Source organism: Melospiza melodia, chromosome 1 (assembly GCF_035770615.1).
Source record: "Melospiza melodia melodia isolate bMelMel2 chromosome 1, bMelMel2.pri, whole genome shotgun sequence".
In the NCBI taxonomy this organism is placed as follows: domain Eukaryota; kingdom Metazoa; phylum Chordata; class Aves; order Passeriformes; family Passerellidae; genus Melospiza; species Melospiza melodia.
In genome coordinates, this window is record NC_086194.1 from 56,989,597 (window position 1) to 57,061,685 (window position 72,089).

The 72,089-nt window shown below is 40.2% G+C and overlaps 1 protein-coding gene across 1 annotated transcript; it reads left to right on the forward strand.

Moving 5' to 3' along the window:
- The first annotated feature begins 2,120 nt into the window (after nucleotides 1–2,120).
- On the forward strand, nucleotides 2,121–33,234 carry LOC134429808 (dual specificity calcium/calmodulin-dependent 3',5'-cyclic nucleotide phosphodiesterase 1C-like). The gene is made up of 2 exons (XM_063177175.1): nucleotides 2,121–2,282; nucleotides 32,958–33,234. The coding sequence occupies exons 1-2, from the start codon at nucleotides 2,198–2,200 to the stop codon at nucleotides 33,137–33,139; spliced, it is 267 nt and encodes an 88-aa protein (XP_063033245.1). The 5' UTR covers nucleotides 2,121–2,197; the 3' UTR covers nucleotides 33,140–33,234.
- Nucleotides 33,235–72,089: the final 38,855 nt, after the last annotated feature.

A 72,089-nucleotide genomic window follows, 5' to 3' on the forward strand; every position in this document is an offset into this window, starting at 1 on the left:
ACCAGTGAAGGAGCTAGAAATTAGCATCACAGCAGTAGGGGATCTGTATGCTCTCCTCAGAAGAGAAATGCAAATACAATTCTCCTGCTTCCTGTGTGTGAGTACATGGTCCAAAGCCAAGGAGGAAGCAGGAGTGTCTCTGCCTGCTGTTTTTTGAGAAAAATATTTCTCCTCCAACTTCAGTTTCAGGACTGAAACTTCATCAAATCATCACTGGTATCTTCCCACAATTTTTCTTTATGAATAAGTGTTTTATGGTTTAAGGAAGAAAATGGTGTCAGCAAATAATTAAATTTAAAAAAACCCCAAACCTGATAGTTCCAAAATTTTGAAAGAATTAGGGTTCCTTACCTTTCATTTAGGTAACATTTAACTTTCTGCTTTCTAAATATACTATGAATCATTCTCTGTGCTTTTGCTGTCTTAGGAAGAGCATTGGTGCTTATATGATCTATATGACAGTGACAGACAAAATAATTCCTTAAAAATATTTTATACTTGGATTATTTTCCTGCCTTCTTTTGGACGGGCAGCTACATGATGGATTTCAGTAAACTGCACGAGTGGTCTTCATTGCAGGGGCTATAAAGTGCCTATAAAGAGCAGCAACTATTTTAAATTCCAGAACTATTGTTTACACTTTTCATTGCAGTTGCAAGTGTTGGAAATGCTATATGTAAGTAGTTGGTTTTGTTTCAAAACAATGACTTATGAAAAAAGCCCAACAAACCCTCACTGCTAGAAGCTGTTTTCTTAATGAACTTGTCTTATATTACTGAACATCCAAATAAATAATAATTAAAAAAAAAAAAGCTCCACTTGGCTGAGGCTCTCCACTGTGATAGAACTAAGTGGAATTTAAATTAACTGCTGTAGTTCAGTAGTGATTCTCTTCCATCCTTTTAAAAGTGCAGCACTCTTATCTGACTTGAGCTTTTGTTGAGAAACCAAGGTAGGGCTGAGGTTTATACCTTAAACATGACCACATTTGCTGATATTTTGTAAACCTTTAGGAGTGCATTGAGCAAGCTTTCAGTAAACCGTGTCCTGGCTATTGTTTTGATGGGGGTCTTCTTGCAACTTAGTGTTTCCAAGTGCTTTTGGTCCAGACCATTGCAAAATTGGATGCATTTATGTGGAATTTAAGTTTTTTATTGGGAACATAAAACCTGGAACATTTAAATAGCACATTTATAGTTTTAATATATATTGCAAGAAAAAAGAAAGAATTGCACAGATTTATGTGTTCTGGAACCATTAAGATGTTGACTGTGTTTCCTTAGATGCCTACTAATAAAACTTTGGCTTGCAGCTTGCCTTCTTGTGAAAACTTTGCCAGCTTTGACTTTAAATTTTGTCTGTTCTTAGGATTTGCCTGCCTTTTTCAGTGGATTGCTAGCTTGTACTCTGAGTTAACATTTCTAAACATTGCTAAGTAAAAAAACTACAAAGATGAGCTTGCAAACCATGATAAACAACAAGGAGAAGGAAGAGCTTGGAAGACTGTGTTGTGTGTGTGCATGCATGAACATTTTGCTCATCTTATCAACATTACTGCTAAATTACATGTTGTTTACCCGTGTTCTTCTTTACTGATAATCCCTAGTTCTGTGCTCTCAGTTGAGTTTCTAGGGACTCGCTGTTTACATAAGTAGCAGATGACTGATGGTGTAATGTATTTGCGTTGATTAATTATATCTTGAATTATTAAAACACACTGCCTCTCTGAAGAGCTGAAATCTGAGCACAATTTGCTGCACGTCAGAAATCCTTACGAGTAAGAGGAGCCACAGAAACTGGTTTCAGCATAGCAAGGAATACGGGGAGCATCAGCGGGTAGATAACAGCAAAATCTAACCCTTCATTGGTTTTTTTGTGTGCTACCTCCTACACAGAGATTTGACAGCTACAGCTGGCTTATTGACTTGGTAGTTTTACTCTAATTGACTGCTGGCTTTGATAGGGGGGCCTCTAACCAGTTGAACTCCGAGCAGGCATGCAGGTAACTTGCCAATGACAGTGTTTGGGGGAGGAGAAAACTCTTGGGTGTGTGTCTCTCAGATCCTTGTGGGATGTGAGGCTGGTGTGTGAGTGCTGCCAGAGGCACATCCTCAAGGGCAGCCAAGAGTGAGCTCGAGTGCTTTGCTTCCACAAGGGAGAGAGAGGCGGCTACTGAAAGTACAAGTTGGCAGGAATCATGACAGACCCAAGCAGCAGAAAGGAAGCATTTAAAAAACGCCAAAGTGCTGCATTCAGTATTGATGGCTATAACTTCGCAATTGGTAAGCCTGATTTTCCTCTTTCCTTTCCTTTCCTTTCCTTTCCTTTCCTTTCCTTTCCTTTCCTTTCCTTTCCTTTCCTTTCCTTTCCTTTCCTTTCCTTTCCTTTCCTTTCCTTTCCTTTCCTTTCCTTTCCTTTCCTTTCCTTTCCTCTCCTCTCCTCTCCTCTCCTCTCCTCTCCTCTCCTCTCCTCTCCTCTCCTCTCCTCTCCTCTCCTCTCCTCTCCTCTCCTCTCCTCTCCTCTCCTCTCCTCTCCTCTCCTCTCCTCTCCTCTCCTCTCCTCTCCTCTCCTCTCCTCTCCTCTCCTCTCCTCTCCTCTCCTCTCCTCTCCTCTCCTCTCCTCTCCTCTCCTCTCCTCTCCTCTCCCTTTTTCCTTTATTTTCCTTTCTTTCTTGGTAGTTCCAGTAAGTACAGCTAAAAGACAGCTGTTGTCAAGTGCCTCTAAAATGTACAGATGCCTGCAATTTTTTGCCTGAATTAGTTTTGCATTCTGTCTTCTGTATTTCTTTTGCCCAAGAAACTTGCCTTTGATATACAGCCACTCTACGTTCTTTTCTTTTTGCCTGGGTTTTGGCCCAAGTTCACCAAGATATTTGCAGTACTTTTGTTTTGGAACCTTACCTCAGGAAAGCCTGGGCTCCAGGATTGCAGGTTTCCAGCTTGCTAGCTGCATTTCCTTCCTATGAGCCCAGAATGTCATCCTTGGGAGCCTTGGCTTTCATTGCAATATTTTATTGTTTACTTAGCCAGTATTTCCAAATTCTGTTATCTTTTGTCATTTCTCACTTTGCACAGAGATATAGATGTAACAGTTCACAAACACAAGAAGTAAAATTGCTGAGGCAATGAGAAATATTGAGGAAAGATTAGGAATTTTAGGATGGATTGCTGTAGTTGTTTGGAGAGTGTTGTTTCATGTTTATGTTTGCTGTCTTAGGGGAAAGTGAGGCTTCTCAAAGTGAAAGGGCTTCTAACAATAGACTTGGTACACAAAATCTGAGGATTCTCTGAGCAGACTGCTTTGCCACAAATGCTTATCTTACTAGGGTGTGCGTACATATATATATGTACCCCTATACATATCCATACAGATCTTAGAAGAAAAGCAAACTTACATCCCATTTGAATTTTTAGATTAAATCCAAGTTAAAGTATATGGATAACTTACTCATAATAATCAATAGAAATTCCTTTTGAATACTTTTAAGAAGACAGAGATTTCACTTCCTTGCCATTGTGAAATTAGGAAAGTTTTTCCTGGGAGATACTAACATATTTGGGCCAGTATTTCATCTAATAACAATAGATACAAGCTTTTATTGGTGTGGATGGACATACCTGTTTAGCCCTTTTATTCATGAAGAATTTGTTTTTGCAATCATTAACATCATGCAAACATTAGGCTTATTGAAAAAAAATGGAGATATATGTTTCATTAAAATATCTTGACATAGTTAAGATATCCTAACTATCTGTTAATGTTCATACAGCACTTTAAAGGTGAAACTGCCAAGCTAATGCTACTTTTGAAATTTCTTTCTCTAATGGGAAGGTCCTCCACAGGCTGTTGCAATATGCTCACTTTTGCATCCCCTATCATAATCATTCCACTCTCAGCATCATTATTAGTAGTGGGTTTTTATCATTTTGTGTCAGTCTGGTGGATGAACATATTCTTTCTCTTCAGGTTTGGATTTTTTTGGTTGGTGGTTTGTTGCTTTTTGGTTTTGTTTTTGGAGTTTTTTGGGGTTTTTTGCTTGCTTTGTTTTTTTTTTTTTTGGTTTTTTTTTTTTTTTAATTCAGGAACAAAGCAACAGGATTGCTGGGTTGTTGCTCTGCTGTCTTTATTGTTACTCATGCTTGCAATACAACAGGACCAATTTTAGGGTCAAATGACTAAGGGTTTAGAACTGAAGGTTGTCTTGGGTAACCAAAAATGTTATAGTATTTCATATCTTTCTGAGCCCAAAAATTGTTACTGTCTCTTTGAGGTTACTGTCTCTTTAAGGTGGCATATCTGGAGGTCTGGAGCCAGACTCATGGGGCAGGCAGGTGTGGTACACTTTAAAAGGTTGGGGCACACAGGCAGAGTTCCCTTTTTCACCTGTTGTCTTGCTTTCTCATCCCTTGCACACTTCCTGGCTTTAACCTTAAAGCTGAGGTAGTGTGGGCAGAGGCTTCCTTTTTGTGTTCTCATGTGTTGTGGTGTTTTGCTTAAGGCAGAGGTTGTTTTGAGGGGAGGGGGAAGGAGTTCTGGGCTAGCTACCAGAAAAAACTGCATTTCTGCAATCCAAAACTCTTTCAGAGTGAATTCTGCAAACCTCTATTGGCAGTGCAAAGCTTGAGCTGGTATCTCACCCGGCCAGCCCGTGTTGATTCTGGGAGACTGTTTCTCTCGGATTCAACACACCAGTGGCTCCGAGGACAGCAGCACCAGCACTGCTGGAATACAGTGGGTGGCAGAAGGAGGCGGTGAGTGGTGGAGCTGGCAATTCCCATACGCCACTAGAACTGCTTTGTAAGCTCCTACCTTCCCAGAAAGGTTTACTGCCATCCTTTCCCCTTTGTCTCCCCAACTGCGTGGTTGACAGCAAATGCTGCCGTCTTGGTCAGATGCTGTTTCTGCTTTGTCTCCCTACATGCAGCTGCCTGTGATGGATGCCATCTTGAAAGGGGTACTTTGCCATTTTGGATTTTTCTTTGTTCTCAGGGAGTTTGTGAGATTTATTGATTTTGTATCTAGTGAATAATTACTGTTATTTTCTGCCTGTTGCAGTTTTGCTTGTTAGTAAACTGTTATTTTTTTCACTTATATTTACTCAAATTTAAGTAAATTTGAGTAAATAATAATAATAATAATTTACTCCTTATTGGTGGAAAGAGATTGATAAAAACAGTGGGAGAGAAATCATGTTAGAGTGATGCCCTTTAAATTGTCTTAAAGCAAGACTCAAGTTTTTTCTGCTTCTTGGGACAGTTGTTGCATTGCAGCTTCTGTACTACTTTTTTTCATGTGCATCTGTATTTGATGCACACAGTGTATTGATTCTGTGACCTGTGTATTATATAACATTTATTCTTGTATCTGGGCAAGTGTGAATTGTATTGAATCACATAACTGCAAAACCTTTGTAACCATGCTGTGTAGTATTACCATCATTCTGTGGTAGATTGACCTAAATGATTCAAGTATTCGTTAATCACTATACTGAAGAAAATAAATCTATCCAAGAAACCCCACAGTAACATTAGTGTGTTAGGGATGGGCTTAAATGTATTTTTTTCCATCAGACGAAAATTCTATTTTTTGTGGCCTGATGGTTTTTAAGAAGTTCTTGGGAAAAGTTGACCTGCTGCATCTGCTACTGTAGTATTAGCTGAGAGAGAAGCCTGATACCCTTGAGGAACAGAGAAATATCAGTTTGAGAGGAAGCAGCTTCCCTTTGGGTACAAAATGAATCATACTAGTTGTCATGCAAGATTTGCAAATTGTTGTCCAACTCTGTTGCAGACAGGATGGGAACAACGCTCTGGGAGTTTGGGTAGGTACATGATGAAATATCTGTACTATTAAAGGGAAGCATGGTAATAATTGTAACTTCTATCTTCACCGTCGTCATCTCTTACTGCATGGTTGAGAGCACTGGAAAAGGATGTGTGGTCATTCCATTGCTTCTTTTGGTGTATTTGGCAGTGTACAGTTTGCAATTGGTCTCAATGGTCTTAAATGTCTTTCCCAACCAAAATGACACTATGAAGAGAAAATATTATGTATATTGATTCACACTTATACTGACTTCCAAGAAATCATGATCTTCACAGTGTTTTGAAAACTTGAGATTCACATTTATACTGACTGATATACTGATCATGAGACCTAATAAAAATTTAAATGAAAATTAGTGAAAGACCAGGCCCTAACATCGAACATGAAATTATGAAGGCAAAGAAGAAACCTGGTGCAATAAGAGCTACTTGCTGAAGGCTTGTAGTTAAATTCCCTTGTGTCTCTAGAGTTGGCCAGCATCTGCTTACAGAGCAGAGCAAACTAGAGCAGTTCTCAACTGTTCTGATTTTCACTTTAGCTGCTTACCACATTGGTGTTGGGACACAGCAGCTGTGGGAACTGCACACTTGCCAAAGACTTCACAGATCCCTGCAGAAGAGAGGGATGTGCCATAGCAGAAAGGCAAACCTTTGACAATACTATGTAGCTTTCATCTGTATAAAGAAACAAGGTAGTGGCAAATCCTTTTCCTCTAGATGCAGATGTTTTGACAGAGACTCTGAGGAGGACTGAAGTGCACTGGCCCAGCGAGGATTTTGAATATTCCACTTTTATGGATTTCTTGCACTGGTGGTTGATGGAAAGATTGGAGCCACAGTGTGAGCCATTTAGTAGGACTATTCAAGAACTGGAATCATGCAATTTAATTTGATCTAGAAAGCTCAATCTGTCTCAGATGAAGGCTTCAAGATCTTTATTTGCCATTGTTTATGTTACAAATTTCAGAGTACATGGAGTTTTATATACACAAGATACTGTATTTGAGCTCTTGTTTGATTTTGGCTAAGTTTTCCCCCAAGAAAAGATAACAGAGAGAAAATTAAGGCCTTTTTTTTCCCCCTGTGGATTGCCTTATCACTGCTGAGCAAATGAGAGACTACTAGCTTAGAATTCCAGTTAATTGTTACTTGGTGTTGTAATTGACATTCTAGAGATTGGTCCACTGTCTTTAAACCTGGGAAAATGATAAACATAAATATTAATAGGAAGATATTTTCCTCAAACTCAAATTTTCTACTTTTTATATCCAGAAGCATCTGGCAACGCTGTCCTATCCATTGTATAAAATAAATTTTTAAAAATAGATGTATAGAATGAAGTGAAGTGGTGAGGAGTTCTACTGTAACTTAGGTGTTGTTGCAGAGAAAGGATGTGGCACTGAAGCACTTGGTCTAGCTCACAGCAGTTCTTTATAAATCTTGTAGGTAATTTTCTTTATGAAAACACTATTACGTTTCTTGCATGTAAAAACTTTCCCTCCAGTTACTAGGGAAGTGCTGAGTTTTGCTTTGTGGTGATTTTTGATCCAAACTCAAGGTGCAAATAGGGCAGAAGGTGGAGACACCTGGCTGGAGAAGCGGACACCTATTCTCCTTATGCCAGACTCTAGACCAAGAGTTTATCCCCCTATCCATCTTCTGTGAAGGAAGGAAAGAAATGCAGTCAGGCCTCTTTTACAGACAACAAATGATGTTGCTCCCTACAAGGAGGGACCCGATCTTAACATGATGAGAAATAACATTGCTTCTGCTTTTTTTCCTCTCTGGTTTTTGGCCAACTATTCCTGCTCACAGTGCCTTCTGAATTGATACAAAGGTATTATTTTAAAGATTTAGATTTTCTAGAATCCCTAAATTTCAAAAGAAATAAAGAAGTGTGAACTCTTCTGTGCCTTTTGAGCAGTTTTAGGCAGGCAAGCAGGCAGGCCTGTTCCTGAGCAGGCAGGCTCTGACAGGGAGAACCTTCTCTCAAGAGAGTTTCTTCTCCCATGCTGAAAACCAAATCTCCTCCTCCTCCTCCCCCTTCCCATCCCCCAGTCTTCTCCTCCTCCTCTCCTTCCCCCCTGCCCTCACTGCTGCTCAAACTCTAGAAGCTTTCAAACTAACTGCCTTTGGGGATTTCTGGTTTTGCTGCAAATTTTCTCTTTCAAACCCTTGTGCTCTGCTAATTTGTCTGTTGTTTTCATACAGTGTAAATACAAGTTCATTTTTCCTAGTTCTGTAGCTTTGCATAACTAAGAAAGCAAAAGGCTCCTGGACATATAATTCACTTATTTGTGTACTAGTGCAAATCAAATCAAGGGGCAGAATCCTACCCAGCAGTAAACATTCATCATGCCACTGCAGTCAGGAGAACTGCAATGATTTAAATGAGAAAAGGATCTGTCCTGGTCTTTTCCAGTTAAAGTTGCTGTATGCTGGAGAAGGAACTACCCTAAATACAAGGCAGGCAAATAATGCAGCTTTTCCATGGCTTGCTTGCAAGACTTCAGCAAGGTTATGCTGGTATCATTTTGCTCCCTAGTTCTCCTTGCCAGGTGACAGAGCTTGTACCTAACAAATCTGCTGAAACTCGATTCCAAATTTCTAACAGCTACAGGCTTGAAATTTTTAGGACTGAGAAATGAACCCTCATGATTACATCCAACAGCTCTGTGCTATGACTATATGGAAATTTAGAGTTGTGGTGCAGGGAAGGATGCAGTAATTACTGAATAGAAGCACTTAATGAAGTCTCTACTGGCTTCCCAGCTGGTGAGTAGAATGGTTCACTGGAACAACATGAAACAGTCACTTGGGTCATTATGTCACATCCTCTCTCTTGTTGTCATAGCAGCTGCAACCAGTACCCTGAACATTTTTCTTAGGTGCAAACATCATCTCTTTCCATTAAATGGCAGTGCATGGTTTTTCTCTTGCTGCGACTGCTGCATGATGATACATTTCATGTCTGTCAATTCAGTACCTTTCCAATCACCTCACTCCTCCTTCTCACTGTTGTGCAGTGATGAAACCTGCCAAGTGTATTGGGAAAGGAGAGAGGGTACACAACTTGCTCAGTCAGTACCACTTAATTCTGTTTCCACCCCAAAGACTTAAAGTAGATTTATAGCCATTGGAGACAGGGATAAGGATTCTGGATTAATGTCCCATATTCTTTCTCTTTTAGTATTGATAGTCAGTCATTAATAGGAGTCAAAGCTTTCAAAAATCAAATTTTATTTGTTTCTTCCCCACATACATGAGTAGCTGAGGTCCTTGCAGTTCTGCTATATGGCATGCTGATTGCTTTTTATGGACTAAATTTTTCACATTCTTTTTTTTCTTTCCATTTTTGGGTCTTGCATTCTTGAAGTGTGGTAATAGATCTGGTCCCTAGATTTTGTTCTAGTGTTTTCCGCTTTATATTTTTCTCCCTTTTATTTTGTATTTGTAAATGCCAGTGTGATTTAGTTTAAATCACTTTAGTTTTCAGTCAACTGAAAACTAAACTTTCTTGCTCTGGTCTCCACACATAGCTAATCACATACAGAGAATTTCTAGGGAATTTTTTTATTGTTCAAGTGGAGCAACTCATTTAACACTTTTGGAAACAGACTTGAAGTAGAGATTATAAATATGTTAACTTTCTCTGAAACTACTTAGAGTAATTTTTGCTGTTTAGAAAATAGAGTTTCAATTCTGTTCTTTTTAAAAAATGGATCTTTAGATGAAGACAAATAATTTACACATATGAGGCAGACAGCCTTAAGAAAACCTAAAAGGCGACTTTACTTCAAGACATGGCTCTGTTGTTAGACTTGCACATGAAACCTTACTGAAGTAACAGGATTTTCCAAACAAGTGGTCTTCAGTTAGTTACAGGATGAGAAGTTCTGTTGCATAGTGATTAAATGAGAGTAATTGCTATTCTTAAATGTCAAGTTGTTGTAATTGTAACTCTCTAGGAAGTGAGCAAATGGAAAGCCCAGGAGAAAAAAGACTCTCTGAAACTCATAGGTGCTATAATATGTAGGTGCCAATATATATGTGTTCCAAGTGCAAAGTGTGTCTTCCTCTCCTAGTAAAACTGATATTTTGCAGAATAGGATGTTTATGCTTTATCAAGGACCTTGCAAGCACAGTGCAATAAATTATTGGACTCAAGCCTTGGGTCTTTTCTTCTTTTATCACAGATTGGCATCAAATGGATGTGAACCTAGTGAACGTTTTAAAGATATAAATTTTAGATTTATGTTGTATTAAGACAAAACTGTCTCGTTTTAAGTGGGAAGGCAGCTTTGGGGAAAGTGTTACATTACACTTGTGACTGCTTTTATGGGTGTTGGTAGTTTATGTGAAGTAATATTGGTAACTCTGGCAAGATACTTCCAGTGGCATTTTTCATGTCTGAAGTGCTTAATGGTTTGGCTATACTTGCTTCAATGTAGAGATTTAAAAGAAGGACTTAAAAAAGAGTATTGCTTTTAAAATGCAGAGCATATTTGTGTGACTAAATGCTTTTGCATCACAACTGGACACCAGTTGCTAGAAAGGTGTCTCTGAGAAGAGCTGTCTGCTGGTACTCACCAGCAGATTGCCAGTGGCAGTGAACTGTGAAGCAGCACTTGGTTTCTATATAAACCAGAAGTTTATATATATACGCTTTAGTCATCAATCTTAAATTCAATTGCTTGAAACAACTATATCAGATGGCATCATGTCACCAGCCCACCTCTGTTACAAGCTTTAGAAAGCACACAACCTCAAAAGAAAAAGGATCAGTGGTCATAGTCCTAACATCTGCTCCAGCAGCTTATGAAGTGGTGTAGTGTTACTGTATGGTATGGTTGACTTGCTGTATTGAATATTGATGAGAGGTTTATTTACCTGGATTATCTTTTGTAGTTTTTTGCACATATTGTTCTTTGTGAGAAACTCTTCCTATTTGTTCCACCTGGCAGGTGAGCCAAAGCAGCATTAAATTTTGTTAAATCAGATTTGATTTCATGAGTTGAAGGTGGCAAATCCTGCCCTGTACTTCCTCTCTGAAGTACAGGCAAAAATGCAGTCTGTTTGTATCCTGGTTTTAAGGTCATACTGTACTCCAGGGCAGGATTTATTACTCACATATTTTGACTCCTGAATGGAATCCTAAAAAACTCCTGAAGTCCATTATATCTGATCCCATGCTGCTTCAAAAGTACATAAAGAGTACAAGCACCAAAGTGTTTATATGGAAATCCTCAGCAACATCCATAGAGTGACAGTGAATAAAGGGAGCCAGAAACTTAGTGCATTTCCATTAAGTGAACAACTTTTGCAGTATTTCTAGATCCACAAAGCTGTTCACATTCAACCTCCTGTTCCTGAGACAGAAGAGTGAGACGGGAGAATTCTCTGATGATTAAAAGTGAGTTGCTGAACAGTTAAGGGGAGGAATTATGATGAGGCCTCTTCAAAAAAGAAGTTGTAATGCTCCTTTTCTACTGCCCATGCAAACCTACTGGTCTTGGTAGATGAAAAAGCAGTAAACTTCAGGGCATTTTCAGTCAGAGCTACCACTAATATACTTGAGCTGTGAATCCACTCTGCTGTGTGGCATGTGCAATAATCAGCTATACAGGATTCATGTGATTAAAGGAGCTAGCAGGTCTGCCTTCTTGTCTTTCTGTCAGTATGCAGATGAAGTGCTGATGTTACTGGCAAAGAAAGGACTTTCTTAGGCCTCATTTTAAATATGCATGTGTTCAACTTTATGAAAACAGAAAGGTAAAGCAACTATGCAGCAATTGTACAAAAATTTAGGAGAATTACAAATGATCAAGGGTCAAAGTCAGAGAAGACCTGGGATTTAAAGGAGATCCAAACAGAGGAGTCGTAAAGGCATCATTCACACTGAATTGCCTTCCTTCTTCTGTCCTGTTGGCTTTTTGAATTTCATGGGGAAATATTAGAAGTGATATGTAGGAAAAGAGGAATGGAGAAAATTACATGTTCAGGAGTAGATATAGGTGTCCTCCGAGGGAAACACAGAACAAGGTGTGGGCTTCCTGGCACATGTTTCCTCAAGTATTATCTAGGTGTGCTCAGGGTCACCTCTGGGCTTGGATGATGCCTGAGGCCCCTTCCTATCCAGGAAGGAAGGGAGAGCAGGCACCAGAGGAACTTCCTGAGAAGTCCCATTCACAGCCTAAATCTGTTTTAACCCCATAGGGCTAAATCTGGATCCCCTGGGATTTTGCAGAATGAAATAGAAGGGCAAAGGAAATGGTGTATAATTAGTCCCTATTGAAAACAATTGGATTGTTGCCCTGTAAACACAAGTAAGTACTGCATAAATAAAACTTCCAGAGACTGCATGTTTTGAAGTTCCTTTAAAGTGAACTCTCCTTGGAGCTGAGAGACAGTGCCCACAGCATGCTACTGTTTTGCAGAGCCTGTTCACGTGTAGGAAGATATCTGATGAAAACCCAAGTGGGAAAAGTGATGATCCCAGGGGTGCATACCGATTAAAAATAAAAATAATATGCTGGGTAAAAAAATTATGTAAATCACATGCAAATTATGCAAATATGAAAATAGTGAGTTTATCTCTTGAGAAAGAAAACTCAGAAATGCCTATTGCCTTTCCCAGTCATCTCTTTGTCTGATACAAACAACAGAAATCAGAGGCAGTGGATCTTCTTTTCTCTTTGGCTTTTGGAATAGACCCAGTGGGAGAAAATATAGACATAGCCTGGTGCTTGAAATGTGGGTTTGACATATAGTTAACTATGTCAGCCATGATTCCCAGTACCTGAAAGTCTTTTATGTGTGTTCTGAGCTCACATTTTTACAGGAAAAATAGCAATAGTTAACAGGAATAGTAGCTCAGCATTTATACAATTTGTTCATTGTAGCACAGAAGTATATCCAACTAATGGAAAAAAAATCAGTCAGATTAGCCATGTTTCTTTTTTTAGTAAATCAACTAGCCTGAAATGCTTGTCTTTATGTACCATTATGGAAGTCAGTACAATCCAGGCTGTTGAGTATTGCAGTCTTTGCGTAGAGGGAGGATGAAAGATGATGTGTGTCCTAAAAGTATTTCCTATTCATCTAATGTACATAGAGGAGACAATATAGAGGAAGACCACAAGAGCTGACAGGTTTCTTTAGAGCCTCTGAACTCTCAAGGAGGTCTGTCTGCTCAGTGCATCTTGTAGCTGTGGGAAAAGGTGAAAGCATACAGAATCACAGAGTGGTTAAGGGTGGAAAAGACTTCTGGCGGCCGTCCTGTTCAATACCCCTGCTCAGGCATACCCACCTATACCAGAACTGCCTAACAGCATGTCCAGATGGCTTTTTAATATCTTCAAGGAGGAGAGACTCCAAAAGCTTCTGAGCAACTTGTGCCAGTACTTGGACAAACTCACAGTAAGAAAAAAAAGACATCTTTGTGTTCAGAGGGAACCCCCTGTTCTTCAGTGTGCACATATTGCCTTCGGTCTTGTCATTGGGCACCACTGTAAAGAGCCTGTCTCTGTCCTGTCTGCACCCTGGTCCTACAGGTATGGCTACACACTTATGAGATCCTCCTAAGCTTTCCCTTCTCCAGGTTGAAGAGTCTCAGCTCTTTGACTTTGCTTATCCGTGAGGTGCTTCAATTATCTCTGTTGGTCTTTGGTGCATTCTGTGTCCATCTCTCTCCATCTCTTGCTCAGGGAAGTGCAGACCTAGACCCAGCACTCCAAACGTGACCTGATTAGTACTGCATAGTAGAGAAGTATCACCTCCATTGACCTGCTGGCAACACTTAATGAAGCCCAGGACACCGTTAACTGCCTGTGATGCTAAGGCAAGTTGCTGGCTCATGTTCAAGCCCAGATAGCCATCTTACCCATCACTGAAGCCAGGCTTTGCATCTTTGACATGACACTACTGTGACATCTCCTCTCCTTTATGAACCTCTGTGCTAGGGAAGAGAGAAATTGTGGCACTGCACAGTGTACTGCCTCCCTTCAGGTGTCCCAGCTGGAAAATGTATTTTCAGGCTGCACTCCTGTAGCTCCTCTCCAGCCTTGAAATGCCTCCTCCCATGGCATTGGGTTATGCAGTAGAAATAGAGCTGCTGGACAGAAGGTGTGCACACCTGTGCTGTAACTGCTGTGGGGGAATCAATCTAATACTGCGTGATCTCCTGTGTTTTGTTTTGTGGCATATATTGGGCAGAATCAGGGCAGTTGAAAACAATCCAGGGCAATCAGGAGTTAAAGGGAAATGCAGAGTACTGTGGTTAGGTTTTTTATTCTTTGAATGTTTCTGTCACTGCGAACATAGCCTAAGATACTTTTACTATGGATACAAAGGCTCTATATCTCCTAATTCTTCAGGAACAACTTGTTTACACCTGGCTGCACTAAGATCATAAAGATGCATGCTGTTGTTATAGTTATCAGAAACCTTCTGTCTTCATAGTAAATGACATTTAGAAAAGCTCCTAATCAAGTGGCAGCTGGGGCTCTGCTGTCAGGTGTGAATACAAGCACTTATGTCTCTGTTATCCTTAAAAGTAAGACTTGCTCTCCCAAAGCATCACTTAATATCTTAGTACCAACAGAGAGCAATGCATCTGTGAGTCTTGTATTTCCAGGTAACAGAAATGCTTCTTCAGCTGAGTGAGGATGCAGTTGTATCACTGTCAATTTAAGTATCTATCAGTAAAGTGCTCTGGAGTTACTGCATTTTCCCCATGCTAGAGAATAATTTGATTTGCTTTGTATTAGAGCTGGCAGGTGCTTGAGGTTAAGGTTTGTTGCTCTTTGACAGTTACCAGATCCTTTATTTTGAAAGCCAGTTCCTTTGATGAACAGGAAATCCCAAACATCACACATCAGAGGCTGAACTTCTAGTCTAGCATTCCTTTAGCTGTGCACAGCTCAGTGAGTTTCTTTTTATTTTTTTCTTCTTCTTTTTCTTTCTTTGTCAAGGATCACTCTTTTGTCTCTGCAGCACACATTGTTTAATGTTTTTTGTGCATGTGCAGCAAAGGGAAAAATGTGCCTTTGAGAAATGAGAAATTAGCTGCTATTACAAAATTCAGATCCAAAGAGTCACAGCCACAAGAGCTTATGGTCAAACTGTACTCTATCAATGAATAAAAAAAAGTTTCCATGGTAACTTTCTAATGAATCTACTTGAGAATCTTACCAAGAAGAACTTTTCCCCATCAGATTAGACATTTGTGAGGTTGAGCTCCTATGCTGTAGCTACAACTGCTACATGGTATTGCTGGTAGTTTCTACATAGCCCAACTATTTTCAAGGAGAGAATCTCAAGCATGATCTGTACAAGCAGCATACATAACCAGGTCAGGGCAGGATTTCACTTAATTTAAGGCATCATCAGCTGAGGTAATTATGTTGGCTTCCTTTAGAATCAATGAAGAGAAATAGATTCTTTCAAGGTGTTGTTCATTTGGCTTGTTTTAGACATCAGTATTAGGCTGAGTTGAATCATGCCCTAGAAATGACATTTTCTATTTTCTTTAAAAGGAGCTGGATAATTGTATCATACTTGTCAATATCTGTATCTGGAGAAATATCAGTATCTGCCCCTCTCACTCCCTATACACTTTTGTAATCTAAAGGTCTAGAAAATATGATTTTAGCAAAAAGAGGGTAGAGTGAGTAATTAAATTGTCTGTCAAAGGTAAAATGAGGGACATGCATGCAACAGTTTTCAAATATATAAGTCATCTGAGAAGAACGGAAAAGTGATCAAACTGGACAAAAGTAGTGAGCTGAAGACTTCTAATAAGGATAGAGAGACATCAGTGTTTCACTGAAAATTACTGAGTATCTACTTTTTTTTTATATTTTGAAATATTCCACAGTTTGTTTCATTTTCAAGAACTCTGCAAGTTCCAGCCTTCTACTTTAACAAAAAGTTACTTACTGATATTCATTTTTCCTGTTGTCTTGACTGCACATGCTTGTATGCCCTCACTTTGTTTCTCAAGAATGTAAGAAACCCCAAGCAAATGTTTTTTATTTTTCTTTTATCTTCTTTTCTAATGTTTTCTCCTTCATTGTAAAGGGATTTTTTAAGCAAGGGTTTTATGTTGGGATTTTCTGAGAGAGTGGCTGACAAAGATTTTTGTCCACCTAGGATATAAGAAGTGTAATAGCGTTTGAATGGAAATAAATTCTGAAAAATATGGTTAAAATATCAGAAAAGCTATTAAAAAAAGTGTATATAGTATCTACAAATTACAGGGCCTCATTGGACATAGGGGGGATGTCGCATGAAAACGGGATGCTTCCTTGACTTTTAACGGGGAAATGTACTTGACCCTTAGTATTTAATTTGGCTGTCAGTTCCCCAGGAAATCTGAGAACCTTGTGCCCAACCAGTCTGTCAGCATCCTGTTAGGGTGACTGAGCCTTTAGTGAGTGGTCCTGCTGGATTGGAGGGTGTTTAACTGAGTTAGTCAGAGAAATAAACCAAAACAGCATATGGGACACTCCTCAGAGGGTCTTCCTCTTTACCTGAGTATATTATTCACTGCTGGTGAATGCTAGCGCCCATGAAGGCTTCCCACTAACAGTTTAGGGAATTACACTCTTTATTAATATAAAATTGTAACAAGTCAGTGATAGTAGCTGACTGTAAAAACATATTCAAAGCAATACTCAGACAAGCTCTAATCCTCAGCAAAAGTATTCAGCATGCATGGAGTATGATTCTTACCCTATAGGGGAGAAGACAGGTTTAGCCCATCAACTAATCCTAGAAATTATGATGGAGTCTTCCTTAACTTTGCCCCCATTCTCCACCTGCTTTTATAGTGTTTTTTGTATCTTCCCTCATTCTTCACTTTCTTTTATACTATTTCTTTGTGTTTAGGTAGAGCTTGAGTGACTCTAGTCATGCATACCTTTGTTAGAGATTGGTGTAAAATTATCTTGCTTTGCTTTTAAAGTACAGTCAAAAATATTATAGAGCATGTGCTCTATTACAGCTGGGTGTTTTCAGGGTTGGTTCAACCCCAGCAGCTGTTGGTGTCCCGGATAGAGAAGTACTGATAAGTACAACTTGTCCAGGTGCCTCAGGCAGGCTCCCAGCCACAGGCAATCTTAGCAAGCAGCTCAGCCTTTAAGTGAGACCAGCTCTTTGGTGGATTCAGCTCTTTAGTGATTTCAGCTCTTTGCTTGCGAAGTACCTCAGCAGGCACAGAGGTGAGAGAGGAGAAGCACTGTGTGAAGTTCCACGGATGTGTCTTTATCGGCAGCTTCTGCGAAGGGTGACAGCGACAGCTCTTCTGCCAAACTGGGCAGAGGCAGGGATTCACATACAGAGGTGTAGGGGTTTTGGGAAACAGTCCAATAGTAAGGGTCGAGATGAATATGACCTATCATCTTACAGAGAGATAACGAGGGTTCAAAGGTGGAAGAGGAGTTTCTTTGGTCCAGTCATCATGACTAGGCATTTCTTATTTTAGGCAACTGACCGCCAGGGAGTCCTTGCAGGCCCTGTGGCCCTGTGGCTGCTACAGTACCCAGTAAGGTGTAGTTGTAGCATGTAGGTGGGTAACTTTGCAATTGTTAATATTACAATTAGGCTTTAATGAACCATGTTCATCTGAGGAGAGTGATTTCCCCACAGCTGTTGGCTCAGCAGCAGGACATCTTTCCCTATATCTCCTGGTTGACAGGTGTTATGTGGTTTATTAGCTGAAGAGTACTGTTCTGTTCCCTGTGGTAATCACATATCCTCTCAACAGAGAGAGGCATAATTCCATAATTCTCTCCCAGGATTTTCCTGGGAAGCTGTGAGAAAGCTCACAGAAAACAATTCTTATCTCCACTTGCTGTACCTGTTGTTGTGCACATGTGGAATGTGTTATGGAGATCATTTACCAAAGGGTGGTTTCTTAATTGGACTCTGGTGATAGTGTTTTGATTGATTGACCAATTAGGACAAAGCTGTACCAGACTCTACCAGACTGTCTCACAAGGGTGATGGGTTTTTCATATAGTATAGCACAGTGTAGTGCAGTAAGAATCAATGCTCATTATTCCCCCATTCAGGGAACCAGTGCCACAATAGTTCCCTTCCCTGCAAGCATTTCAACAGTGACTGACCTCGGTGTCTCCACTCCACTCCTTCCTCCACTCCATTCCTTCCTGCTTAGCAGGAGCTTAGAGTTGCAGATTATATGCATAGGGAATCATCATGGAATAAGTTTTGAGCATGCCAACCATATTCCATCCTGGAGTAGCAACTATATTTTACCCTATAATTTCCATAAATTTATAACTTCTGTTAGGATGCAAATATAATTTCTAAGTTTCCTCTAATTTTACCCCCAGCCAGCTTTCCACAGGGAAGATTTCACATGGTTCAAAGCAATCAGCAATAGTGCTATTAAAGATAAGTTTAAAACCTCTTTCTCATTCCTCTGGTTTACTGGTTGTATTAATAGGAAATTAATTAGTGAGATAATTAGAAATATGACATTGTATGTTTTTACTCTGTATATTACTTGTTTTTGGTCCCTTTTTACCAGTAGAAGTGAGTCAGTCAGACAAAAGATTTTTGACTGTACAAGGTGTTTCAAACCACTGGTACCATCGAAAGAAGTAGTTCCGCTTTCTCATCACCTTCAGCAACTGCAGATAGTACTGCATCTGGTAAAGGCACCAAAATTAGGAGTTAATCCTGGATAAAGTCAGTGTCTTTGCTTTTCTTCCAGTGTCATCTTGGTGCAGATTAGGAAACAAATGCAAGACGAAAGGATGGGACTGCCTCTTTTGGTCACTAATGTAAAATATTGGTAAAAGCAGGAATCCAGTTGAATGACACTTGTTTATTTTGACTACTTTGTGGTCAGTAGTTGCTGCCTTCATCAGTAGTTGACATATTTTATTAACTTTGCCAAGGGTGAAGTTTAAATAGTCTTCTAATTGCAAAATACTGGGAGCAAATTGTACTATAACAAGAAAGTACATTTTCATCTTCCTTTTTTTTTCATCAAGGCATCATGTGAAAACCTCTTAATGGCTTTAGAGTGGTGGTGTCAACCTAGACCTGCTGTTGTGAAATTGCTGAATGAATCTAACTAATACTTGTCTCCTGTCTTCCATGTGCTTACAGGTGAAGCAATCTTTAGATACATTGAAGTGACCTCCTGTTTGGAGAGCAAGCCATTTGCAAGTTGTCTCAGAGGAAATTTAGCAATTGAGATGACAAACATGGATGCTACTACTCTGTTGTGTAGAGAGCTACTTCAGACTGTAGTTTTTAGCATTACAAATACAGCTGAATTTTTTCTGGAAAGAAAAGAAAAAATACTTACAAAAATGTATGTCAAAAATACTATGATTTTGTTTTGGACAGCCAAGTTCTGACATTGTGTCTATTAAGCTTTATTTTCCAGTGTGCTTTTTCAAAGCAATGCAGATATATTTGAAAGGGTGAAAATGTAATTTCAAATTTGGTCGTTATCCTCTATTATTTTTCTGTTTGACCCAGAGATCAGTTCACAATTTGATCATGATGAGGACATGCTCATTTCTGCAATAGTTAAGTTTCCTCAGAGATTAACCTTTGATTTCTGGATTGCTAGCCCAAAATTTACTGTGAGTTGGTGCAAGCTTCAGTCAATTTGACATATTTTCTTTTCTTAAAATGTTTAAGCTTTCAAACTCCTTTTTCAGTTCAGAGACCAAGAGCAGGAGGTGAGTGCAAATCCAATAACATATATTCTGAAATACTTTGAAAGTTACACTATGTAATTTGAGACTTTCTGACCATTACCTTGAGTACTTTTCTTGCCTCAAGTGTCTAAAATTCACAGCTATTATGCATCAGCATTTAGAATATCAGATGGAGCAAAGGTTTACAACCTGAATCCTTCTTGCAGAAGAAACAAAGTGAGAGGGAGGGAAACCACTGAAATTGCTCTCACTTTTAAAATCTCAGAAAGAAAATGTATGGGAATTTCCAAACCTTTTCTTAAACTGGAGACCACGAACTTCTTGTTCATTACCAGTGAATGAGAAGATGATAGTGAAACTTGGAGAAAAACAGATTTATGTAGGGGACTTGCTTCGGGGACAGTAGTACACCTTCGTGCACTGGAATCAGGCACATTTTATGTGTCAAAGGCTATTAAATATGATATGTGCTGGAATGTTGACTATGGATGTTGCAGATTAGTGGCAGACTGGAAGTTTTGGAGAGAACTAATGGAATTGTACAGGCACCCTCTAATGAGTGGCTGGTGGACTGTGTTAGTTTTGTGTGGCCTGGTTTTTGGTAGTGGGGGGACACAGAGCTGGCTTCTGTGGGAAGCTGTTAGAAGTTTCCACCATGCCCAGCAGAGCCAATCCGTGATGGCTCTGAAGGTGGACATGCTGCTGGCCAAGGCTGGGCCAATTAGAAATGATGGTAATGCCTCATTGATGGTAATATATTCAAGAAGAAAATCAAAATAAAGTGAGAGGCCATTTGAATTCCAGCTAAACAAGAGAAGGAGGTGAGGACATGTGAGGGAAGCAACATAGGAGACACCAAGGTCAGTGGAGAAGGAGGGGCAGGAGGTGCTCCAGGCACCCAAGCCGAGATTCCTCTGCAGGCCGTGGTAAAGACCATGGTGACGCAGCCGTGCCCTGCAGCCCATGGGGATCCATGGGGGATACAGTGATCCACCCATACCCCATGGGGAAGATGTTCACACTGGAGCAGGTGGATGCGTGGAGGGGGCTGTGATCCAGTGGAAGATCCAGTGGAGAGAGGGAGCCCCTGCTCCCAAGCTGCAGCAGCCTGCACCCTGTGGAAGAGTGACCCACTCTGCACCTATTTTGTCAGGACTATTCTCTGTGGGTGGGACTCACGTTGCAGCAGTTTTAGGAGGTCTGTTGCTCATAAGATTGGAACCATGTTGGAGTAGTTAATGGAGAACTGTCTCCTGTGGGAAGGAACCCCATGGTATAGGAAGAACTCCTCTCCCTGACCAGTGGAAGAAAACCTTGGAAGACGAACTGACCAAAACTCCTATGCCCTGTCTCTCTGCGCTGTCAGTGGGAAGGAGGGAGGGGCTGAGGGAGAAAAAGGTGTTTTAAGGCCTTATTTTACTTCTCCTTATCAGCTTCTGATTTTGTTAGTAATAAACTCACTTTGTATCTCTCAGATGAGCCTATTTTTGTCCTTGGAGAGTTTTCTCCCTGTCCTTATCTCAATTCAAGACCCCTTTGTTAATTTTTTCTCTCCTGTGAGAAATGAAACTTACTTTTAAAATTTTAAAGGTTTATTATTACTATTAAACTTTTAAAATTTCAAAAACAAGTGATTGGTGTTTTTCATAAGCAGAACCATCCAATTCTCTAATGGTCCAATTGTCCTTAAGCTCCAATGGACTCCTGGAACAGATCCCGTGTACAACTTGTCTGGAGCTGACATTTGTACACCCAGATTACAGATGAATAATCTGGCCAAAACAATTATGAGGAACTTCTAAGTTTCATACCCACCCCAAGCACACTCGTGGAACTACATCACACACTCCAAGCATGCTCCCAGCTCTTATACACACAAATACTCACAATCCTCTAGATCTGCAGCTTTTCAGGGGCTTTTTACTTTCTTCTCCCTCTTCTTTTTCGTTATCCAGTCTTTGCTGTCTTTGGGGTGTCGACCTGCAATCACCGACAGCCCCAGGAAAGGTTGTTTGAGCCGCCAAATTTGGTGAGGATGCAACATTTGTACAAAATCACCTAGGGCCACAGAGATGAGGTTTATATCCTGGACAAGTCCCCATTTGTGAGAAATGAAATTTTAAAATTTCAAAGGTTTTTTAAACATCTTGTCATTCAACTCCTTCTTTGCTGTCTGTTGGTGGAGATCACTTTCTTACAAGTTGATTGGAGATCAGGTGTTGTCATGACTCCTAGTAACAGCCTGCCCTCCCCCCTTGTGCCTTGACTAGTGACTACAATACAAGGGGGAAGGGATAAAGGACTATGGGGAGAACATACCTAAATAATTTAACTATAAAATTTTACCTCTATAAAATTTTCTTTTAACATGAACATAATATTTTTCTCTTAATTGTGAGAGCCAACTATCACATTATCTATTTATAACATCTCCCCTGCTCAGCTGTAGCAGGGGAGGGTGAATGAGCAGCTTTCATGGGTGCCTGGCATTTGGCCAGTGTCAAAACATGACGTAGACTTACCTCAGTGAATGTCTATAAGGTTGCATACACAACTTAATCAAGCTAGCTGTGAAGTGGAGGGACCCAAGCTGACTTCAGCTCGGAATTATTTTCTCATTATAGTATCATCCTGTCATACTCAAAAAATAACACTTTCTGAAAGCTTACTAATTTTACTTCTTAAACTTTTATTAAATTGTGCTGTTTTGAAAGGGACAAAAGCACTGTAAAGACTATTGGATCCTGAGCTGTTCTCACTGTATGCTAAACCTGTTCAATGTGTACATTAGGGTTCACATGCACAGACCAATCTAAAGCCAGGTTGCAGTACCCTTCATTTAGATTCATGATTTCTCATGACTTTACTTTTACAATTAGCTCATGTGACTCTTTTTATTGAATGAATGTACATATTCAATTTTTTGAGCTTTTCTTATTCAGGTCTTGAAGAAATTCCTGCATCTTAAGGGTGCATGTCGAGAATTGACATATTGAAGCTGAGTACATTAAAGCCTTCTTATTTGACACTGAAAGGATACTGCATGTATTCAGGAAATAACCAGTTATATCTGCAGTTCTACTCTGAGAGACTTAATCTGGCTGTGGCTGATTATATCTGCAGCTGAAACTGATGATGTTTCAAGAAATCTTGATATGGATAGTTTGTAATTGTTCTTTGAAGTTTTATAAATGAGTCACGTTTTAAAATTTTAGTTTTCCTTCTGAATATACTGTGCTTACATTCTGGCTTGAATCCCGGGATACTTCTTATTCAACAAATAGTATTCTTTAGACAAGCCTCAAGAGATTAAAAGAATTCTTTTACACTCTTGAAATATTATTATTATTATTATTATTACTATTATTGTTATTACTATTATTATTATTATTACTATCCTCGAATGTGACCTTAGAAAATACAAAGAGTTAGGTGACTGGCTGTCATGGTTTAGGAGTGGTACTGCCCAGTTCAGTGCCCCCACCAAGACTCCCAAAGCAGATACTGCTGGTATCTCTCCCCCTCTTCCCCTCCCCTTGTTGCTCTGGGGATGGAGTTGAGAACTGGTGGCACAAAAGATGACAATCATGGGTTGAGGGTTGAGATGAGAGTAATTTACCAGAAGCAGCACCAATACTAATAACAAAAGTGTACAAAGAGAGGCTGATTTACGTGCAAAATGTTCACCAAGCCTGGGACAATGAAACAGAGTGGAGCCATCCCACCATCTGCAATGCTTGTTCCCCTGGAAAGGAATGCCCTTCTTTTTAGAAGTGGGGGGAGAAAGACAGAAAAAATAAGTTCCTTTCTCTCCACCCCCTTCCCCCTGTCCTGCTTTCCACAAATATGCGAGATTGTCTTGATTAACTTTTAGCAGGCCCCAGGCTCTGCACCTTCACAGCTACTACAAAAAATTAATCTTCTCCTTGGCCAATTTCTGGTGGTTTGTGGGTGATGTCAAGCACACTCTTTGAGACAAACCAGGACAGTGTGACAGGCCTGACATTTCCTTGGCTGTGCTGTGGGTATAGTGAGGCTGTTTCTGCAGGCATACTGATTTTTTTCCATTTTGATTTAGCTGGAATGTACATCTTTCAGTATGTAGCTTGCTGTGTAGTCTGGCTGCAAAAAAGCCTAGGCTCAGAGAAACTGCTTCAGTGAAGGACAGAGATAAGGGGGGGAGGAGACAGAGAGTGATAGAGACAGAGACTGCTGTGAGAGCAAGCCAACCTGACCTAGGAATTCTTTCTGATAAAGAAGAACTAGCGGCAGATGTCATGCAAAATTCATAAAAATGAATATGTATGAACCTGTTGCAGTGTGATGTAATAGCCTGTCTCAGCATCCCGGTTCTCTCCCCAGGTGTGCCAATAACTCCTCCCTTCCCCTCCCTTGCCCCTGCTAAGTGATGTCTGTCAATCCTGGCATTCCAGAAAGGGCTTCGAGTGATTGGCGAAGTTCAAAAGCTGCCTCTCAGCCCTGGCAACATTGGGCCATCCTGGTGTCATTTGTCCCCTGAGACTCCCCCCACCCCTTACCTGGCTGGTGGGATCCCTACCCCTTCCCTTCCCCTCTCTCCGGGCTTAAAAGACACTGTAACCACGCGGTTCATGGGTTCTGTTAGAGCTGTTGCTGCATTCAGGAGCCTGTGTGCCAGGAATAAAGCTCTGGATCGAAACCCTCCGGCAGAACCCGGCTCCTTTTTGCTTTACCTCGCCTAAAGCCTTTCCTCAAGAGGTAAACCTGAGCTCCTGCATGCCTGGACTTGTAAAAACCTTCCATTTAAAGAGATGGCTTGTGAAAGAAAAAATTTATAAAAAGTGAAACCAATTAAATGATAAGCCATAACTGCCACTGCAGTCAGGTTTTGGCAAGATCTCATAATGTAAGATGGATAAGCATGAAAAGAAATCTACTTTTATGATTATAAAACATCTAATATAATAGTCTTAGAGAAAAAGCTGCTGGAGTTTTCAGAGATGATATTATTGAAGAGTTTATCCAGATTGTGTATCCAGTGTAAATTCATCTATGTATCTGTGTTCTTCCCTTATCTAATGTATTTTTCCTCTTCCTCTTCCACTGACCATCTTATTAAAAGTATGAAATTTATAGTTAAGTTTGTCCGCCCTTTGACAGATTAAAAAAAGTAGTCTCCTTGAAAGAATATCTTTACTGGTGTGTGAAAAACACCTGACATTCTTTTACAGACTCTTATCTGCTTAATGGCAAAATATAGATGATTTGCTATTGTCTGTCAGTGTTGCTGAATCAATGCTATTAAGTGGTATGGTTTTTTTGCATTGGACTAGGAGTTAGGCAAAGGGTATTGGAAAGCTAAATTGACTGAGGTGGCATAAAGATGAAATGGATACCTTCTGTAGAAAATGGTGGCAAACTGTAGGACGTAGTTTAATGAGGCAATCACTAAAAAAAGGAACCTGCCTATAAGGTGGGCATACAGTGAACTTGAATATGAGTGATCTATGTTAATCAAAGAACTCATGAAGATATTTTAATAATTGCAGTTTGAAGCTTTTGAACTTTCCAGGCAGTTACAATACAACATAAAACTTTTGAAATTGAAGAAATTTGTCTAAGCCTAGTATTTTGTTGTCTACTTGGACAAGAAAGTACAGAGAGCATGTGAATATTTTCCCATAGTGGATTGATTACAGGATGATGTCTCCTGCCTGTAAAGGCTGTCTTTCTGAAAGAACAGCTGTTACTTTCAAACTACTTGCACTTTGCTATACCATTTACTGAGATTTATTTGCTTCCAGGTTGGAATGGAAAATGTTCATGGTATTAAAAAAAAAAAATAGAAAATGTTGCAATGGAAGTCAAAAGATGTCACTTTATTTAGGAGAATAAAGTAAATATCCACAGTTTTCATGCTGACAGTCTCATCTAATCAGACAAAAATCAGCCTAGACTTCATTCTACAAGAGTCGAGAGTTGTTGCAGCTGGAATAGCTGCTAATAAAGTATGGGGTAAGGAAGCAAAAAGGGCCTTTGCATAATATCCAAAGATGTTTAATTCAGCCGCACAGTAAGATGTTCAGGGTCCAAGTGCACACTCTTGGGGAGAGTCCAGGTTTCTGTGTATCAAGAGGTAGGGGCTGAACAGGGATATTGGGGCAGTGCAAAGATGAGGGCCAATGGGGGAATAGGGAGGGAGTGGCTGAGGGACATAGATTCAAAGAAAGGAGCCAATGGGATCCAGAGAGCTTTTGAGGGAAGCTTAGTGTGTCTCTCTAACCCAGGGAATGCCTCTCAGGGTCTCCACAGAGTGTGGCTGGAGAATAAGCATATCTAAAGGGACAGTGGTATGAGAAATATACGAAAATACTAGAAATCATCTTTGGTGTGGGTTGTGACTTTTTTGTCAGAAATTAATCTTTTTTCCTGTCCCAGATTGCAAGGCAAGATGTATTCTATTTGCCATCTGTATGGCAGTTGTCTTCTGTCAAGTGGAGAGTTCTCCTTATCTCTTCCACAACCAATCCTCCCTCCGGGGAGACATCTGCTGATAACAGGCTACTGAATGTCACTGCATGACTGATAAGACCTATAGCATCCCATTGTGAGATGCTCTGCCCAGAGGGAAGAGCCAAGCATTCCTACCGGGATATAATCTTGAGATTCTGGAACACCAGCATGGCTTCTCCATTGGATTTCCCAGAGGAACAGCTGCCTCTTCCACTGGATCTTCAGAGGAAGACTACACCCAACACAACCGCACCTGACACTCCAGGAGGACTGCAGCCACAATTCCAACTGGACTGTTACCAACACCCTGACCAACAGGGTGTCAGGTTGTATTCTGACTCTGTCAGTGTTGTTTTGGTTTACTGTATTGTTTATTTTATAATTTTATTTTCTTCCCTATTAAAATTCCTGCTGCCATATTTTTGCCTGAGAGCCCCTTAATTTCAAATTTATAGCAATTTGGAGGGAGGGGGTTTACATTTTTCCATTTCAGGGGAGGCTCCTGCCTTCCTTAGCAGACACCTGTCTTTCCAAACTAAGACATTTCCCCAGCTTTATTAATTCATACCTGGTTTCACCCAAAAACTTATTACTATTAATAAACTTGAATAAACAAGGTGTTGAGAAGATTTCAGACCATCTGGACAAAAATTCTTATTTACATATATGTAGGATAAATAGGCAGAATTTCCACAGTAAAAATTGCATCAAGTAAAATCTTCTAAGATTTTCACAGTGAGCAAATGCAGAAATGCTCTTTGCTTCTGAATCCTTTCCTTATACCACATTGGGTCTGGACCATTCCCAGGCAGAGGTTATCTCAATTGTAGCAGGAATATTTCTAGTAATGCAGGTTTAGCATCCCCTGTATTTCTGTTCTGATCATTGCTTTGCTGTTCTCATCACACCTTTGCTCTGTCGTGCATCAGGAATATTATGGTTAGAACAGAGATTTTTCACATTAGCAAGAAAAGAATATTTAATGGAGAGGAAATATGCAATGTACAGTAAATCAGTAAAGTTACCTGTAGAAACTGACCAGCCCACACTAGTGGTATTGCAGAAACAGGAAGAGGGAGTCCTGTAGCTGATGCAACTGCAGAGGCTGCTCTGATGCAATGTAACATTGACTCTGATTGCTGACCAGAGTGAAAGGCTAAATTTAAGACACCAGAAGACTACCTATGAGAAGGATTGCCCAACAGAAAAGCCAATGGGAAAAGTGGAAGGCAACTCAAAATAATGATGGAATTATGGTCATTGGAGCAAAACTAATTCTGCCAAAGAAATACTTCCTCAGCATGGCTGGATGATTTAATGAGAAAGCCCATGGAAGGATGGAAGCAATAGCTAAACCAGTACAGAAAGTATGGGTGGCTACAAGAATTTTTGCTGCTGCAAAATGAATCACAAATAACTGCCCAGCTTACCAGAAATTCTCAAGTATCAGACTGAGCTCTGAGACCACAGGCCTAGTTGTAAGTGATAGTAGATCATCTCTCAGGCTGGGCAGAAACCTTTCCAAAAAGAAAGGTTGACACATGAGTAGTAAAAGCCTTGCTAAAGGAATTTATATCTGAATATGGGATACCAGAGCAAGTTGAACTAATGAGACAGAGGTGCTCATTTTATAGCAAATATGATCAACAAGCTGTGTAAGTCTTTGGAAATTGAAAGGAAATTACATATGCCATATCACCCACAGCATTCATGAAATGTAGAGAAAACTAATACAATGTTAAAAGAGAAATTAGTAAGAGTATGTGCATCTACTTACCTGAAATGGCCAGAAGCCTTAAACTTGGTTCTGTGAGATGTACAAAATGCTCTATGGTGACCTGTAGTACTCCCAGTGTAAAATCTCTTTGGAGGCACTTAGTTCTGCCAGGAACTTATATCCCAGATAAGACCAACTTATTGGGTAGCACTTGATATAGTGTGTTTTATATATAAAAAAAAAAGGTTTGAAGAGCAGAGAAAGTATGCACAATGATATCAGAGAATTTCATGGGTTGGAAAGGACCCACTAGGATCATCAAAGTCCAACTCCTGGCCCTGCACAAGACAGTCCCAAGAATCACACTATGTGTCTGACAGCATTCTTGAACTCTGACAGGCTTGATGCTGTGACCACTTCCCTGGGGACCTTGTTCCATGTCCAACCATGATTTGGGTGAAAAACTTTTTCCTGACAGGTAACCTAAACATCCACCTCATACAATTCCCTCAGGTCCTGTCACTGGTAACCAGAGAGAAGAGATCAGTGCTTGCTCCTATGTTTTGTGTTGTGAGGAAGTTATGGACAGCTGTGAGATCTCCCCTTCTTCTAGGCTGAATAAACCAAGTTATCTCAGCTACTCCTCATATGGCTTCCCTCCAAACTCTTCACCCTCTCAGTAGTGATGTGGTATCAGCCCACACCAGCTGAAACACAGGTACATACATGTACAGCCCAGAAAGGAAGCTTTAAATGAGGTATTGTCTAGAAAATCCAAATTAGAACCCAAATAGGAAGGCAAAAAGAGTAGTTGTAATAGAAGACTCATTTTTTAAGGGGATCAGAGGGCCTGATATACAGACTGGACCCAACTCACATGGATGTCTTCTGTCTCCCAGCAGGCAAGGATAAGGGACATCACTGGAAAACTCTCCAGTCTACTAAGACCCTCTGACTATTATCTGTTATTGATTGTTCAAGCCACCAGCAATAAAATAACAGAAGTCTGAGGGCAATGGAAAGAGACTTCAGGACTTCGGGATAATTAGTTGAGGAAACAAGAGCAGAGGCTGTGATTTCCTTGGTCCTTCTCATAACAAGGAATAACATTGATAAGAATGCATCAGGTCAATGTTTGGTTCCAAGCCTAGTGTAATTGGAAAAATTCTGGGTTTTTTGACCATGGGATGATCTCTTCAACACCTGGTCTACTGTCACCTGCTGGGATGCACCTTTCTCAGAAGGGAAGAAGAGTTCTAGCACAGGAGTTAGTAGATCTTGTTGAAAGAGCTTTAAACGAGCATGGAAGGAGGAAAGGGAAAATACCAGACTGGCCAGTGATGAACATTGGGATGGTGTGCCAAAAAGCTGAAGCAACTGTGGACTAATAGAATCCCTCAATCTGCTTCATGAGGTGTTGGCTACACTCTAACATGCATGAAATGTTTCTACACTAATGTACACAGCATGAGGAACAAACAAGGGGAGGCTTTGGCCCAATCCCAGAGATTTGATGTCACTGGCATAACTGAAACCTGCTGGGATGAGTCCTGTAATAGAAGGGTCAGAATGTATGGAGCTCACAGTTGGCACTGGCACAATTGGGGATATCTGTATAAGAATCAAGGCATAAACAAATAATGTTAATATCATCATGGGAATCTACCAGACCTCCTAGCCAGGATGATGGTACTGATGAATTATTCTTTGATGAACAAAGGGACACTTTCAAGTTAACTGCTCCTGTCCTTATAGTGGATTTCTGTTTGGCCTAAACAAACTCAGAGCTTCACACGGCTGGTCCAGCCCAGGCCAGAAGATTGCTAAAAGCCTGGATCATAACAGGTCCTAAGGAAGCCAACTCAGAAAAACACCCTCTTTGATCTGATGTTTGTCAACAGAGAGGCTCTAATGAGAAAAGTGATGATTGGCATCCATCTTGGCCACGGTGACCACAAAGTGATTGAAATCTCCACTGACAGGAGGAAAAGTGCCAGCAAAACTTCAACTTGACATGTGGAGAGCAGACTTTGGACTGCTTAGGGAATTAGTATGTAAAATACCCTGGGAAAATGTTTTTGCAGGTGCTGAGGTCAATCAGTGCTCATTACTTTTTAAACATCGTCTCCTAAGGGTACAGGAGGTAGGCATTCCCTGTTGGAAGTTGAGCAGGCAAAGGCAGAAGGCTGGCTTGGCTGAACAGGGATCTTGTCTTGGAAATAAGGCAAAGAAAGGAACGTGTATGTCCAGTGGAAGCAAAGTCAGGGGACATGGGAAGAATACAGAGATACTGCATGCCATTGTAGGAAGAAAATTTGTGTGATCAAAGCTCAATTGGAGTTGAAGCGGGCCAGCAAGTGTAAGACAATAAGAAGAGTTCTAAAATATACATTAATGGCAAAAGACAGTGTAGAAATAATATTGGCCTGTTGAAGGATGAGGGTGATCATCTCACGGTGACATAGAAAAGGCAGAGTTATTTAATGCATTCTTTGCCTCTGTCTTCAACATGGATGGTGGACCAAGGGGTTCTCAGTGCCCTGAGCTGGAGGACCATGGCTGTGTAAATGTTCCCAGCTGAGCCTGAATTTGTGTGGGACCTGCTGTTTCATTTTGGTCCCTAAAATTCTGTGGGGCCTTCATCCAAGAATCCTCAAAGGTCTAGCTGATGTCATTTCAAATCTCTTTTGATGATTTTTAAACAGTCTTAGGAATTTGGTGAGGTCCCAGATGACTGGAAGCTACCAAATGTTGTCCTGATTTTCAAGAAGGGCAAGAAGGAGCACCCTGGAAACTACAGGCCTGCCAGTCTCACTTCAGTGCCTAGTAAATAATTAAAAAGATTATTCTGCGAAGTATTGAGAATCTGGAGGAAGTGCAGTCATTGGTCACAGTCAAGCCTAGTTTTGTGAGTGTAAAATCCTGCTTGTTGAATATGACTTCCTTCTATGACAGGGTAACCTACTTAGCTCATCTCAGAAAGCCAGGGGATGTAATCTTTCCAGATTTCAGCAAAGCTTTTGATACTGTCTCTCACAGGGTCCTTCACAACAAAATATCCAGCATACAACTAAATAATCATGTTACAAGATGGATAAGCAACTGGCTCACAGGTCAGACACAAAGAGTTATAGGAAGAGGGTAACATCAGACTAGTGACCTCTCTAGTGGGGTGTTTCAGGGTTCAATCCTCAGCCCAGTTTTCTTCATTAAGGACTTGGATGCAGAACTTGAGGGAGTATTAACCAAGTTTGCTGATGACCCTAAATTGGGAGGAGCTGTTGACTGCCTTGCAGGCTGAGGCCCTGCAGAGAGACCTCAACAAATTAAAGGGCTGAAAAATCAGCAACCATATAAAGTTTAACCAGTCAAATGCCAGATTCTGCACCTGGGACACGGTGTAAGGCTATGATTCTAAATGACATTACTGTTTTAGGGTGTTCCTATTTTGCTGTTAAAATTTTAGGTTAGGAAAATCGGATACACCATTCTTACTTCAAACGAGTAGTGGATAACCAACCAACCGGGCAATAATTAACTTCTGAGAATCCTTTTCTGTATTGGTAATTATTTAAGCACTTGTGCACAAGAATCAGTAATCTTATACTCTGCCCTATGACAATCATCTTAGCCTGAATTTTGCTATGTTTGTTACTTGTGATAATTTGATATATAAGGGTAGTAGTTAAATTTCTTGAAATAGTTACATTTCTTGAAATTTCCCTTTTAATGTATAAGCAGGTATGCTTAATAAAAGAAAGAAAAGACTGTTGAGGACTATACCTAGTGCAGGTAACCTGGCATGCAAGTTACAGCTTGTGCCATGGGTGTGAGGAAATAGAGAGCCCCAGGCAACAAGACATGATCTGGTGCAGACCATTTACATAAATAAGGGCATGGGGACCTGGGCCATAGTCCAGTGAGGTGAGGATGGTCAGAGTGGCCAGTCACCCAGAGACTCTTGCAAGAGCCAGTGAAGGATGAGGAGACCTCAGAATAAATATCAGTATTTTAATGGGTGCATAGAATGTAAGGGTTAAAACCCCAGGGATTTCTTTTTTGGGATACCTCCCTGGAAGCACCCAGCTTCAGCTGTCATAATGTTGATCACCATGGGAGCCATGTGCGCTATGGGAAACCTGGGGACAAGCTGGTGAGGGAAATCTTCTCTGACTGTGTGATTGTGATGCATGTAGTGAGTCAAGTGGGGTGCTGTCAATTCACCAGAGTTGTCTTCTGCAAAGGGGCTTCAGTCCCAACAATGAAAGTCTTGGATGATTGGAATGTGTCTTCTGATAGTAGACAGAAAAGTTTGCTAAAGTGTTGTCTAAATAACAGCCATAACATTACAGGCCCTTGAATAATAATATTGTGTTGATGTTGCATATATTTCTGCTGGTTTTGTGTAGCCATTGCTTGGTTTTGGACTACACGGTGTGAGAGGTTATATTTCTAGCTATTGTAGCTAGAAATACAGCTACAGGGCTTGGCACAGAATCTCTAGGCTACCTGTAACTCTGGGTCAATACAGTTCTTGCACATTAGGTAGCTGCTCACATTTAAGAGCAAAGAGCATGGAGTTTTCCTGATTACCTGGGAAATTGTCTGAACATAATTATGGAATGGAGAAAGTGGATAAGAATTATTGCTGATCTTCTGTCTTTGTAACATCTAGACTGTGTGAAAAAAAGATATTTAAGACAATCAGAAAAAAAATGCTGCTGGTTCCTGTCCACAGCAGCAGATATTGCTGCTTCCAATAGGATTGTTTTCATGATTTATTTTCTTGACCCATGGGATAACAGCTATTCTGAGTGGTTTCATCTTGTGTATTTAGTGTGTATTGCATCAAAAAGTAACCCTTAATCCATGTATTAGGTCCACTGGATAATTGATCTGAAAGCTGGGAAAATATCAGAAAATTTTACCTAATTAAAATCAGTTGCTGACTTCAGACCCACCAGGACAACCCAGGACAGGTGTGAAAGCCTCATGTCATCTAATAAAATATATTTATGGGAAGCATTACATTTCTGCATTTGGAATGACCCTAATGTTTGTGCTTATTTCCGCTTTGAACTTTTATTTAGGTTTTCATGCTTATTCCCAAACTGTGGTTATGCAAAGGTAAAATGATAGCAGACCACCTTTATTTTTCAGAATTTTGACATTCTAGGCAATAAGCCTATGAATTTATTTTCCTTCTCATTGTTTTTTCAGGGTCTAAATCACAAAACTGCTTGTGGAACGCCATTATCGGTGGGCTGACCAGCAACCTCAAGGAAAGGCCAAAGCGGACCATTATCAATGACCCGAGGCCTCCTGAAGAAATTTTAGCAGATGAACTACTGCCAGTGGACAACCCTGAGGCATTGGTGAAAGCATCTTTCAGGTCTGACTGATATGAATTTACTTCATTTATCTTTGAGAGGCTATCTGTTTAAGATTAAATCTGTGATGTGAGTTTGGTGACAGAAATTGATACGGAAAGATTCTGTAATGCTGCATATCTTCATACTGAAAAAGAGTGTAAAAATAAATCCATAAATAATAGTAACTGGATTGGCCTTTAATTTCTTACACTTCATTAGCCTCCCCAAAAGATTATTTACTAGGCAGAAAGTCTGTAACTAGTCAAAAAATCAACAAAGACAGCTCATTATACGATGATGCCTTTGAAGGTTGGTATTGTTTCATTTGCAAGGGATTAAATGATGAAAAATTGCACTTTTGGTCAGATGATGTGCTTCATTGATGCAAGGGTGAGTTACATCTTTTCCTATTGATGTAATGTCTTGAGAACTGCCTAGCATTAATATATGAAGGGGAAGAACTCTGACCAGGGTCTTGCAAAAAAGTGATTTCTGCTGTTGCAGAGTGATATATCTATATATAGATCGATATCTATATATTCTTGTGTTTCCCACTCTTTTATTTAATGCTGTCAATGTACAGTTACCATTTTTTTCTTGGAAACATGTTTTCTGAAAAATTGTCTCCCAAAGTGAGGTAGAGAATCCATAGGGCATACAATGGATTTTTGACTGAAATTTGAAAATTGGTGTGAAATTGGTGTGCCCAGAAAAAGTAAAGTGAGTGGCAGAATTGATTTTGCAAAATGTTTTTTCAGCTTATTTTTTTGTTGTTCAAAATTTGTGCTCTGCTTTTCTTTTGTATTAAACATACCTGTGTTTAAAATAATGTTCCTTGATTTGGATAAATTTCTCTGACTGCAGTGATTTTGATTATACCTGAGTCTGTGAAACTTATTTCACTCTTCATATGATTATTTTGAAGGTACTTGATTGAGTCTTTAAATTAGTTAGTTATTTCAGGTATTTGTTCATGCTGATTGATGTTTAAAAGCATAATACCATAAAGTGAGTTTATGCCAGTCTGTATTAATAACCCTGTAATTTCATAGTGGATTTTCATTCTTTAATATTCACATTTAAATGATAAAGGACAAGGATTTCTGAACCTTACCATCCTTTTATGATGGCCTATGGTATTTAATGACTTAAAAGCTTTGTACCTCTGATATTTTAAATCTATAATTTCAAGAGATCTAAGTATTTGTAAGCTTTTACTTTGGATAACAATATATGGGAAGCAACATTCCTTACATTGCTATTGTCAAGATAATTTGAAACATTTAATGCAGCAAAATAGTGTGACAGCATTCTGAATAGTACAGCATAATAAGGACTGATGAGTTGGAAAATGTTATTTAACAAAACAGTTTTGCTAGTACAGTTTAAAAGGCTTTATAAACGTCACAGAATCTTTATATTGTACCAATATAGGTATTACTGTGTAATGTGGCATTTTGAGGGACTTTATAGATGGAAACCAACAAAACTATTGTTACAAAGTAAATAGTAAATGTCTAGTTTTCCAAAGAATCAAAGCCCTGTGTGCTTAATAGTTTTGTGGAGGAGTGGAAGGTAAGAGAGTTGTCTTGGTTTGTAAAAAAGGTGTCGGTCAAGGAAGGCAGGAACCTCCCTTGGAATGGAGAATATGACCCCTTTCCATTCAAATTATTATAACTTTGAAATTAAGGGTCTTTCAGGCAAAGATATGGGAAAAGGAATAACAGTTCTTTACTAATTGTAATAAGAGGGCAAACAACAACAACAATGGCAGCAACAACTAACAAAAACAGAAACCCAAATAAAAATCTTCTCTCAGCTGTCAAACACTTTCCCATTTGTTGTGATCTGGTTTAAACTCAGAAAAGCAGAGAAAACACTGTGTATAAACCAAATAAATAAACCTCTGTGTATAAACCAGAAAGAGCTTGGAAGGTTCAAAATATACCCAAAAATGAGATTAAAGCCAAATGAGGTTAGATGCTGGTACCAAAAAAATTTATATATTTTATTTAATAGTTCAAGAGGCAAAGAGAAAGAAAGAGAAAAGAAAGAGATAGAGAAAGAAGTGTGCATAGGGACCAGGGAGATGGGGAGAGTGACAGGGCTTAGGTAGAAGCATGTCACCCATCCAATGGTCCCTACATTGTTCCCCTCTGTTATAGACATATATTATTAGCTTTTTGCAAATATTAAAATGGATGCTATATGTATAATGCTAAAGTAACTTTGCTATAAAAATATAGTCTTTATTTTTGTTAGATATAGTAGTGAAATAGCTGATGTAAATACACTCGTGTTAAAATGCCTGCTTGGTTGGGATAACATCCAATGAACATTTGATGAGGACCCCTGCTCCTGATGTGCCAACTATCAGCACTCACCATCTGAAGACAGTATGGACCAAAACCCAAAAACTAGAGGTGATGATAAGAATGGACTAAAACCACAATGAAGATATGTGCATGCTCCAAAAAGGCAGACCTGAGGAGGGACCACACTAAACAGTTCTTGGAACATGTAAACTAGTTTGGGGGAAAGTTTAAATATGCATAATTGTTTATGAATATGCAACCGGCTGATGCAATAGAAATTGTATATAAATGGTGTTTCCAAAATAGCAGGTGTGCTCTTGGCTGCCTGCCAAGAAGCACCCAACTGTATTGGTCTCTATGTATTAGATGTTTTAGTAATGATATTATTAGTAATTCCCGGCATACTTCAGTGTGTGTGGCGAATGATGAACAAAACAGTCAGAGAAGTTTTTGTCATACAAGAGAGAAAATTAGGAAGTAGAAGCACAGAGAGTGTTCGAAATCTCACAGAAGTGACGGATGAAAGTATAGAAATAGAAGAAAATTTTGAGTTAAGACCCTAGAATCAACAAGAGTTTTTTGAACAATGACTTGTAACTATTGTCAGATGTGATTCATATCTTTTTCACTGACTGAGCCTTCACAGCATTAAGTTGCTGTGCTGTAACATAGCAATGCTTAGTGTCAGCAAGAACAAGCCTCAAGCAGATAGTAAGCGACAATGCTATAGTAAAACTATGAAATGCAAGAAGTAAACGACACAGCTATGAAGGTTTCCTTTTAAGTCAACAGAGAGGGGGAATTGTGGGAATCCATAAAAATCACAAGGTTTTAGGAAGGTGGTAAAAAGACAGGCCTCAGACAGCAGATTTGTGGACAGTGCTAAGGCAGCAGAAGAGTTTTCTAAGCTGTAGCAACGACATGGGAAATAGAACAGTAAGAGTTATGTAGATAGGCCTTCTTAATTGCAACAAGTTTATTTAGTGTATATTTTAGAAGGTTAATTATGAATAGAGCTCTGTGCTATAAACAAGTCATTGTGTTAGAGAATAGGCCGTTATTGTTTTAACCCGAATTATGTGTGCTTCAGATTATTGGATAGAACTACTGTCAGTATACTTTTGTCCTATGTGATTGACTGAAACTTAGACTGAGACTGTTTTATGGTATGTTGTAAGACTTAAGTTTTTTTGGCTTTCTGCTGAACCAGCGAGCTGTTAGCATCTTTCCTCTCCACTGTCATAACAATGTAATGGGACTGATGCTGGAAAAATAAAAGCTCAAGATGCTGATTCCAAGATGCTGCCCCGTCCTGTTCGTGTCTGTATATAAACTGCCGGCGTAACACATATATCTTTGCTGTATTGTCTTTGTTTCCTATTGTCCTTGATTAAACTTTTAAATTTTACCAGGAGAATGAACCTTGTTTTTCACACCTCCATCTGGTCTTGGTGGTGAAGATTCCCCACTGTGGCTGCACCGCGCCACACTGTACCACAGGCTGCCACACACTGAAGAGTATAGAATTCAGTGGATTAATATACACTTTGGGCTAGTTTGGAATGCCAAGTCCCTTGCAACAGTGAGGGTCTGTTGCATGAAAAACAGAGCAGTGGCAGAGAAGTGGAAGGGCTGGGCAGTGGCAGCTGGGTTCCCAAACACAGCTGGGAAAGGTGATTTGTGGAAAAACACAACTTGTGGAAGTTATAAAGTAGGTATGTATTTATTCAGCACTGTGAAAAACGCCATTCACTTGTGTTAAAATTTTAGAAGTTTAATAGTAATAAAATAGTAATAAAGATTAAGGCAATAAGAATTTGGACAATCAAACTTAGAACAATAAAAGACAACAAAAAGCAAAGAATTACGTCCAGGTGCTTTTTGCACTCTGCCACAAAAGCAGGCTTTGCTAACAAAGGATTAACCCTTAAAAGCAATAGCCTGTTGCATATTCATATATCTCATACATGTTCCAAACAAAGGCTTTTTTCTGCTTAATTTCTGCTCCCCTGCCCCATCTTATAAACCAATGTCTTGGTTCTTCGCAATCTGGGAGAAGTCTGGATTTTCCCAATAAGGATGCAATAATTCTTCTCTTAGGATCTTGGTGTCCTGGTGTTGTTATCTCCATGCAAAGAATTTCTTGCTTATCTTATCCATTCCTTGACCTAGTTACAAAAACTATCTTACATCACAAGTTTGAGCTTACCAATTTAAGGTTAATTTCCCTTTTTCAATAGTTTGTGTGTTTTTCATATCAACTACTGCATACTATCCTATCAACTACTGTCTTTTCTCCTCTTTTTTTTTTCTGTACCCATCTTACTGGTTTTCTGTCCTATTTTTCAAGATCTTATCTACTTGTCCCCTGCCTCTGTTTCTTCACTTTCTCTGAATACCACCTTCTTCCGACTACACACACAAAGGCTCTTTTTTCTCACAATATTATTCAATACAATACATCTCCCTCCAACGAGATAAAGTGAAGCTTAAAATAAACAATCTACATTACATATACTTTGATTCATCTACATTTACTGACTTTTATTTCTCATTCACTTTCACGCATTCTTTCTCACCCTCAGGACCTGAAGTGGACCCCTGTTGCCAGAGAATCTCTGGTCCATGTGGTCCCCCCTCACCTTGGGGTTGGCCTCTGGGCTTCAGTACTCCTGGGCCTCTGGCAAGGGCCCTGAATCTGGTTGCCTCTGGTGCCTGCTCACCTGTGAGGCTAATTTGTGTGTAACTCACACTCTTTCACCACAGACCCCATACTCCCCAGGGGAACAATGGACTGTTTGCGGGTCACATACACCTTTTTCCACAGCCCCCCCTCCGCCCCCACCTGCCTGGGAAGCTGCGGCTGATTCTGTGTGTGACTCACTCTCACACACAGCAAGACAACAATAAGGTACCTTTTACTTTCAAATCACCTGTTACAATCTCAGATGTTACTGGCCAGCCCCAAATGTTTTTGGGTATCCCTCAGTCCAGCTCTGTTGTCCAACCCCAGATGCTCTTGGGCATTTTCATCCCTCAATCCAGCTGCGTTGTCCAACTCCAGATGCTCTTGGGCATATCCTCAATCCAGCAGAATTTTGCTCAACCCTGGATGCTCTTCAACGTATTAATCCCTCAACCCAGCAGGTTTAATCCTGGATGCTCTCAGGATTCCCATCCCTCAACCCAGCAGAATTTTTAGGGGCCCCTCCCTTTTGTCCTACTTACCCGGAGGATTGAGCTAGGAAACTCTTCTACTCCCTTCCTCCAAGGGGTCCAACCCCTGGGACCCAGTCCCAGCTACCCTGAAGGATTCTCTCACTCCTTTTATCTCTCACTTCATCTCTTTACTGGCTGTTTTTCTCTCAAAAAGACGGAAACACAATATGGGAGACCTGCACTCAATTAGCAGGTCTGGAATGAGAGGTCTAGCCACCTCTCATTCACACACATACTCATACCCCCGCTCCGTACCTGCCCCCTGAAAAAGAACTTACCAATCCTTTTTTCTTTTATGGGTTTTCATGCACACTACAAGTCTTACTGTGGTTTTAGGGAGCCTTTTCCCTTTTCTTTGTTTTATTGTCTCTTTTTGTCCACTGGTTGGAACCTGCATCTGCCCAATCATGCCAGAAGAAACAGAGCGAGGCTGCCAAACTTGGCAAGGGACGCCTTCCTCACTTGGAATCCTCTGAGGCCCTGGCAGCGAGGTGTTAATTTCTGGGCTTCAGCACAAAACTATGAAAAAAGCAAATCACTTGTGTTAAAATTTTAGAAGTTTAATAGTAATAAAATATTACTATTATATAAAAATAGTAATAAAAACAGAAAAATAGCTATATAAATTAATATAAAAATAAAACATAGTAATACAAATTATAAAAATAGTAATACAAATTAGAGCAATAAGAATTTGGGCAATCAGATTTAGGATAATAAAGGACAATAAAAATGCAAAGAATAATGAACGTTAGGATGCTTTCCTCAAAAAAGCATGTCCACTAGCAAAGGATTAACCCTTAAAAGCAATAGGCTGTTGCACATTCATATGTCTCATACATGGTACAAACATTCCTTTCAAACTATGGATTTTTGTGTTTATTGTCAACTTCCCTGCCCTTCGTCTTGTAAATCATGGTTTGTTTGGCTCTGTGGTGTCTGTAAGGAGGTAGAAGGAGCCTGGTTCTTCCCGATAAGGAGGCAATAATTCTTCTCTTTGGTATTTTAGTGCCTTGTTGCTGTTATCACTATGCAAAGAATTTCTTGATTATCTTATCCATTCCTTGAGCTAGTTAGAAAAAGTATTTTACATCACATAGGTTTTTTTTTAATATTATGTTGTAGTCTAAAACTGTATTTAACACACTACTTAAAAGGATTAATGCAGCATAACTTTCCAACACAACACAAATAATATTCATTTTAATATTTGCGAAAAGCCAATCATATATACGTATTTTTCAAAACATCTTATGCTTTGCTAAGGTCTATAGTGTAACACGTTCATCACACCACTATTTCTATAAGTGATAGATAGATATCATATTCATTACACTACTATTTCTATTAGCGATTGCATACTTAAACTGATAGATTATGTTATATTAACAAGCTAAAAGGAGTTATAATTCATACTGTATCTAAATACTTATGATCAATAACAACATGCAAAAGCGAATATATAAATGTGAAAGCCAATATTATATGGTCATTTTTACCTTACTGCATCTGATTCACTGCTGTTAAAGCAGTACATAAATCCTTTCATGCACAGTGTCTTGGGGTGATTTTATGATGATATTTTATTCCCTAATCATCTGCTTTGTGCCCAGAAATGTCTGCTGTAGCTTGAAGATGGACCCGGGGTGTAGGGAGCCCTGGGGGCTATGTCAGGGCTTTTATTCCAAGCATCCTTCTCCAGGGTGCTCTGGTCAACCAGGATGTTGCATTGTTCCTTTTGTTGGATTAGCTTTTCTTGCTAGCTTGAAGCAAGAAGTTTTCCTTTTTTTCCTTCCCCCAGCCTGGAGGCTGTAGAGGCTGTACCAGGAATCCTCTCTGCTTGCCTTTTTTTTTTTTTTTTCTTGTTGGGCCGGGGAGCTGGCGAGGCGCTGTCATGAATCTGAGACCTTGGAGAAGCTGAACCAATATAAGAAAGAACACGAAAACCCACCAGCTTCCCTGGCTTTGAGGAGACTAATGCCAAAAAGGTTCGCATCTATTCTGAGGATCTGCATGAACTCCTGTTCCTGCCCTTCCCTGAGACAAATGGGGGCAGCTGCCATATTTGCCTCCTGGCCATGTGGTCTGCTGTGGGAGGGTGGGGTTAAGGTTTTGAAATGTTATTATCCAGCATAGAAATGACTGCTCACTTTCAAAATTTTAAAGGTTTATTAAACCTTAACAAAAAAATTAAACAAAGGACCGAATAAGGGAAAATTACAGTGCTGGAAGCCCTCCCTGTGACTACCAGCCAGGTGGCTCATTCACAAAATGGCTGCTCCCCCTTTTATACCTTTGGTGTTGCCTCAGGAAACTCTAGCCCCTCCTAAAGCCTGTCCGTTAACTCTTCATCACCATCCATGGTGGAGACTGCTCTCTTGCAAACTGATTGGAGGTCAGGCGTTCCCATGCCACGCTTCTTAACAAGCCTGCCCTCCCCCCAAATGCCCCAACCACTAAAGGGATTACAAGGGGAGGGGAAAGAGGACCCTGGGGCACATCTTACAATAACATCGCTACACATCTTAACATACACATAATATCTATCTCTTACTTGTGAGAGCCAACTATTACATTACTTATCTATAATAGTTGTTTGTTTTTTTTTTACTTTCACTCACTGGTATTAATTTCTCTCATTGGCAAATGGAATTATCAAAGCCTTTCTCTTTAGAGGAAATGCTCATTCCAGTGTGTTTTCTCCTAAAATTTGTCTCTAAACTGAGACTCACTGTTAAGAGAATGTCTCTCCAAAGTCAAAATGAGTCATACTTCCTTCTGATTTCCTATCTTTTAAATGGCTACATATAAGCAGCATGAAATTCATGTTGCCACATCTTGTATTAGGTCTTGTTTTCTACTGTACAATTATCTTCTGTAACTTGGAAATTTAAGAAGAGATCAATATTTGATTTTGTCAACATCTAGATATGAGCTGGAAATGCATTTAAACATAAAAGAAGGAATGTGGTTATTTCAATGCTTTCATGTTTAGCTTTCCTGCATTAATAATCCATTGTAATCCAGATGTAAAGCAAAAAAAAAAAATCAAACAAAATCAGTCTTCTCTTTACATCTGAAAAACATGTGGTGCATGATCGTTTAATAATTTAGAAGCGTTCTGATGGTCTTTATTTTTCTTGTATAATTATTTTACTATCGTTTTTCTGAAAGAGATTGTCATATATATTTGTTTGCAGTAATGCACTGAATTAGCAGTGCACAAGTAATTTTGTGTCCTGACTGGTTATACAACTGCAGTGCTTAAAGTACAGATTTTAAAATCCCTTCTCACTGGCATTTAGTCTGTTTGTCTATTAAAGACAGCAGAGGTCCAAGTTTGAATTATATTTGAAAATACAGAGGAATTGTAGTGGTTTATCCCTTTTTTTACAAGGGAAAAATGTAATTGGAGACATGGAAGTGATTAGCTTCTTGATCCACTCTTAATGTAACCAATCTGACACATCATTTCCTTTGCACAAACATACAAGTTTGATGTAGAGGCTGCATGCTCTAATTCCAGAAACATAGTACCAAATTATAGACTTTTGCACGTAGCAAATCTGTTCTAAGCAGTATTCTGCTCATTGTCTGTAGGAGAATTGATTATAGGACATTAGGAATGAGGCTGCACTGAGCCTCATCCTTAATGGGGTGCAGCTGTGTAAGACAGGTGAACAGCGTTGGAGAAAAAGATGCATGGAATGCTGAGGTGCCTTGACCAATCACAAAAGAGTAAAAGGATACACAGGTGTTATGCACATGAGAAGCAGGGTTTAAAAGGTTGTACTGGGCAATACTGAACTGCTGATGCTTGAAGCTATTCTCGGTGTCAGTCGTGTGTCCTCCATCAATTGCACTTTCAGGCAATAAAGGGGCAAAGGAACAGATCTTCACAACCACACGTGCTCAGTGGGTTTTCCTTATGGGCAATGAAAGGATGCACCTTAGTATTTCTAAGGTTTTCCATTTGTGCGGTTTTCTAGCCAACTTGTAATTTCAGTCATGCTAAAGCATCTTTTTAACTTCTCTGGGAATGTAAAGGCATTTACCTGGGCACATATTACACATCTCGGAACATGGTGCTTGGTGCAAGAGTGAAAGACCTGTGATATAAATGAGCATCAGACTGGCAAATTTACAGATGAGGGATATTTTGGAGTTGCATTTATGACTGGATTGCTCTAAAATTTAGAGCTCATATTTAAAACTGGAAATAATGATTACAGTGTAAAACAATTGCAATTACGAAAATGAAGGCTCTTGTCCAACTGGCTTACCAATGACAGAGTTCTATGGTGAAGTATTTAAAGCTATTAGAAATGCCTCTGCCCAAATTAAGGCGCAAATGAAACCATATGCCAAAGTCAATAGTATGGATTTTATTTGAGTAGGTGTTATACTTGTTTTCTCATGTTCAGATATGTTTCCTCAGCTATGAAATAAATAACTGATCATTTAAAAGCAAGACATGCACATGTGTTTTATAATCTGAGATGTGCAGTTACAGGACAGGAAGTTCCATACTGCTGGGTAGCAGTATACGGACAAAACACAGCATATATTTGCAGTAATTTTTGGTTCTATGCCTCACGGGAGTCCAGTTTGGCTAGCTCTGGACCCCATTAGTACCAACAAGGACAAAAGCAAAAGATGAGAAGTGCTCTTTCTCCTTGGGAACAAAAGTCCCACAGTTTTATTGTGGAACCCATCCAAGGACGTCCAAGAAAAAAAAGAGAAAGAATGGCTCATGGAAGGAGACTTTAAACCCGGGGAAGGGGGGCAGAGGAGAGGGACCACAGCCAATGGGATACAACTGATGGGAGGGGTGAGGGGAGGAAGTTACCTGGGTGAAGATCACCACCACAAGACTCAGAAGAGAGGGGAGAGAATGGAACAAACCATGTACTACAAACATATTCAGTGCAAAATACCAAACCACCCAGTGGAAAATAATAACTAAAGAAACTACTCAGTGCAATACAACAAGTAATAGTTCAGCTAAATTTATGACTAGAAAACATCCTTTCAACAAGTACAGTCTGGGATTCAGAAAGGAAAAAAAGACTGTCAGTGCAGAGTGAAGTATTTTCAATGTAAAATTATGTGCAAATGGTTTTCCTTTGGTGGCAGGGCTACAAGAATATGCAAGTGTACTTGAAGAGCTCTGTAGGCATTTACTATTTCCCTGATAATTTATTCTGGAAAAAGAAACAAAACCCAGTTAAGCCAAAACATCATCTAAGAGGATCCTATAATATACTTATCTTTATCAAGTGTGTATAAGTGAAGAAAGGACTGTTTCATCTCAAAAGAAGAGTCCTCTAAGCTGCAGATGTTTTTAAACAATTAATATAAGTGGCAGTTCTTGCCTTTGAAGAGAATGTTCCAATTTAAGTCCTCTTCTATTTTCTTCTTTCTCACACAGTAAATTCACTGTATCATGTAAGTCTTACTCTCATGTTTGTCTATGCTTTGGACAGACAATGCAGCATTCATCTTGGATGCACAAAATAAGGCTCATGTGTCATACCTCGTTAGCACAGGTATTATCTCACAAACTCCATACTCTATATGTGCAGGTACCATGGGAATCATACGGATAGCTAGGGTTTGACTACTTGATGTTGACAATGAGACAGTATTAAAAGAAAGCTGTAATGAAAACTTCTCTAATAAGTTACTTCACATGGTAATGCATTTCTGAACAAGTGAGTATTGGTAAAAAAGACAAGTAATTAGGATAGTGTATAACAAAAGTCCCTGTATGGGACTTTGTTGCACATATGCCTGTTAGCAGCTACACATCAGGTAATCCCAGCAGAGCATGAACTTACACAGTCGATTTTTATACTTTTTTTAACCCACAAAAACTTGGTTTTGTTAATTCATCAAGATTTTGATACTTTTAGAACTTAGGATCTCTAAATTGCATAGGTTTTTGAGCTAACAAGAGCAAGTTTAATCTACAAATATTTACCTTCAACAACCTAGTTATATTATCTACAACACATTTCACGATATTCAATTTAATTATGAAACATCTGTGATGGAGGCTGCATAAAATCTCGCCTTAAAGACAGTTTTACAAAAACAGGACCAGTTTAGGAATACTGATGATGATATTTTGAACATGTCAATGATGTTTTGCTAACTGAAGGAGACATACAAGACCATGTTGCGAAATATCATTCACAAAGATATTTTTAAGTGTAGAAAGGTGAAATCATTCTGTACTCTCTGAGCAACCTCAAGTAGTGTCTGTGGGTGTGGTGTTTCACTCTGGCTGAAGACCAGGTGCCCATCAAAGCCATTTTAACATTCCCCTCCTCAATGGAGCAGGAGAGAGACAATATAACAAAAGATTCATGAGTTGAGATAAGGATAGGGAGGGATCAGTCATTGATAGCTGTGATGAACAAAACAGACCCAACTGAACAAATTAATTTTATTTATTACGATTCAAAATCAGAGCATGAGAATAAGAAGAAAAACAAATCTTAAAACCAGCTTTCCCCCAGGCCTCCCTCCTTCCTGGTCTTAACTTTATGCCCAATTCTCTATGTCCTCCTCCACAGCACTGCACATGGGGAAAGTTTTGAGCAGCTTCTCAAAGAAGCTACTCCTATAGAACCCCCACTACGACAGCTTCGCCACATGAACTCAATAGAGTGGATCTAGTCAGTTTTTAAATATGTGTTAAAAGCAATCTTACCTCCTGTAAATGATAGGGAAGTTTATTTAGTTTGCCTAAATGGTGAATACATAATGCAGTTACTGGTAAAACATAAATGCAATATAGTTTCTTGGAAAATGCAGAATGAAAATAGCTTTGCTGCTATTTCATTGCAAGTTCTTTTGACCTATGAATCAATCCCTTCAGACAGCTCTAGAGTACGTAATTGGAATTAAGCTTTTTCACTTTTCCTTTAGTCCCATTTAGAGATAAAGGTATTTTACACACACACACACACACACATATACATACATACACACACACACACATAGAAGTATAGTAAAATTTTTATGAGTATGCTTCAATCTTGAGTCTGTTATAGATGAGTAATGAAATGGTTCGCTCTCACAATTAAGGGGTGAATATTATGTGTATGTTAAGAGAAGTTTTGTAGATGTATGGTTATGTTATTGTAATATGCCTTCCCCTTGCATTGTTATGCCTTGGTAGTTGGGGCATTTGGGGTGGGTTGGCTTGTTACTATGGTAATTCCTGACCTGCATTTAAGATGTAAGAAAGTGATCTCCACCCTGGATGGCAAGGAAGGAGTAAACTAATAAGACTTTAGGAGTGAATAGAAGTATAGAAAGTGGAGCATCCATTTTGTAGACAAGCACATGGTGGTATAATCCGTGCTCCCCGTGCTGCAATTTTTCCTTGCTTAGTGCTTTTGTTGTACTTTTAATAAAGCTTTTATTAAAATCTTATAGGTTTAATACAGCTTTGAAATTTTTAAAGTGAGCAGTCATTTCTTACAAGTTTATTAAAAAATTTGATCTCATTTTGGGAGCAAAGCTTGGGTCAAACAACATCTGTCTGGCCTTATATAATATTAGTTGAAAACAAAATGCTTTATATATTTATCCACTATAAGATGTGAGGGTTTAAAATCAGCTGCAGAGTACATGACCCAGAATGAGTGGAATTACAGTAAAGATGTTCTGTGGTAACTCTCGTAATATAGGAGATAGTTGTACCCATTTAGCAGTGCAATTCTTCTTTCTTAAAAAAGATGCTGTTGCCTCATAATGAGAGGAATCCTAGTTATGTAATGGTCCAACATTTTAAAGCTTGTGGCATATGTCTGCTAGTGCAAATACTTAATTTACAAGCAATACTTGATGGGAGAGTGTTGGTACATCTGTGTGTAGTGGACAGCATTGGCAGCACCCTGCTTCTTTGACAGAGAATTAGGCTGTTTACCTCTACAACCGTTTTGTCTGAGACATTTTTAGAGGAAACACATTTCAAAGTGTAGTGCTGTGCTTGCATATGCTAGAGATACACGTTATGGCTTTTCCTTCCTTTGTGAAGAGAAGCAGGTGGCAGTGCAAAATACAGTGCTGTGCATAGGGTAGGTGTGTAAGCAGGAGGTAATATGGCAATGGGCCTTCTGCTTGCATGCTCCACCCCAAAGTGCATTCCTGTTCCCTTGAGCTTCTGATGCACTGCTCCATCGACATCCTTTGCTGCTCTCTCAGATCTCCTCTGTAAACCTCATGTCTCTCATACATACTCTTCCAGACTCCTTCACAGAGTGGAAATCTTCTCAGCCTTTTCCTCCCACAAGGCAGAAGGGGTGTGATAATATAGATGATAGTTGCTAAATGTAGACTTGCCCTGGGAGTCATCATCTCACCTGCCTCTGCAACTCCATGTCTGGCATCCCCTTCTTCTTCCCCTCTTCCAGAGTCTCACACTTCTCATCTCAAAAATTTTGTCCTCTTGCAGCTCTAGCTTCTGGCACAGATTTCCAATACTTATCTAGCAGCTGTACTTATAAAAAAAATCATTCAGTGAAGACCCCAGTAGCTTAAAAGAGTGGACCAGAAAGAGAAAATGGACCACTGCAGACTTTCTCAGGCCCTTGTTTTCCATTTGAAAAAGACTGTGGTAATAGATGTGTCAGACTCTGAAGGGGAACATTGCTGCAACGGAAGAAGGTGCTTCCGAAGTAGGAGGCAACTGAAGCCTGCCTTGGCAGCATCTGGAGGGGGCTAAGGGAAAAGATTATGAGCAAAGGAGTATCTGTTACAAGGTGTATCTCAGTAAGGAGACCTCTGTGGCACTGTGTTTATCATAGGGTTGTGTTTACCACAGGGACACTTACTGTTTTGTTTCCAGTCTTTATGCTTTTAGAGGACTAGGAAACCAATGGTACTTTGGTTTACATTTTACATTTTGATTTCTTGTTTTTTCTTTCATATTGTCTGCCTGAAGAAAGTGAAGTCTAGGTTTAATCAAGGGCTGTTTTTCTCCTGGAGGCTGATGTAACTCTTCTTAAACACAAATGTTGTGGTTTAACTCTAGTCAACTATGAAGTGATACACAGCTGCTCACTCACACCCCCACTCGCAGGATCACAGAGAGAATTGTAAAGGTAATAGCTAGAAAACATGTGGGTTGAGACAAAAGATAGATTAATAGGGAAAGCAAAAGCCATGCACACAAGTAAAGAAAAAACCAAAAGGATTAGTTCACTGCTTCCCGTGGGCAGGCAGACATTTAGCTCTTTCCAGGAGCTAATGGTGTATAACCATTATTAGGAAAGACAAATGCCATCACTCTAAACATTCCTCCTTCCTTCTTCCTTCCAACTTTATATACTGAGCATGATGTCATATGGTATTCAACATCCCTTTGGTCAGTTTGGGTCACCTGTCCTGCTGTGTCATCTCCCAAACTGCCATGAACCCACAACTTCCTTGCCATCTCTATATTATCAACACTGTATTCAGCACCACTATGAAAATAAGTAATTTTACCCCATCCAAAAACAGCACAAGAGATCAAAAGGATTTTGTTGCAGCTTTTGCATTAGCATTCATGTGTCAAGATTTGAAAATGTGTAACCACACACTAGGCTCTAGGGTTAGAGAGCAGAAAAAAGTTTGTCTGAAAACCAAGTTTCCTTTACAGTGCAGGAATCCATTTGCCTTTTGACCATCGTGGGATCTGCAAAGCCAGAAACTTGCTGATTAGATTTCTTCACCCTTACACTGAAGACCTTATTTCAGGGAGCCTATTTGTGAAATGAGCACTACTGCTCACATAGGATGCTCAGAGAATGATGTTCTGTTCAGTAGAGGAGACAGGACCATCACTTCTGAGGCTCCTTGAGCTATTGCTTTATTTGTAAAGAAGCACTTTCATTCCCATTTGCTATTTTCTTTGTGGAATTTATTTATTAAATGTGAAACAAGGGATGCTTTGTGGAAAACAGATTAACATGGAATATATTTATCTTCCTATCATCCTTGAGAATCCATTTCTCTTAGTATTACAATTTGTTGTCTTCTCTGGCTGAAATATGGTATTATTATATTTATGATGAATATTTATGATATTATTATATTAAGTGCTGAACTTATATACCCATTAAATAAAATTTACATTGAATGTCTTAATATCTGCTGTTTTTTACCCAGGAAAACCAGATGTACCTTCTTAAAAAACAGTATGGTTGCAGATGACTTCACTTATTCCTAAATAGAATTAAGTAAGCTTTCAACCTAAAGTTTTGTCTAAGTTAATAGCACTTCTCTAAAATAAAATATTTTCATGTCAGCAAGAATGAACAGGAGATAAAGAATACTATGCCCAAATGAAATCATAAGGTTGGTTTTCAGGTAGCCATACTGAATTTGGTAAAATTAGAAACATTCCTGCATAACTGGGTTAGTATCTTTCTTATTACTTCTGCATCACCTGCTATGCCAAGACAATGGCAACAATAGGTATTTTCTGCCTGTGGGATATCAGTGCTGGAAGAATGGCTGGAGGAATCCTAAAATTTCTGGATCCGTTCCTCAGATCACTGTACAAAAAGCATTTTCCTAAATTTATCCTATTAAACACAACAAATCTGAGTTTTAAAAAACACCTTAAAAAACACCTATCAGATGTGGTACCATCTGATAAATGTAATAGGGATTAAAATGTTAAACTTTTCTCTCTTAGACACATTTTAATGACATTTCATTATTTGTAACAAGAGAACACACATCTTAAATTTGACCACTTGTAGTATAACAGGAAACTATACCACAGTCACAGGTACTGCCTTTTTTGTGTCTTTCTGTGAGTTCATGATGATATAATACAACAAAAATCTGTTTTATCTCAGTGGCATCTTCCCTAGCTAAAAGTAAACAACCAACATGTGATCTGAGGCACCACATGTTTGCTTGAGATTCCTCCAGAATTTACTGAAGCTAAGAGGACATTTGAAAGATGAGCCGATGTTTCTAGCTCTGAATTTCTGCCCTAGCATTATTGGCATTTCAAGATGAAAAAAAGAAACTCTTGATAAGCTGCCATGCATAAAGAAATGTTTGCACAATTTCAAAATACAGGGACTGATCACAGGGCAGAGCAGAAATTTCAGTTATTGGTAGGACTTTCTTACTTTTTAGCTGTGTTAAGCTTCATAAAAGGACTGGAAAAGTAAATGACAGACTGAACCTCTTCCCATGTATTTTAAAGCAAAAGGACTATATAAGGAAAGTTGCAGTGGTGGGAACTGCTTGTGTGCATACCACGTGGCTGTTTCCCAGGGCTGCAACTTTTTCCTTATGTAGTCCTTTTGTTGTATTTTTGTTAAAGTTTAATAAACCTTTTTAAATTTTCAAAGTGAGCACTTGTTTCTCACAAGGGGGGTTTGTGCCTGGGATATAAAGCCTTTTCGCCTGTGGCCCAGGACATTTCAGACGAATGGCGCCACTGCTGATTTTAGCAGCTGTGCCCAGAGGAGCTAGCCAGAACTTCAAGCTACAGAAACTCCCCTGCGATATACATCAGCGTAGAGCCACAAGAACACAAAAGCACCTAGTGAGTGACTTAGCAGCTGCTTCCACCGGTGTTCTGAAAATATGATTTGCTTTTACTTTCCAAGAAGAATGCAAAGCTTCTTCTTTCTTTTTCTTTTCTTTTCTTTTCTTTTCTTTTCTTTTCTTTTCTTTTCTTTTCTTTTCTTTTCTTTTCTTTTCTTTTCTTTTCTTTTCTTTTCTTTTCTTTTCTTTTCTTTTCTTTTCTTTTCTTTTCTTTTCTTTTTCTTTCTTTCTTTCTTTCTTTCTTTCTTTCTTTCTTTCTTTCTTTCTTTCTTTCTTTCTTTCTTTCTTTCTTTCTTTCTTTCTTTCTTTCTTTCTTTCTTTCTTTTTTCCTCTCTTTCTCTCTTTCTCTCTCTCTTGCTCTCTTTCTCTCTCTCTTTCTCTCTTTCTCTCTTTCTCTCTCTCTTTCTCTCTCTCTCTCTCTCTTTCTCTCTCTCTTTCTCTTTTTCTCTCTTTCTCCTTTTAACTAATCAAGGAGAAAAGTTCTGTGGAGGGAACTAGTAGTTATCTCAAAGTACTCCATTTTAGTTAAAAGGTAAAAGGTACCCCTTGACAAAACACAGCAGTGTAGGTGTGAAAGGGGTAGGAATACCATGGCCTATTTATTTACTCTTTGACCAGTGCATTTGTAGGGATTTCTTGTTCACTGTCACATATTTAGATGTTGTACATCACTGGTCAGTTTTGTGTGCAGATCCAGTTGTGACCGATGTTGTGGGATGGGTTGGGAAGCATCTGCATTGGCATTCCTCTTTCATTGGTGTGTTTGGGATCACTTCATTCGCAAACTTGCAGGGCTTTCCAAGGAAAACAGTTTCCAGGTGCCCTGTAGAGATTTTGCACAGGCGTGCTGTTGGCAGCATGACATCTTAGTAGTATCGGAGCCAAGCTGTTTTCTCTGTGTGTGGGGTTTGATGAACTGCCTGATTATGTTGAATAGTTTGGGCAGTTCAAAGACTAGTTTGATGAGAATTTTTATGTTGCATTTCCAAGTGCTGTTCATTATATCAGAAATCCTCTTAAATTTTACCTAGCGAGGGAGGACGGATGGCTTCTTGTTTGAGTGGCTGAGAGAAGGAGACTTAGGTTTAGTTTTTGTGTTGCCCTCTCCGAGAGGATGCAGTGAGTCTGTACTTGGCCTTAGTGGAGTGGAGGTACAAGGTAAGACGTGTTGTGTGCCACGGGAACAACTGAAAGTTTGAGGGTTTGGCACCTCTCCATTTCAAAGCCTTCAGTCTCTGCTAGGAAGTGCCTCAGTGTTTTCATCAGTCTGTGGGGAGAATGGAACAACAAAAAGCACTCCATTTTGTGCCCTCCTGGCGTTGTAAAGTGAGAGATGGGGGACGAGAGTCCAGTACAGTCTTTCTTTAACCTTTCCTTTAAAACAACATTGTCTGATCCCACCTCAAAGGCACAGAGGGTAAAATACTACCTAGAAGTGTCAGGGTGGTAACAAACAGTAGATATCCTACTACTCTCTTCTCAGAAGAGCTCTGGAGAGTGCTTTACATGTATGTGCCAGTGTGTATCTATGGAGACATGTGTACCAAGGTGTGTGAGTCTGCACATGCAGTACCTGTGTGTGCCGATGTGCACAGCTCTGAGTACACACACAAGCACCAAGTCATACATGTATTGTTTGCATTATTATGTGCATGTGTGTTAAATTTTCCTCTCAAGTATGACTATGTTAGTGTACATCCCTGTGTTTGTGAGTGTGCACAAGCTCTGCAACTGTGAGCATAGCCCTATGCAAGATATATGTGTTAATAATATTACACATAATAGGGTGCACAGATTTATATGCTTGTGTTGATGTACACAAGTTCTACGTACAAGCAAGTCTCGTGTTTGTGAACACATGCACATTAGTAGAGACTGTACATAAGTGAGTGTCTCTGTGGCACACACAGTGTGCTAGCGTGTGCAAGTAGAGCGTGCACAGTTCCACGGGTGTGTGCAAGTGTGCGCTGCTAAAAGGTACCTCTGTATGCCAGAGCTCTAAAGCAGTAAACAAATACCTGTGTGTGTGTGTGTGTGTGTGTGTGTGTGTGTGTGTACTAGCTCTGCACATACCCCTACGTGTAGACATGGGCTGAGCACACCCAGAAACACGGCTCTGAATGCACAGCTCTGTGCATCTAGCTGCTGCCTCACCTGAGAAAACAAACGTGTGTGTTTGTGTGTGTCAATGTGTATGTATCACTACTGAGCTCTACTGACCAGAGGAGCCCCTAACTCCCTGTGTACAATATGTAAAGTTCAACTTAATTTATAACAGGAATACAAACCGACCTATTCAAACTGTTGTTATTTACATTCTTACCTTGTGCCTTAATTTTGTTGTAGACTTGTTAAAATGTATAAATGTGTACTCTACTTTGTGAAAGACATGTGAAAACCTCACAACTACTCTAATTGCTTTAAGTAAGTGTTTAAGTAACATTTTTGAACAGAAAATTCAAATTGTATTAGTCATTATTATAATTGTTCTATGAAAATTGCAATTATCTGTTAAGGACAGTAACAATAAAAAAACATTAAAATAATCTGCTTTAAACTGAAATATAGTGAGACCCAGAGGGCAAGACCAGGTTGGCCCCTGTACTTGCCACCAAGAAGATGATAATAACCGTGCTGCAGGCAGCAACCCTGTAGGCATGGGAGGTGGGGGTAAAAGCCATACTGGACCTCTGCTCACAAACTTCACCAATCATTTTGCTTAAAACTCTTTTCCACTGTCCTCACCCACATCAACAGATGCTATTAAAAATGAGTTAATTACTTGAGCCAAATAACTTATAAAATAGAAAAAGGGGGATTGTTATAGATGGATAATGAGACGATTGGCTCTCGCAATTAAAGGAAAACTATTGTGTGAATATTAAGAAAAACTTTAGTGATGTATTGTTATGTTACTGTAGTTTAGATGTCCTCTGTTCTCCCCATAGTTCCCTTTCCCCCACCCCGTATTGTTGCCATCAGACAGCTGGGGTTGCCCAGGACAGGTAGAGAGAAGGTGTGCACGTGTCCCTTACCTGGGGCAGTGGGGAATAGAAAAGCTTGTTGCTTAGGGGGTGCGGCATGACAACATCTGATCTCCAATCAAGTTACAAGAAAGCAATCTCCACTGATAAATGGCAAAGAAGAGCTAACTGACAGACTTTGGAAGGGACCAGGGCTGGCTGATGCAACTCCCAGTCTTCTATAAAAGACTGAACATCCAGGTTGAAGGTGAACCAGTCACATGGTATGCACGCAGGCAGTTCCCAGCGCTGCAGCTTTTTCCTTATGTAGTCCTTTTGTTGTATTTTTCTTAAGGTTTAATAAAGCTTTTTAAATTTTCAAAGTGAGCAGTTGTTTCTCACAGAATTAATATAAATAGGCATGATTAAAAATAGTAGCGAACATTGTTATCAAGATCAGAGGCTATATTGGTGTCTTGGGGATGGTTTATTATCCCATCCCACTTTTGGGGTCTTTGATCCTTTTTGTTTTGTGGCCGGGATGGTTGTGGTCCCTACCCCACCTCCCATCTTCTCTGGCTCTGGGGCTGTCTCAATGAATGGAAGCTGAGCTGGGGTTCCCGGGGGAAGTTGGGGGTGAAGGAAGAGGCAGTCTGCTCTCTTCCAGCAGGCAGCTGGACTGGACATTTGTGGGCAGTATCTCTGACCAGGGATCCTACTGTTTCAGTGGGTTTTGCCTGTTTCTTTTTGGTTTTGTTTAGCTTTGACACTGTGACTGAGCCTGCCGGCTTGGCTTCTCTTGCTGCTTTGCTGTTGGGAAGCCCAGAGCCCTGCCAAGGGTTCTGCTTCCACCTTCCACAGCCAGGATCTGAAGAACCAGCTTTTCTCAGCCAGTGATGAAATAAACAGGGCAGGAGACTTTTTCTCCTTTTAATGCCTTTATTAAAAGTGATCGGCTCAAGATTGAGAAGCTCAATGGGTCTGCAGTCTCCATTGTCTCTCCCAGGGTGACTCGGAGGAAGAGGAATGCACAGCTTTGTCCACTAGGGACAGAGCTGGGGGTGCCATCCTCACGGGAGCACTAGGGCTATACCCCGTGTTTCACAATTCTCCAGTGCCCCCAGCCAGGGTTTTGGCTTCAGCTGAAGTCTTCTTGCTTAGGGCGAGGGGCAACAAAGGTTTTCAGCATCTCTGCAGGCTCAGCACTCTGTTGCTCACGTCCAGACATCACTCTAATTTCTTAGTTCTGTATTGGCTCATTGTTTTTGGGGTCTCTTCAGTAAGTTTGGTGTAGTAGTTTCCCATTGCATGGTGGTCCCGAGGTTATTTTGCAGTCTCTCTGATGTCCCCCTCCCACATCCCCTCCCCTCACTGTCCGGGGAGAAGTACAATTTAGCCCCAGGCAGGCATTACTGATAAAGAATGAGGAATTAGCAAAAATGGCCAGTCATTGTAATAACAAACAAGTAGAACTTCACCTTGCCAACAACTAGTCTGACTGGTTTTGCAACATTTTTTTCCCCAAAAAAATTGGCAGATTTTTTGTTTATACCAGGTGAGAAAGGCCAAAGGAGCCTTTTACTGCGTTTAGGATCCGGAGACTGCTACTGCCCGATACCATCCCCCACTTCTCCCCCCCACACTTCCGCCCTCCCTGCCCTCCCTGTACCTCTGCCATGGCTCCGGGTTTGCCTGGAGGTTTGCAATAGAAACCCCTTCTCTATCCCCACCAGCTCAGCCCATCATTACCGCGTGGTCCCCAAACTCACCCTGGAATGCCCCCTGCAGCTGTGGAGGAATCATCGCACCTGCCCTGCCCACCAGCGCCCCTGCCATCTTTAACCATAACTACATCCAAGGGGAAAGTGCCTGCAGCCGAGAGAAGGCTGTTTTTACCGGGCTTTGCAAGGGTTCCTCAGGGTGAGAGAGATAAACGAGAATCTTGACTCCATGATCAGAGGGCTGGATTTATTATTTTATGATATATATGTTACATTATGACTATGCTAATAGGAATAGAGAGACAAGTTCAGAAGCTGCTAAGCTAAGAATAGAATAGGAATGAATAAACAAGGGAGCTCTCTCTGATTCTGTCCCAGAGAAAGCTTGTCTTTGATTGGCCCTTAATTGTACACAAGCAACATGGACCAATCACAGGTGCACCTGTTACATTCCACAGCAGCAGATAACCATTGTTTACATTCTCTTTCTGGGGCCTCAGCTTCCCAGAAGAGGGAAAATCCTAAAAAAAGGATTTTTCACAAAAGATGTCTGTGACAGGCTGTCAATGGGTTTCTGGTTCTGTTTGATGTCGCCACCGTCGTTGATATTTTTTTGCATTGTTATACATACTTGTAAAGAATGGTTCTCCCTTTTCCCAAATCTTTGTCTGAAACCCCCTTAATTTCAAAATTACACGAATTCAGGGGGAAGGGGGTCATGTTTTCCATTCCAAGGGAGGTTCCTGCCTTCCTTAGCAGACACCTGTTTTTCAAACCAAGACAATTGGGAATAAATTTATTGATTAATTCTACAAGGCATGATTTCACTCTCAAATCTTGCTGTCATTTAGTATTGTTAATGACAACATGTTTGTGAGTCATTAAAACAAAAGATCATGGACAAAGACTCTCTAACTAATCAAAGTTAGAAAGTGCTATGTTTATTACACTGGCAGGTGGCACAGGAGTTGTCCCTGAAAGGTGTGACCACCCTGTACAAGGTTCTTTACCCTCTATTTATTTCCCAAGATCTTACATACAATACATATGCATAATCCCAGCACCGCCCATCCCCTTTTTGTATTAAAATGAGTCCTTCACACGTGCACAGTTCTTCTCTTGAATTGGGTTAGTGGTCTTGAATTGTGTCAGTGGTCTTGAAGAATGAAGTCACTAAATGTGACTTCAGTGGTCTTGAAGAATGAAGTCACTCAATGACTGTCTGGCACAATCCAAGGTCCCCTGCTTTGTAACTGATTGATGTAAAGCACAGGTACTAACCATTGTTCTACTGGTTTCAACATGTTCTTATAACGGTCCACTTATTCCACTTCGTTCTATAAGCAAGCTCATAATGGAACAATCAGCTCTAGCATAAGCATCTAACAATCATTAACCTATTGTCTACCTATCTAACTTATGTCCTGATCAATATAAATTGTTTCTATCCCTCAGCTAAAATCTTAACTTTTTAAAATCATGATTCATTCTCATCTACAATAGTAATGGATATTTGTGCAAGCACACAAACAGTTTTTTTCAGCCAGAAGTCTTTGCATGGAGCAATGCATTTGTCAAACGTATGTAGAAGCTCATGTAGATTGTAGTTTTGTACTTATTAAAATACCCCTCCAGGCCGACTTTTTTAATGTTATGGCATGTACAAAAAAATACTCAATGTTTTCTTAGGTGTAACCTGGATAAGTAATTTCACAAGTCGCTTGTGCAGAGTTCCAAAATCTTTTCATGTCAGAGATGCAGTGATTGTAGTTGAGAGATCTTCAAATCATAGTTTTCCATTTTTCCCCCTTTATATAAGTTTTCCCCTTCCCTACTACATTGCAGGTAGATTTTTTTTTTGTCTATATGTGAAAGTACACAGATTTTTGTGTGTTGGACCTACATGGTGAAACTGAGGCATCTGAAGAGGACATTCATAGTTGCTGTTGTGGATATTCTTGCACAGGATTTGGCTGAGACCTTTCTACGTATTTTCTGCTTATTTGGACATGAAGGTGAACAGTCAAGGCCTGTAAGGAAGGAGTCTGGGGAGTACCCTTTGCCAAATCAAAACTTTACCAATAAACTGTGAGAAGGAGATTAGTGATGGTGACTCCCTTATGCTGTATATAGGAAACATAATGGTATTTTTTCCTGACCTCTCCTGCACTGTTCCTGTCTATTGCTTCACTTCTTGAATTCTTAAATCCATTCAGTAGCGGCCAAATTTGCACAAATGGGGCCACTACTGAATGGATTTAAGTGGAAATGAGGAAAGAGGTTAGATGTGAGTGTAGACAAAATTTTGCTGAAGTCTGACCCTAATGGATCTAATTTCAATGAAAATTTGAATGGAAATGGCAGGAATTAGCTTAAATGAGAATTTAGGTATATCACCTGTTCTTCCAGTGCAGATTAATCATGAAGTATGATTTAGTAGATTTCTACTTATTGATAACTTTTGGTGTTGCCAGTGAAATGCCATAAGACAGTGGTGAATATTATGGGTGAAGGGGAGGTTGTAAATAATTTGTGATCTTCTGGCAGTGCTTGAAAAATCAGTTTAAAACCCAGTCCTTATTGATGTAGAATGAACACTATGACTTTTAGGTAATTTACTGCACAATTTATTTTAAACATTTATTGGAAGTGTAAGGATTTATCTTAAGTTGGTGATTTTCCTTTCACAATGTGGACCAGTAGCATTGAGAAGATGATAAACAAAAGGCAAAAGGGACACTGTAAATCTCTTGCTATTAAGAAAGCTACTTATATTTCCTGTAGTTGTAATATGCAGTTTCCAGGATTTCATAAGTATTCATGTTCTTTGCAATACGTTAGTTGGTCTGTTTTAGGGTATTTTTGTGTCCAACATGATAATGAAAAGGGAGAATACCAGTATGAAGCCCATGTAATTTCTCTGAATTATAAAGGCAATCAAAATCCTTTAGCATGTTATGTCTCAATGGGTGCATGCCTGGGAAACATTCTGGTCAAAGGAGACACCATCCACTTTTAGAGAAGACAAGGAGGATTTAGTTTCACAGTAGCAGTATGGAGGGTATAAACTGCCTTTGAGTCCTATGTCCTCTGCATCCTGAAATGGGGATGCCAGTTACTTGCCTACAGAAGAGGACTGCTTCAACCTTTCTTCAAACTGTTCTGCAATACTGTTTCCCTGGTGTGAACAACTTCTTTATTTGGAAAGTGTCTGGAGTCGGCTCGGCTACATCCATGTTGTACAAAGCAACACACTCAATTTTCAGAAGGCTTCAAACCTGTTTTTATTTTAGCATGCATCTTTTTATACATTCTCACAAAACTCATAAGTTTACACTTAACTCATTGGTCATGAGAGACAAAGAAAAACTTATTAGAATAGGCAGTTACAGGTTTTTCTTATTTATCCTTCTTGTTTTCTATGTCAATGACCTTGGTAGAAAATTCATTCAGGGGTAAACATGGATCCTTTTATCAAACTTCTCTCTGGCTCACAGAACTTGCTGTAAAACCTCTTCCACACATCCATGAAGTGTCTTCTTGCTATGACATTTTTTCTGTAATTTTTTTATTTATTATAAATGTTACTGGCTTTAAGCAGTGTAAGAATTAATAATTGCAGTAAGAGTAGTTGCAGCAAAAGAGGATGGGGAACATGCCAGTACAGTAAAGTGCTTAAAGTACCTGCAGGCTCACAAAAGTCATATTTTCATCAAAGGGAAAAAGGTAATTCAGGTTTTGAGGATGGGCCTTTCCTTTTTCTATCAGAAGACAACTTATGAGAGGGGAGGAAGTTCAAAAGACCTTAAGCTGTTCAAGGCAGCGCAGCCACTGGAGCTGAGAAAAGAGTGGTCTCTGAAGAACACCTTTTAAGACTTTAAAGAAGCATCTTCTGTGAAGTAAAGACTTATTTTTACTGAATAACTATTTGCTAACTTCTTTCCTCTCCTCCCAGAGGAGAAACTCCGTTTGCGTTTTTTTTCCCCTCTCTGAAGAGTGTGTTGCTCTAAGCTGATTGTCCTCTCCTGTGGGTATCTGTCCAAGACCTCTCTGCAGAGGCATCAATATCTTCAGGGCACAAGTCTTGGTGCAGCTGGCTGGGTCTAGCCTGCTGTCTATATAACCCCTGTCTAGCATGGGGAACCTTCATCTTCACTTAAGTGAGGTGGGAATTTCCTTTTGCGCTGTACCCCTCAGGAGACTTTTCCAGAAACTCAGTGCTGTGGTAGAAATCTTCCATCTTTCAAGATGTACTCATGGCCTGTTATTTCATTTTGCTCTTGTGGCAAATTGTTCCTCTAAAGGTAAAGTTTGCTGGTTTTTTTTTTTTTTACCCTGGTGCTTACCTCTCATAACGAACAGAGTATTGCAATCCTTTTTAGCCTTCCTTTTGCTCTGTTGAAGCAGCTGATTCCTTAGGGTTTTCCTGAGCAAGCACAAGTAGGGAAGACAGGTCAGCTGTGGCAGTGAAGAGTACTGTGAAAGTATTTTACCCAACATCCTCATTTTACGTTTAGCCATGTCCCTGCTATTATTGCAGCTCTCTGTTCCACTGCCTGTTAAAAAAAAAAAAAAAAAAAAAAATTGAGGCCTTCATGAACTCCACATGTGCTAGATCTGCCACATTTGTGTGATCATATAAGTGAATTTAGGAAGAAAGAGACTAGGTTAATCACCATAAGAGCCTGAATGAGAGATGCAGGACTTCAGGCAGCTCTTCAAAGTGCAGTTTATTATATCCAAGATGCTACAGCAGTCCAGGATCGTGGGTGACAGAGCCTGTGCCAACAGCTGTCAGCTCCAGCTGCACACGAGCCTGAAGACCCCTTAGTTTTGGTTACAATGCATTATATACTTTGCTGAGCATCTTAATACAGAAGAATCAATCTATACCTTAACTTTTACCTATAGCCTATCATACCTACAATAATTACCATATTCATGTTACTATTCTCCAATCACTAAAAGTGATTAGTATGTTAAGTTTAAGCTAGATGTTGTTTTTCAGTTTTCTTGCAGTGGAAAATTCTGAGACCTTTTATCTACTTGCAACATTGGCAGTCTTGTTGGCAGTGCCTGTGGTATCTTTCTGCTTGATAAAATATCTTCTTGTTTGAGGTGGGTTTATCCTTTGCTCTAAGCCATAAAAGCCCCTTCTAGCTAACATACCCTTTGCCTTCTTAGTTATCCAGTAAAACTGGCTCAGCGATTCTTTTCTTCTATATCAACACTTGCTTTCATTTCTATTCCTTCTTCAGATTCTACATTCAAAAATCTTTCTGCCAAGCATACATATCTGTTAAACTTTCTTGTTTAACTTTCATCCTTCCCAACATTGGTATTAATGCCTGTGTGGCTCTGGTGTGTCAGTTGCCAACAAAACACGAAAGTCTAACCTTGGGCAGAAAAAGAGACGAAATTTCACTTGGAAACTACTGTTTAAGAAGTACTAGATATAATTTAATAAAACTAAAAAGTGGAACTGTCTGAATATCTTCCATCACTCACCTAAATCTCAACATGAAAAATAAATAGGGCCAATGCAATTCAGTTACATAGATGAACACGTCTCACTCCTCCTAACTCTCTTCCAAACAAAACAAATAAAAAGTTGCTTTTAACTGAAAAGCAGGAAGAAGCTATTTCCTGCTAGGAAAAAGACTGGGCAAAATCTGCCTAGTTTATTTTGGCATTAGCAGAATTAGAAGACATGTCCGTGTTTTACAACTGTTTGAATATAGAATTAGCAAAACATTTTGGACTATGTTATTGACTCACTCATCATACTGACATAACTGATGTTCAGGGATCCAACTCAGATTTGTAATAAATTTAGAAAAGACAACCTACTTTACTGCAATTTTGGTTGGACGCATTAGTGGTAATAGAACAAAAAATATTCTGGATTATTTTTACATGGACAGACATATGAATATATTGTATTTGTACTAATTATAGAACTTGTTTCAACATTCACATGGGCAATATGGAGCAATCACAATAGGTAATATGTAGGAATAGACACAGGCAATATGTAGGGATAGACAACATGTCAATACACTTCCAGTATCTCATGCTACCCCTTCAGCATGGGGTAGCTTCTCCATTTTGTTGCAGTCTAGCAAGGACTTTATATAACTTGCTGTCTGAAATTATTGTTTCAGTTTGCTCATGCTCACCAAAGTGCTGTTTCTGTCTTGAAGCATTTTTGGATGCCTTTCAGTTGGCCTTTTGAATGTTACTGCTATACCTACTTTGCTCTCATGAAAGAAAGGAGGTCTCTGAACTTTCTCACTGTTTTTCTAGTCTTCATTTAAAAATCTAAAGAAAAGGAACTGTAGGTTCCTTTCCTTCCTTAACTGTAGGTTAAGGAAGCTTGCTGCTGGTAAGTTTAACATGAGGACAGAGTTCAATTTGCAGCCACATATGTCCGAGGTGGCTCTGATTTCTCCTTGGACTATGCATGAGATACTTGTACCACCATTCTGAGAAAGGCAGAGCTACTCTTGCACTCCCTAGTATTTTGACTGTTTTACAGTAATGCCTGTTGTCATGGAGGCACAATGTGGATTCTACTCTTCTCAGCTGCCTTTTACACCTCTCTGCTGTGTATCAGCATCCTCCTACATCTTCAGTCCTTCAGAACTGAAAGAAATACTTGTAATTAAGACCCTTCCTGCTCAATTGAAAGGCTTTTAACACGGATGTCACTATTGTCCTCAACCGAGGAAGAGGAGTAAAAGAGGACGAAGCCCCCAGATTTGCCCAAATCTGTGTGCTGTGATAAAGGAGACAATCAATGTAGTGTATAACTGGCCTGCCTGGGACCTCCATCTCTCCATCTCATTGCTCTTCATCCCTTGCTGCCACTGACAGTGCTGACCTAGTGACCTAGGAAGGGAGTTTCTGAGCTGGCTGAGATGGGTGACCTGGCTCTTCTCCTACAGGCAAGCAGAGGAGGCAAGAGGGCTGCTTCAAGGGCCAAGGAAGGAATCATCCTGTGTTGTTCCTCATGCCAGGTAACAGAGCAGCAGAGGGAAATGCAGTGTCTGACTCAAGTTAGACCTGTTTGAAGGCAACAGTGGTGTCCTGGACCCCGCTTGAAACTGCTAAGAGCTATCTCTTGGGGAAGTGCTTGGATACAAAAAATTACTAGGATTAATTCAGTTGGTTATAACACGGGACTTAAAATGCCAAGCTTGTGGGTTTGATCACCATATGGGCCATTGACTTCAGAGTGTGACTCAAAGATCCTTGTGGGTCCTTCCAATTCAGAATATTCTGTGATTTTTTGATTCCAGGGATAAAGTTTGTGTAGTGTTGCTTCAGCCATAGGTGCTCGCAAGGGTACATGCACTGTGCTATCTGCCCTACCAGCTTGGTCATCACCTGTGTAAGGCTGAACAACAGATGTTTCTGACAGGCAGGTGGACATTTGCTCATCTGAGCTTAAAGACATGGCTAATCCACCAGGAGGTGGCTTACTGCTTGTATCCATCAAATGGCAATCATGATTGTCAAGCTCTCTAAATGAAGTGAAACCAAGTGGTGCCATTTGGTTGCCTACAACTTGTTGCCTTAATGCAGCAATTAATGTGAGAACTGAAGGACTTGGCCTGTAAATTTTGTCTTCTTGGAAGTTACTCTTTCACCATGAGGTGAGCCATAAGTTTAAGGACAAGGTAAGCAATATGATATGTATTCATGTCAGATACTTATGGCACAAATTCATAATTTTTTACAGCCACTGTCTTGGTGTTTGCTATTTTGATGACATCTATCACAAAATCAGACCACAGGACTGAAACAAGAAAGGGAATCCCAAACTTGAGCTCAAACCTAGTGCTACCAATATTCTGCATTCCCATTTCTCCCAGTTACTTCCTCTGTACCTTAAAATAAAATGTGTGAAAAAAGGACAATATTTTGTAACTATTTACTCACTAATAAAAGGCAGTGATGTATGCAACATGCTGACAGTTTACTGATGGGCATCAGTGTAATGGAAAGTAGCACAAGCAGTGAAGAATAGCACTGTGTTCTTAAAGAAGGGATGTAAGAAGATAATATGCCTCAAACTTTTGTCAGAAAATGTGCAGTTGTTTGTATCACTCAAAAGAGATTCCTAGAGCAAACAATTCTTTGTATCGTTCAAAAGAGGTTCCTAGAACAAACATGCTGGCTTGTCTTTTGTAATCACAAGGGAAAAAAGGACCACGTAGAGAATTATTCATGTTTTTACCTCCCATAAGTTATCTCTTTTCTTTAATGTGTACCATGTGTACCAACTTCACTCAGCTGCTCTCTGGTTATATTTGAGAATCTTAGTCAGCTGCAGAGAGCTAGAGATGGTTAACAATTGCAGCAGCACTCTAACTGGGTAACTACTTAAGAACTACTCCTAGGAAGGGATTGAAACTACTTAGAGTGATGGCTGATACAATTTGGCACCTAGCAATGGGAAGGATGACATTCATTATACAAAGAGCTTTCTGAAAAGCAACATCAAGCATGTCAGAGACCTGCCTTGGACTTAGCACTGCAGACTTATTGTTGAATGTTATTGCAAAGAAGAGGGGACTTCTCCAAGTCACAGGCTACCCGACTGTCTGAGATGCTAATTCTTTCACTGCAGGCTCTATTTCTCAAAAGACAGCTTTTGCAATATGCAGCAAAATGTGTTTTAAGGCTGAGACAATATTTTGACAATTATTTTCCCTCTGCTCTGATTGCTTTGGCTGAAAGCACCACATCAATAAAATTAACTAAAAAGAAGCGTGCAGACATTTTGGCAGAGTTTGAGAGATCACTGATTGGGCTGGTGCAATTAAAGAAATCCCTGTTCTTCCCCGTGCTCAGAGCATGAGTCCTGCAGGTGTAGAGAGGCATGTCTCTGGGGGCCAGTATGGGGATGCTTCAGGGGAGCCAGAGGCAGGCATCTTTTGCAAAACTGAGTTTTAACCTCCACTGTGCAAACCTCTTATTCAAAGACACTGACACAAAGAAACATCTGTGACTAATGTGTTGGACTTGATTTCTCTTCAAGTGACTTATCTTCTGAGCATTTTCAAGCACTGGCACTTTACTGGTCTGTTTACTTTAAAAGTGGATTTTGCCCCTGTTGAAGCCTTACAGCCCTGCTTTGTGTGTCTCTCTCAGGAGAGCAGTCTGACTGCAAGGAAGTAGATAGCTGTTTGCCAGAAGTGTGTGGCAAACAGCTAAACTCCTGGCCAACTCCTCCTTTCTGTTATTTCCCCTTTTTCATTTTTTAGTCAATGATTTTTCTTGGTTGGGTTTTTAAGCAAATTCAGTCTTTCTCCAATAGCCTGTTCTCCCTCATCTGTCTGTGGATGTGCATTCACATGAGAGAGAGGGAAGCAAAGAGGGAGGCAGAGAGTGAATCTGTTCTTGGGCTGTGTTGACAGATTAATTCTTCCTCAGTTGTCAGGTTTCAAGCCTGTTTGCAGCGCTGCTGGTAAGTGGGAACAAATACAGCTAGGGAGAGAGGGTGAGGCTGACCTGGTGGGGACTAGACTGAAAGGGGCCTGTCTACTGCCACCTGCACAGCAACAGGCAGCGTGGTAAGGCAGAGCTGCAGCCTTGGGGACCCCTGCAGCTGTCAGACTGCCCACAGCAGCCCCTGCACACACAGCTCACTCGTCAGCAAGGGATTTTCCTCCCCTCCTCCCCAGATAAAGATCCCTCAGCTGCTATTATGGGTTGTATCCTTGGCTTATTGTAAAAGCAAAATGAAACAAAAAACAAAGGGAAAAAATCTGTGTGGTTTTGCAATCTGGAGATGAGCCTTTGATCCTCTCGCTCAGCCTGAGGATGGTGGCATGCTGGCACAACTGCCCCCCGTGTACACCTGAGCTCTCCAGATCTGCCCACACAGTTCCATTTGCAGGATGGGGGAGAAGTGTGTGCCAGAAATGTTAACTGGTCCCCATCAGCATTAAAGGGGGAGACTGTGTGTGTGTGGAGGCAGCAGTTGTCATTGCAGAGCTTTAACCAAAGTGGTAATCTGCAGCTATGGAGTCACCGACTAAGGAAATTGAAGAATTTGAGAGCAACTCTCTGAAATACCTACAGCCAGAGCAAATAGAGAAAATCTGGCTTCGTCTCCGAGGCTTGTAAGTAGTACATTTTTTTTCATCTCCTCCAATTTTCTCCCGCTGTCAAAATTATTGTAGCACTTTTTTATTTTCTTTCTTTCTGTACCTTCAAAATCTCCATCAGTTTCCATATCTGTTCTCCATAAATAAAGTTACTTTATCTTAGCAAAAGATCCATTTACTTCCTTAAATGGAACTGCTTCTTACATTGAACACTTTCAAGTGGAAATATAGAAATGCCATTAATGAAGTATTTTAAGATATAAGTAGTTACTGGAATGCTAATTACTTCAGATGTTATATTAGTAAAGTTTTGTTATAGCCTGAATGATACTTAATTGAATCCTCTGTTTTCAATAATCTTGCCCTTAGCTGCAGCATAGAGACTTTTCCCCCACTGCAATGTACACCATTTCTAGCACTGGCATGATGCATAAGGACAAAAATAGGCAGTGAAGGCACAACTGGAAAGCATTTCCAATAGCATTTGTAATGGCAGCAAATTCATCTTCCATTGATTTGATTGTACTTATTAATTTATATGTTAAGCCTGACTTGCCATGAGATGACTGTATACTGCCTCCTGAGCAGAAAAGATATCTGTGCTTAAAGAACTTGGCACTGCAGAAAAGAAAAAGTTATAGTGTGTGCCTAGCTTATTTGGAAACAATGTCTGGTGTTTTTCATATTCTCAGTATGTAAAATCCTGTCAACCATTTATTTGCCAATAATTACTTACCTATGGCAAAGACGAGTGTTACCATATTAAACTACACCCCCTTCCTGTGTTCACAACTGTTTATGTTTGTTTTTTTTCTTCAGCCTCACATGTTAGAGTTATTAAAATTTCAGTCCTCAAGAGAAAGGTAGGGGAGAGGGGACCAAGGAATCTTGGAAACAGCAGAAGCAAAAGAAATGAAGGAAGGGTAGGCCAATAGTTGAAAACAAATGGGTTCAATTTAAACTTGAGTTGCTTTTTGGGTGTTACTTTGTGTGAGCAACTATGGTATGTTTTGCAAAGCCTAGCCAAAACTTCTGTAGGACTTTAAGCAATACAAGAGACATGCATTAACATGTGTTTCTTTCAAAGCATCATTCCAGGAAGCCTGTTTTGTGAAGGAACCTAATCAAAGTAGATGACACCTGTCTTGTGAGCCTTCCTAACAGAAGACACACAAAAGAAACCCTGTATTAGGATTTATTTAATTTCTGTTTAATATAGAGTTTAGGAGCATGCTGATTTGGATTCTACCTGACCGAGTGTTTTTTTGTGGGAATGCTGAGCAGGTGTATTCCTTGTGCTTGAGGGTCACCATGTTTTGGGCAGGGCTTCCTCCATCTCTGAGTAGCGGGCTGATTAAAAGAGGCCTCTGGGGAGTGCAGCGACCCAGGGCAGGCAAACGGGGCAGGGCAGGCTCCGAGGGCATGGCACGGCTCTGAGGATGTGGCACAGCAGTTTGTGAAGCAGTCTGAGCAGTCACAGTTGTAGGATTTCTTGCTAATAAGGTTTACTGTGGGTTGTGCATGGCATTTCTGTTGACTGGTAGGTTTTAGCATTTCTGGTAGTAATGGTTTGTACATGATTAAAAATTGTAGTTAATATGAGTGTATGTAATCAGGTGGAACCCTCCAAAAAGGATGCGTCTGTCCAGACCTTTCTGTGTGGACTGATTGAGCTTATCAGTGGTTTCAGGAGATGTTGCAGAGGAAAGCTGCCTGTGGTGTGAACAGGTGAACAATCTCCTTTCACTGGTGGCCAAGCTTAGAGAGAAAGTTGAAAGACTAAGGAGTATCAGGGAAAGTGAAAGGGAAATAGATTGGTGGAGTTCAGCCCTTCCATCCTTGAAGGAAGCCCACCAAGAGTTAGAGGAATCCCATGCCTCTCACTCTCAGACAATAAAAGGACACCTGGTAGATGAAGGGGAGTGGAAGTGGGTACCTGCTTGAGGAGGTAATAATAAAAATTCCTCCCTACCCCCACTCCCAAGCTAGGTGCCACTTCCGAATAGGTACGAACCCCTGGCTGGAGAGTCAGCCAGATGATTTAGAAGAAAACTATCTGCACAGTGAGTCTCCAAATTATGACTCATCTGTGAGAAGGATAACTACCTCTAACATCAAAAAGGAAAGAAGGGTAGTCATGGTGGGGGATTCCCTGCTAAGGGGAACAGAGGGCTTACCCCACAGAGAAGTCTGCTGCCTCCCTGGCCCAGGTCCAGGATATTACTGAGAGACTTTCTGGGCTGATTCAGCTCTCTGATTACTATCCGCTGCTGATACTCCAGGCTGTCAGTGATGAGGTTGAAAAGAGGAGTGTCAGGGCAATTGAAAAGGACTTTAGGGCACAGGGACAAGTAGTTGATAAGGCAGTGGTACAGGTAGTCTTTTCCTCAGTCCCTTTGGTGCCTGAGAAAAATGGTGAAAGGAGTAGGAGGGCTCACATTATCAATAAGTGGCTCAAGGCTTGGTGCCACTGGCAGAATTTTGGACTTTTTGATCATGGGGCATCTTTTACAGCACCTGACCTATTGTAACCAGATGGGCTCCATCTCTCTGTTAAGGGTAAAAGGTTTTTAGCTTGTAAACTGGCCAAACTTTTTGAGAGGGCTTTAAACTAGGTTTGAAGGGGGAAGGGAACGTATCTGGTCTCTCTGGAAGCAGGCCCAAGGATGGTAAGCCTGAGTTAGGAGTGATATCAGCAGCCCAGCTGAGGTGTGTGTATACTAATGCACGCAGCATGGGCAACAAACAAGAAGAGCTGGAGGCCATGGTGCAGCACTGGAGCTGTGATGTAATTGCCATCACGGAAACATGGTGGGATGACTCACATGGCTGGAGTGCTGCACTGGATGGCTACCAGCTCTTCAGGAGAGATAGGAAGGAGAAGAGGTGGAGGGGTGGCCCTTGATCTTAGGGATGCCATAGGTATTGAAACCAATGATGACAAAGTTGAATGCCTGTGGGTAAGAATTAAGGGCAAGGCCAACAAGGCTGACATCCTACTGGGAGTCTGTTATCGTCTACCCAGCCAGGAAAAAGTGGTGGACAATTCATTCTAATAAGCAGCTGGAGAATGTTTCTGGATCATCAGCCCTTGTTGGCGATTTCAACTTGCTGTACATTTGTTAGGAACTTAGTACAGCTGAAAAAAGACAGTTCAGGAAATTTGAACTTTTTGTCGCAGCTGGTGAGTGAGCCCACCAGGGGAGGGACTATGTTAGATCTGTTCTTTGTAAATATAAATGGGTTGGTGTGGGAGATGTGGTGGTTGGAGACCTCTTGGGGCATAGTGATCATGAAATTATGAAAATCTCAATATTTGATGAAGTCAAGAGGAACTAATAAGGCTTTTACACTGGACTTTTGGAGAGCAGACTTTGGCTTATTCAGGAAATTTATTCAGAGAGTTCCCTGGGAAGTAATCCTTAAAAATAAAGAAGTTCAGGAAGGGTGAGTGTGCCTCAAAATGGGGATCTTGAGGGCACACAGGAACAGACTGACCCTATGTGCCAAAAGACGAGTCGACAAGGCAAATTACCAGCGTGGATAGGCAAGAAGATTTTGGAGGAACTCGGGAAAAAGTCTGTGGAAGGAGGGTCAGGTTTCTCAGGTAGCATTTAAGAGGGCTGCAAGAGTATGTAGGAAGAAAATTAGGGAGGCTAAAGTTTAGTTTGAACTTAAAATGGTGACTTTCGTAAAGGATAACAAAAAATGTTTTTATAAATATATGAATGGTAAAAGGAAGGGTAAGACTAACCTTTGTTCTTTATTAAATGCAGAAGGGATCTTTGTTACTTTAGATGAGGAGAAGGCAGAGGTGCTTAACACCTTGTTTGTCTCAGTTTTTAGTGAGAAGACTTGCCTCAGTTTTTAGTGAGAAGACTTGCCCACAGGATAACTGTCCTCTTGGGTTGCTTGATGATATCAGGGAGCAGAATGGTCCCCCTATTATCCAAGAGGAGGCAGTCAGAGAACTCCTAAACTGCTTGGCTATTCATAAATCCATGAGACCAAATGGGATCCATCCCAGGGTGATGAGGGAGCTGGCAGATGACCTTGTGAAGCCTCCCTCCCTCATTTACCAGCAGTCCTGGCTCACTGGCAAGGTTCCAGATGACTGGAAGCTGGCCAATCTGATTCCCATTCATAAAAAAGGGTGGGAAGGAGGATTCTGGCAATTATAGGGCAGTTAGCCTGACCTCTGTACCAGGTAAGGTTATGGAACTGTTTATTTTGAGTGTCATCACACAGAGCTTTCACTCCCTGGGTGCTGATGGCCTGCCAGCTGCCTCTGTACTTTGTTTCATAAGGCTGGGCCTGCCTTTAATCAGCTTCCCCTTTTACCTAGGCAGTTCTCACCCTGCAAGATATGTTTCTCAGAGATGTGTTGATTGTTTGCTTAATGCTCTCAATAGCTGCTGCTGCCAGAAAAATATCTTGAGTCTCTTGCTCTGTTCTATTCTCCTTGCTTCATTGATCCTGTCCAGAGGACAGTCTTTTATTCAGACAGGTGTTATGCAGCTCTGGACATGGACACCATGCAAAGTATAGCCAAAACTTCCATAGGACTCCAAGCAATTACATGTTAGTCTTCCTTCCACTCTCTAGTGGATGCTAAAAACGCTGCTAAGATTGAAACATTCTGCTCTGCAAAATACATCAATGAAGATTAGTGGGAGTCCCTTACAGGTCACTGTTAGCAGTGGAGCTTGGAGAGCTTTGAAACATATGGTTTCAAAATTGCATGATTGCTTTTCAAGCTGATTTTTTCTCTGTGGAGGTATGAGCAGTGGCGGCTGTGTTGGGGTATTCTTGTTTTAGTACTTGGAACCCTAGCTGTGAGACTTAAACATCCATCTGCTACTTATAACTCTTAAAGCTTCATGAAGTGACTTCAGTTGCCTGCTGATTTCTTAAGAACAGAGAAAGCACTGAAGCCCTTTTCAACACTAGGATTAGATGTTGCATCTGAGGACAAAGAAGAACGCAGAGGCACATATCCAAGGAGCTTTATGAGTTTCATTAAAGATGTGCTAGTTTGTGGAAGCTGAAGATGCAGATTGCAGGTATTTTTTGTTTGATTTTGGTTGCTTTTATGCCATAAAACCCCACCTTTTTAGCTATTAGAGTAGTGGTACATCAACACTGGCATCTGCTGGTTCCGTGCTCTGATTTACACATTGAAGGAGGAAAGGAGGAAAAATGGACTTTAACCTTCTTCCTAATTGCTGGAGTTGACTTGCTAAGTCCACAATAAATCTCTTCAGTCTCAGTCTTTCCTCATGCTGTTACTCTCATAGAATCAAGGTTGGAAGAGACCCTTGAGTTCATGAAGTCCGCCCATTAACCCAGCATTACCACTGTAACCCTAAACCACTAAGCCATATCAGCCAGTGCCAGATCCAGACACGTCTTAAAGACCTCCAGGGATGGTGATTCCACCACCTTCCTGAGCAACCTTTTCCAATGCCTGACCAGCCTAACAGTGAAAATTAAAAAAAAATTTCAATCTGAATCTCCAGTGTCTCATCTTAAGGTCCTTTCCTCTGGTTCTCTCTTTGCAGGCACAGTAGGAGAGACCAGCCTCCACCTCACTAAAACCTCCTTTCATGTAGTTATAGAAAGTAATAAAGTTCCCCTAACCTTCCTCTTCTAGAGACTAAACAAATCCAGATCTCTCAGCTGTTCCTCATAAGACATGTTTTCTAGACCTTTCATGACTTTGCCTTTCACTGGATAGGCTCCAGCACCTCAACATCCTTTTTAAAGTGAGGCACCCAAAACTGAATGCAGTGCTCAAGAAGGAATGCTGAGTACTGGGGGATGATAATTTCCCTAGTCCTGCTGGCTACACTATTCTTGATTCAGGCCATCTATAATTTACCATTTACCTGCAGGAGACAGCCTGCTCTTGAATATTTAACAATCAATTTTAAAGCACATACAGCATTCCCGGACTCCTTTGCTCCGCAGGACTCACAGAATCTCTGTCAAGCTATATCCAGGTCTTGTGAGGCCCACCTGGTGCACAGCATCAAGCTCTAGGGCCCACGATATCAGAAGGACTGCTAGAGCACCAGAGGAAGCCTTGAACATGATCAGAGGGATGGAGCAAGTTTCCTGCGAAGACAGGCAGAGAGAGTTGGGGTTATTCAGCCTGAGGAAAAGAAGCCTCCAGGGGGACCTTATAGCAGCCTTCCAGTAAGTCTACAGGAAAGCTGGAGAGTGACTTTTTACAAGGGCATGTAATGATGGGACAAGGGGTAATGGCTTTAAACTTTTAGAGAGAATGTTTAGTTACAAGGAAGAAATTCTTCTCTATGAGAATGGTGAAGCAATGGAACAGACAAGTTGTGGACACACTATCCCTGGAATTGTTCAAGGGCAGTACTTTGAATGCCTGGTCTAGGTATATATCTGTATATACCTATATCTACTATATATCTCCCATGGCAGGGAGGTTGGATAAGATGATCTTTAGAGTCTTTCAACCCAAACCATTCTGTGATAACAAAGAGCAATCTCTGAACTGTGACATGAATGGGACGCTTGAAATTGTACTCACTAAGAAATTTGATGGGCAGATAAGGTATAGACACATGAAAAGCAGTGCCTTTGAAAACTTCATTCTCTTGCTGAAAATCTGGAACAATAATCAGCATTTATGGCATATCCTTAGCTTCCTCTGCAAAGCACCCTGCATCCTGTCAACAGTGAAGAGGTCCCAATGATAGATCTTGCATAAGAACAACTTTTTATTGAAGTAAATGATGAAGAAACAACTGATTTCATTGAAAAAAGATGAGCTTTGGCAACTGAAAATGATCTGGCAAGTGTTAGTGCCACTGCTGAGTTAGCTGTTTCACTGTCTTATCTGTATGTGCTTTACAATATTTTTAGAATTCCTTAGTTGCATGTCACATAGGGAACAGCTGGTTCTATCTGTGACAGTATACTGATCTGATTAAATTTTATTTATGTGGCCATAATAAACAGGAAAACAGAGAACTCTTCAATTCCAGAAGCACACTCTACATCATGGCCTTTGTTCCTCAATATTTTAGCTCACAGAAAAC

Excerpts from the sequence above, each read along its gene's own strand:
- LOC134429808 (XM_063177175.1), top strand. The coding sequence starts at position 2,198 with ATGACAGACCCAAGCAGCAGAAAGGAAGCATTTAAAAAACGCCAAAGT. Across the intron at positions 2,283-32,957 it reads TGGCTATAACTTCGCAATTG|GGTCTAAATCACAAAACTGC; the intron begins GTAAGCCTGATT and ends TTGTTTTTTCAG.